General features: G+C 43.3%; 3 protein-coding genes across 7 annotated transcripts; 2 read left to right on the plus strand and 1 right to left on the minus strand.

The window, feature by feature from the left end:
* The first annotated feature begins 1,783 nt into the window (after positions 1-1,783).
* On the plus strand, positions 1,784-15,373 carry rad51d (RAD51 paralog D). 2 transcript variants are annotated; one of them, XM_080013212.1, is made up of 10 exons: positions 1,784-1,980; positions 2,331-2,392; positions 6,173-6,291; positions 12,286-12,367; positions 12,460-12,594; positions 12,725-12,820; positions 12,989-13,079; positions 14,289-14,359; positions 14,510-14,674; positions 15,082-15,373. In XM_080013212.1, exons 1-10 carry the CDS (start codon positions 1,899-1,901, stop codon positions 15,178-15,180), a joined length of 1,002 nt encoding a protein of 333 aa, XP_079869338.1. In that variant the 5' UTR covers positions 1,784-1,898; the 3' UTR covers positions 15,181-15,373. The 2 variants fall into 2 exon arrangements, with proteins under 2 accessions (XP_079869338.1, XP_079869339.1); XM_080013213.1 differs by having other exon boundaries at positions 15,028-15,148.
* A 473-nt stretch (positions 15,374-15,846) lies between these two features.
* lig3 (ligase III, DNA, ATP-dependent) lies at positions 15,847-40,988 on the minus strand. Its single transcript, XM_080013897.1, has 21 exons — positions 40,971-40,988; positions 37,409-37,985; positions 36,080-36,208; positions 34,349-34,588; positions 32,183-32,334; positions 31,242-31,408; positions 30,147-30,224; positions 29,888-30,056; positions 29,644-29,799; positions 27,504-27,635; positions 24,207-24,286; positions 23,597-23,684; positions 23,090-23,167; positions 22,080-22,203; positions 20,205-20,347; positions 20,032-20,106; positions 19,793-19,939; positions 18,780-18,936; positions 17,948-18,030; positions 17,749-17,829; positions 15,847-16,646 (listed from the first exon to the last, which is right to left on the minus strand). The coding sequence occupies exons 2-21, from the start codon at positions 37,953-37,955 to the stop codon at positions 16,413-16,415; spliced, it is 3,060 nt and encodes a 1,019-aa protein (XP_079870023.1). The 5' UTR covers positions 37,956-37,985; positions 40,971-40,988; the 3' UTR covers positions 15,847-16,412.
* Positions 40,989-45,845: 4,857 nt separating this feature from the next.
* On the plus strand, positions 45,846-60,542 carry tmem248 (transmembrane protein 248; the record flags this gene model as incomplete). 4 transcript variants are annotated; one of them, XM_080013712.1, is made up of 7 exons in its annotated part: positions 45,846-46,143; positions 47,518-47,676; positions 48,059-48,347; positions 53,901-54,051; positions 55,192-55,375; positions 56,758-56,901; positions 58,239-60,542. In XM_080013712.1, exons 1-7 carry the CDS (start codon positions 46,141-46,143, stop codon positions 58,257-58,259), a joined length of 951 nt encoding a protein of 316 aa, XP_079869838.1. In that variant the 5' UTR covers positions 45,846-46,140. The 4 variants fall into 4 exon arrangements, with proteins under 4 accessions (XP_079869838.1, XP_079869837.1, XP_079869840.1 ...); XM_080013711.1 differs by lacking the exon at positions 58,239-60,542 and adding an exon at positions 58,007-58,178; XM_080013714.1 differs by lacking the exons at positions 47,518-47,676; positions 58,239-60,542 and adding an exon at positions 58,007-58,178.
* Positions 60,543-72,089: the final 11,547 nt, after the last annotated feature.

The following is a 72,089-nucleotide window of genomic DNA, read 5'->3' on the forward strand; positions in this document are numbered from 1 at the left end:
TTAATCGGTCGAAAATTGTATTTATTGTGCGGACGTTATTTAGAACACACCGCATCCAGTATATTCTCAGGGTTGAGAAATGGCTCGTCTGACGGTTATCTCTCTTCCTTCTTTCCACTGATCCCCAATTCTTTGCACTACTTCACTCACCCAAAGAGCAGTTTTGGATGTCAGGATGGCTTTCTGCACTGTCGCCCAACCACAGTATCCCTGTCTGCCAGAGAAAGCCTTCTCCATTAGACTGCCGGCACACGCCCTGGATTGACATTTGCAGTCAACTGATTCACAGTCCCATATTGGCAACTGATGCGTGAACATTGTGGTTGACCGAAGAATGCGCTTCAATTGCCTAACTAGATAAATAGCACACATCAGATTTCAGGAGCAGTCGGGAAAACGGAAATAAAAACTTTAACCGCCGCACGGCATATGAGGTTTCGGCTCAAATTTTAAGATGTTAGAACAGTTTGGTAGGTGGCCAAGACTAGAGAGTGACGTAGATATGGGCAGGGCTTTAGTCAACACAGGTTATTACATATATAATAACGATATAATGATCAATAAATAATAAAGACAGAAGGGATTTTGTTGTTATTGGACAGCAGCAGATCAGCCACTGATCACATCCTGCGCTATCTCTTTAAAGCAGGGGTCTCAAACTATGGGCCCGGGGGCCACATCTGGCCCGCGAGAGTAATGTGGCCCACTACACCATTATAATATATTGTTAAATGGGCCCACAAAATAATTGTTAAATTTATTATTTATTATCACAATGCTTCATTAATCCACACAATTTTATTATTTAGAGTATAAAACAGAATCAAATATAATAAAAACATGTCAGAAGTGTCGAATTTTCTAAATTCTAAATTATTCGGCAACTCACTAATGCGTGGTGTAAAAGAAATAAAATAAAAACAACGATACAATAAGTTTGTTCCTTCATGTTCGATGACTGGCCGGTTGCCCCCAGGTCATTTGAGTAAGTCATTTGCCTCTGAAAAAGTTAAATCTGCCGCTTCATGTCACACCTGCTTGGAGATGAATGTGAATCATTTATCGCCTGTGTATGTCTACCATAGTATGCCGAGTGCATGTATAACACCATTAATTGATGGCCCTACCACCGCTGTAATTACCAGGGCCTCGGCAATATAAAAAAAATAAAAATAATAATTGAAGATAAATAATAGATGTTGGGTTATTATTATTGTTAAATATTATTTATATTTTAATTTTTCAATTTTATAATATTGAGTATTTACCCAATATTGAATATCTATAATATTGATTACATTTATTAGAATTGTGACTCTAATATGCCAATTACATTTATTTAAAGTTCAGCTATATGGGTCTTTTTTTTAAGATCGCTGAGCGGTTCTAAATGTGTACCTGAAGTAAAAACAACCGAAACGTGCATATGCACGATTCAAACACGATTTATTTTATTTGCACTCTTAAATAGTTGGCAGTTAGGTTCTGGAGATCATGTTCCATTGAAATACGGCCTGTCTCATCACGCATGCGCAGACGACGGGAAACGCGCGGCACAGTTGAAAGGAAAAAGGGTTTCCCCTGACACAAATCATCATATTGCTTCTTGAAAAAATGTACCGGTCCGACTCCGGAGACACGTCAGAAATCATAAAACGTAAAAGTGAATTAAATTTAATATTAATGAATAATAATAATAATAATAACTTAATATAATATAAGTCGTTTCCAAATCCGGAAGTGCGTCACGGAGTTGCGACAGCTCAAACGGGAAATACAAGTCTCGCCGCGCTGCGACTCGGACGCCGACCTCTCGCAACTTTTAGCACAAGGTGATGGACGTTAAGTTCTTGGAAACAGTAGCTCGTATTGGGCGATAGTGATGAAAGGTCCGAGCCATGGTGGTTCTGAGAGGCGGCATGTGCCCCGGGCTGGATGAAGAGCTGACTCGCGATTTGCGCGCGGCTGACGTTGTTACAGGTGTGTACGTTGAAAGTGACGACGAGTTCAACCCGCATTTGGGATTCGGTTTCTGACGAGTCATAGACAAGCACTATACCGGGCAGAGGAGTGGCGAAGTGTTTGCCTACATTTTATTTTGATTTTCTTGCCTCCGCTATTTATCTATGCATGGAAATGCAAAATGTGAATCGCAAAAACAATTCTGTCAGAGTCATTTGTTTTGCTGGAATGCAAAGTGGACGTAAGCCACATTCAACATGATTTATGCCTTCGCAAATCGAGATCCAGGCTCTTGAGTGACTCCCAATTCGTTTAAAAGATGTGTCTGCGACTCTGCCTCGCTATTAAGGATGCTGCTCTCTTCACAGTGGATGACCTGGTGGTTGCTGATACAGAGGAACTCGCCCAAAAATGCTCTGTATCCTACAAGGTATTTATTCGCAGTAATGCTCACACTGGGTGGGATTCTGATCGAGATGCAAATATGTAGACGATAGCTCTGCCAGCACCAGTTTTGTTGATATCAAACTAGGGACTGGGTGATGTATCATTATATGGCTATCGTGATATGACGATAGATATCGCCTGGGAGTTTGGTTATTGTAATGTCGCCTTCTGGTGCGATGTCTTTAACTGCTCTTTAAGGCCGTTACAATAAAGTAACGCAATAGTTTGAACTAAATATTTCAACACTTCACATCAAGTCAGTTTTTGTGCTAGTGTCTATGTTTTATGTGATTAACCGTGTTGTATTTATTCTGTTGCAGATTATTAAGCTTATCCAAAAACATAATGAAAAAATATTGTGTGTGTGTGTGTGTGTGTTTGTCTTGTCTACAACAAGACTGTTGCCAGAGTGACTCCCAACTCCTGAGTCATTTAATAGATTTGTTCACTATGAACAAATCATTGAATCTTGCGAATCTTGCATCACTACAACAGAACATCCCAGTTGACACAATACTCATCCATCATAGTGAAGTAGTAACATTTTTCAGTGTCGGCGACATCATGTCATTAAAAGCTACGGCTAAGGATATCACATTGTTCCAATATAATGACTTGGATTTGCATATAGTGCGGTGAGGAAGTTGCCTTGCAAACAATGGCTATGGAGACAAGTGGATCTCACCGGCCTCAATTAGGAAGCAGATGTCAATCAAATGTTTGTCAGATGAATTGAGGCTGTTCATTGAATAATGTTGGTTGTTTACATTTTTCCCGTAAATTAACACAGCCTTTTTGGAATTGATACAATATGTATTCTTTCTTGAATTGCTTCCAGTTTGCTATAATTGATTCAAAATTTGAACATAAAAATCAGAACATCAAAATATTCTGATTTTGGTTACAGTGATACTAGTATGTAACAGTGATGTCAGACTAAAGGACGATATCGCTATTAAACAATATCTGCAATATAACAATCTGATATCAACAGGTACGTCTAACATAAAATATACAAGAAAAGCGATTGGATTTTCTGCTTGTTTGACACATACAAGTACCTAATAAAAAAAAAAGGGGGGGGGGGGGTGTTATTTATTGACGATCTGTTTTTAATGTAAGCTGAATTATCACCTCCTGTGTAGCAGTTTATTTATTAATTTATTTCCAGAAAGGGAAATGAAAGGTCAATAAAAATGATTAACTTCGACAAGTCTAAGGACAATGAATGATTCATCACACCCCGCTTACATCTTTAATAATCTTGCAAGTTCAAGAGAGACAATTTTGTCTCTCTTTCCTACATGTTTATAATTTGCTGTCAGGCCTTCAAAAAAGAGATTAAAATTTTAATGAGGTAGCCAGAATAAATAAAGATAGATCTATTCTATAGCTATCTTTTATCTATATACAGGTATTCCTCACTTAACGACCTACCTGTTTAACAACCGTTTGGACTTACGGCCAGCTCTCTGACCAGTCTGTAATGTACGCTGTGTGCTGCGTACAATTAAATACATCCGCATACAATAGTGTGCGTTGCGTCTCAGCTTCAAGCATCTCATCGCACATCACCCTGTATATAACTGTATATACTATATACACTATATATACACTATATAAACTGTATATACACTATATAAGCTGTATACACTATATATACTATATAAACTATATACTGTGTTTCAAATTATTACGCAAATGATATTTTTCTCTGATTTTCCTAAATAGTCGATGCAAATGACAGTCAGTATAATTTTCAAGTCATCAACCGTTTGGGTATAATTCAAATGTTATTGAGCAAACCTCCCAATGATAACAGTATTCTTTTCAAAAATAAAAAAACTCAAAATGCACTGTTCCAAATTATGATGCATAGCAGAGTTTCAAAACATTTTATAGGTTGTAATGAACTGAAAATGAAATCTGAAATCAAAAGCTATTTACTGAAATCAAAAGCTATTTCAATCAAAAACATCTTAACAGGCCAAGTTACATGTTAACATAGGACCCTTCTTTGAGATCACCTTCACAATTCTTGCATCCATTGAACTTGTGATGTTGTGAGTTTCTGCTTGAATGTCTTTGCAGGATGTCAGAATAGCCTCCCAGAGCTGCTGTTTCGATGCAAACTGCGTCCCACCCTCATAGATCTTTTGCTTGAGGATGCTCCAAAGGTTCTCAATAGTGTTGAGGTCAGGGGAGGATGGGGGCCACACCATGAGTTTCTCTCCTTTTATGCCCATAGCAGCCAATGACATAGAGGTATTCTTTTCAGCATGAGATGGTGCATTGTCATGCATGAAGATGATTTTGCTACTGAAGGCACGGTTCTTCTTTTTGTACCATGGAAGAAAGTGGTCAGTCAGAAACTCTATATATTTTGCCGAGGTCATTTTCACACCTTCAGGGACCCGAAAGGGGCCTACCAGCTCTCTCCCCATGATTCCGGCCCAAAACATGACTCCGCCACCTCCTTGCTGACGTCGCAGCCTTGTTGGGACATGGTGGCCATCCACCAGCCATCCACTACTCCATTTTAGCAGCTGCTCTCTTAATCTGATGAATTTGTCTGGCAGAAACCTTCCTCATTATGACTTTATCTGCACTAACCCATCTGTGCTCTGAATCAGCCACAAATCTCTTCACAGTACGAAGATCACGCTTAAGTTTTTGTGAAATATCTAATGTTTTCATACCTTGTCCAAGGCATTGCACTATTTGACGCTTTTCACTAGCAGAGAGATCCTTTTTCTTTCCCATATTGCTTGAAACCTGTGGCCTGCTTAATAATGTGGAACGTCCTTCTTAAGTAGTTTTCCTTTATTTGGGCTCACCTGGCAAACTAATTATCACAGGTGTCTGAGATTGATTTCAGTGATCCAAAGAGCCCTGAGACACAATACCATCCATGAGTTTAATTGAAAAACAAAAAATGTAATGTTTATGACACTTAAATCCAATTTGCATAATAATTTGGAACACGGTATATACACTTTATAAGCTGTATACACTATATACACACTGTATATATACTATAAACTGTATATACACTATATACACTATATAAGCTGTATACACTATATATACTATACAAACGGTATATACTATACACACTGTATATATACTATATCAACTATACATACACTATAAATACTATATACACTATATACACTGTATACATCACATTTCATCACCGTTCTCGTTCTCAGTCTCGTTCCTGCAGTCTGTCAGTATTCACTACACTAGCCTTTGCAATGGCCACGCCCCCTTACCGTGAAATAACACGGGTCATTGCTAAACGACCAATTCACTTGACGACCTGGTTGTAGGAACGGAACTCGGTCGTTAAGTGAGGAGTACCTGAACTGTAAAGCAATAAGCCCAAAGTTTGGGACATTGTGTTCTGGCAAATTCTACTCATCTGGTTGGTCATGAAATAGAAGATCGGTATCGTTTCTTCTTTTGTGTGTGTGTGTGTGTGTGTGTGTGTGTGTGTGTGTGTGTGTGTGTGTGTGTGTGTGTGTGTGTGTGTGTGTGTGTGTGTGTGTGTGTGTGTGTGTGTGTGTGTGTGTGTGTGTGTGTGTGTTTTACTTGACAAGGAAAAAAGTGAAATCTTGGTATCGGTTCCTCAAAAGCAGATTGGGATGTCCGTACCTGATGACCCCTCATTTGCGAACGACACTTGACTCATACCCTACATTGTGTCCGCTTGTTGATATTTGTGTTGGTTAACTGTTTTCCTGCCTGTTTTGTCCTCCAGACTCTGTTTGCCATACGCAGAGTTCTCCTGGCCCAGCACACGGCTTTCCCCGTCTCGGGGGCAGATCTCTACGAGGAACTGCTGGGCTCCATGGCCATCCTCTCCACGGGAAACCCAAGGTACAGGTGCTTCTGCACACCTCAGTCCAGTACCTACAAAGGCTCGGTCAGATAGTGGGAGTTAAGGGGGTAATAAAGAGAATGAAATGCACATGGTTGGCCTGAACAAATACTACGGTGAGGGTGAGACACTTGTGTACATGGATTCATTTGACTGTATGACAGAGGCCTCTGTCACTGCAAATGATTTGTTCCGTCTTCTGTTCAGGTCCTAAACAAATTCAAATTGAGTTACTAATTAAAAACCGGGTGGACCCACTTGTATTGATGAACATTCTGCTGCTGTGAGTAAGAAAGCCATAGAACTGAGATGATTTAGATTTGTTCTCGGTAGGTACCCAAGCACAAGAGTCTGAGGCCTTAACCTGTTCTGAGCTTGTCAAAAATGGACTTATTAAACATCTTTCTCAAAATCATAAATGACCCACCAGACCATTTTTAGAAAAATAATGCATGATGCAACCTATTTTTTAAAAGGTACATCCTGTCCTCACGGAAAAATGTCTTTCCCCTGCGTTCATAATGTGATTGGCCAAACCTATATGTAATAAAAATGTCTTTTGTGATTTGTTATTTCTGCATTTGGCAAACTAGATACATAATAGAACGTCTGTTCAACATCCGCAGCAAAACAACTGCATGTCTTTAGCAATATCAAGGTGAGGTCTGTTTTGTATCCTCACAGCCAAAACAAAATGTCTGGCTTTATCTTAAGTTGAATTAAATTACAGTTTTGGTTAGATTATCTGGTCGTTGTTTGGCTTTGGGAAGGTTGTAAGAAAGAGGGCTCCAAGGGGGGGGTGGGGGGGCTGAAGAAGGTTCTGAGTCAAGGTTCTGCTCCTGATCTGTACTTTCTGCCACACTTAAGTTATGAAGTTCTATAGGTTGTTACTGTTATGACCCAGGGTAGGTGACTATAACAGTGTTAAAAATCTATCTGCACACTTGTACAGCATCTAACATTTTTAAACAACGCAATGCCAGCAGCTGACTATTATACCTCAAATGAAAGTCTAACTGGCCTCTTGTTTATTGTTAGATTAAGGGATTTGACAATCAGTACTATCACTGCTAAAAATGTATCTAAAAGTGTTTGAGATACTTCTTTGTCATTCCACTTTTGTTTGCCCGTGAAATGCGCCTTGTGCACATATAGTAACAAAAGACATCAAACAAGTTAAACTATGTTCATAGTGAAATAAACTTAATGGAAGTCACTGAAATTACAGCGTCTGCTTTAATTTTAGAAGATTGCGTACAGATGAGATCGCCTTTAAACGAATCACCAAAATTGAAAGATTTTTCAGTGATCTGTCACATATGAGGGGACGAAAAATTTTAATGTGGCGCCACTTGGACACCGCAACATTGAAAACACTTGAACTCCTGCATAAATAATCCAGTGGTTGTCTGTAAAAAATAGAAATTTTATCTTAATGACGATACGATGTAGTTTCACTTTTTTCCTACAATTTGTAATAATTAACCGTCAGCAATTAAGAAACAACTTTTTCCTTTGCCGTCAGATGGGGTCAGAAGGGGCTTGTCAGTTGAAGCTGTAAGATGAACCAACCCTTCATAATTCATCCACTGGCATTTCTTCTGCAGTGGACCGTACTCTCTCAGTGTCATAATAAAGGCACCATAGGTGTTTATCCCCTCCAAGTGGTTCCATAAATTAGTCATCCGAGTTGGCGTCGGGAGATAATCGGCCGTCAGCGCCACGACCCGCCCCCTGCATGTGTCAACGCTGCACTCTACTGGTGAGAATCTGCAGAGATGGAATGACGTCCCTGGGATGAAGTCTTGATCTGCTCTTGGGAAAGACTGAAGTGAATTCATTGAGATGTATTTATTTTTCTGCCCCCCTTTTTTTTTTCCCCCCCCCACGTTATCGTAGTGGGTGTGAGTCGTGTGACATTTAATCGAGTACCTTGAACAAGCGGTGCACGGTATCGATCACAGTGCACCGCTAGACGTCACAGTGACTCAGACGTGAAGGTAGAGTCGCTCTGTCGTTCTGTATATGCAACAGGGCACTTCCTGCTTATTTTTAATAGGCCGATTCTGGCAGAGAAACAATATTTATTGACTGTCTGATGGGAGAGATGGCAGCTACTGCCTGTGTGTGAATTAATGAGCCAAACACAACCGACTGCCACCGAAATGGATATAGACTGCAGTTTCTCAACAAAATGAGCAAGCTGTCTGTTACTCAAAATGTAAAATTGATATAAGTATAACTATAATCTACAATTTGTTTACGGTGTATGTAAAATTGATATTGGGTCCTGACATCGAAAAAGTCATTAAAAAGCAGAAATAGACATTCCTCTCAATAATATTTAAACTTACCTTGCATTTCCCACTGGGCTCCAGCACAGTCCAAAGCTAGCTTTTCTGGGTGTCAGCCATTCACTGCAGAAAACCTCCCATCTTAACACCGAGAGCACTTAGGCTGTGTCTCCTGTCAGAAGTGGATTTAGAGCCCAAGTGGAGGTGTGTTATAATCACAGTCATTGCTCCATTTAACACCTTTACTCCTTCTGTCCCCGTGGTGCTATTGAACACGGTGTTAAGAGTCTCCCACTGTAGTGCAGGTGACGGCTGGTAATCTACTTATAGAGAATATTGGTTTTTGGCCCCAAAACTTGAACCTCAGACATGAGCCAAAAATGTCTCAAACTCTCCAAAATATTTCCAAACTCTTTTGAATAACAAAACCCCCCCGACTCAGATTATCTGTCCAGTTGAAGTTGTCGCTGTCTGCTACGCCGTTGGATTAGATGGACCTCGGGGGGTACGTATGGCGTTGGTGTGACTGTAGTGTAAGCAGGGGCACTTCAGGCTCAGTTCTGGCTTTCCTGAGACACCACGTGGAAATGTATGCTGTGCAGAATAATAATAAAGTGATTAAGGATACTTTTAAATGTGACTTTTGGATCTTTGTGTGTTTGCATTTGATTTTCCACCAAGATAGTTCAGCGTCTTGTGTATATATATCATACGGACCTTTTTTTTCCTTATTTTTATGTTATGCTTTTATATTATGCATATGCTTATGATATGGTTGGTGTATAACCTTCAGTGAAATGCATTGGCGACGGAGGCTGCAATATTGTAACTTTTGCTCACATTATCATTTTAAATTGGCTAATAAATGGCTTGCTTCGTGTATATGTCCAACCATCTGCCCGTACATTCATATATTAGATTGGTCAGCTTCGATGTCAGTTATAAGCATCTTCATCTCAGAACTTCTGATTACTGTAGAAGTCCAGGTCGAGCTCTATTGGAGTTGTCAGGTTGTGTCAAGCCACCTTGCCTCAAGAATCCCTAACTACATCGATCTCTTTTCGTTGTAAACCCTTCTGTCATGTTTTGAGCGAGGTGAAATGCTCCAATATCTTATAAAAGCCAAGAAACAAGATGTTATTACAGTAGGCACTTGGACTAATAACAGCTCTCATGGTATGGTTATGCATGGGTTCAGGTTGCACAGATTTAGCCCAATGAAAACACTGCATCGGGGGTGTTTTCCCCTATGACAAGTTAGTTAGCAGCAGCGGTTGTTTGTTTTCTCCATCAATGTTCAGCTATTTAATTGGTGTGTGTATGTGTACCCTCAACATTCTGTGCAAGCTATTTCCATGGTGATTTTAATAAACTTTTTGAGCGACTATGATCACATATAAGCATAGTTGGAAAACCCACATAGAAAAACAAAGGTCTAAGAACAGTACATGTAGAGTGCCGATTTGTCAAAGATTATACTGGAACTTTAAAGAGCTTATGTGTATCTTGCACTCAACACTTTATAGGGGACGGTAGCTCAGGAGCTAGAGCTGGTCGTCTTGTAATCTAATGGTTGCTGGTTCGATCCCAGGCTCCTCCTGCTAGCATGCTGTAGTGTCCTTGAGCAAGACACTTAACCCCTCATTGCTCCTGATGGCTGCGTCCGTCGGTGTTTGAATAATTGTAAGTCGCTTTGGATAAAAGCATCAGCTAAATGTAATGTAATGTTAACCCTGATCAAAGCCAGCCCCTATCACCAAGAGCCTTGCAGAATACAGTGATAGATGTGAGAATTCTGACCTACAAATCACCAGTTAGGACCAAGTTGGTCAGTTGCTTCACCCGCTGATTGCCAACTCTGTCTGATTTTACAAGATCAGGTAAAAATTAATGTTATTATTTGAGTTCCGTGGACTTTTCAATAAAACATATCATTTAACCTCAAGTGAACTTGGTTTCAATGAAAACATGGACATCCGGCGTACACACGGTGCAGACAAACGGTGTATGGTAATTGTTTTTGTGGGAGGGGGATCGGTTACATTTTCCAGTCGAGTTTATCTTCCAAACCTTTAAAAGGCGATAGTCATCCTCACTCTACAACTTTAATAGTATGCATACCAGCCTTGTGGAGATATACTTCAATCAATATGGCCCCCGAAGGATGATAGAAATCACAGAGATCCAATTTAACGCAACACAAACTGTTGCCGCACAACAGGCCACCCTCAATCTCCCCCCTCATGGTCACGGTCTGGACGTTCTCTCCAGTGATGCTAAGCTTGCTGACCTTGTGCACCGTGCAGATGATAAAAAAATAAAATTGTCAATTGCCTGTAACTGAGATTATAATCTGAAATGTCCTGGCTGATAACGAAAAGGATGAGCTGCGAAACTGGTTGGAATTGTGTCGTCAGATGGAGTGTACCGTTTGCGCTTCCTGGGCTTAGACAGAAAGATGACGGCGTTACAAACAGCATTTGGGCTCTGCTTTTGTTATGTAAGCGTCTGGATAAAAAAAAAATTGAACTAAATGTCCGTCTTTAGCCTGCCTAACCGTGCATTTCATTACGTTGCCTCAACAGTTGCTTCTCCTCCAGAGCAACGTGCAGTGAGAACATTCTGTCTTCAGTATTCAAACTGATTCATCAGTCGACCGTTTTCCTTCGCTCAGGTCCAGGTTTTGTGCACCTTACACCAGGTTGCGTGACTGCACGTTGCTTGGAAACAATTGTTTTTTCCGAATGGTAGCCTTGCCATAAATCCCAGATTTAGTGAAGCTCATAACGTGTCGTTTTTGTTGAGACTTAGTCTGAGAGAGGCTGATTCAATCGTTATGAAATCACTTTTGTGGTATTTATCCACTACCCTGTTAAAAGTCTTGTCTATCCTCGTCAGGGAGCTTGGACTCGCGACCACCGAGCGCTGATGCAGTTTGTCCGTGTTTGGCGTGTTGTGTAATGAATTTGGAGACTTGGAGACTTGATACATGGAATGGTGTGACTGATGCGCCTGTAATTAGGGTGGCAAATATTAAGGCCCTCTGTAATCGTCAGTTGGCTCATGCTACTCTGAAAATTGCAAGAAAGAAATTACTTCAGAGCTGCAATTCCAAACCTGTTCCATTACAACAGAAATCAATATTAAGTGCAGACTGGAATGGTCGATGTGTTTTTTGTTTTTTTTGTTTGTTTTCTCTAACAAAAAGCTGTGGCGGAGAAGTGGGGGAATTATTTTATTGCGGTAGAGAGAATATATGAGCGCTTGTGATACAGAGTATTTGAAACAGCATTAGGAAATTAAATTACAAATAAAGCAAGAGAAAACTAGGGTTATGGTAATTGGAATTGGTACAAGAACATACCCATCAAAATTCCTCATATTGGAGAGGGTTATATTCTGCCGCCTCAGATTAAAAAAATTTTTTTTTTTTTTTTAAGTAGGATGAAGATGGACATGGACTATCATTTTGTTGAGGTTGACAAACAGTCAGATCTGGCGTTGTTAACTTGCATTTCCTCAGGACCCGAGCAGTTGCAAGTTTAGTGGGACAATTTATTTCAGAGATGCAGACTTACGTGCTTTTTGTGACATGGTTCAAAATTAAATGAAATGTAAAATGACCAAAAATCAATGTATGTGGCATCAAAAAGACGGCATTCTGAAAACCACTTTAATATCCGCGCATGGTCCCTACAGCCTGGACAAGCTGCTGGATTCAGGACTGTACACAGGAGAGATAACAGAGCTGTCGGGGGGTCCAGGAGCTGGTAAATCTCAGGTGCTTATTCCTGTTGTAAGTAACCAAAACACCTTCATTAAATTTGTCACATCCGTTTGGTAATGTCCGAGCGCAACTACAACGTGTTCCAGGTGTGTTTTGGCGTGGCGGCGCATATATCCCACCGGCTGAAGCAGAGCGTGATCCACATCGACACAACGGGGGCGTTGTCTGCCAGCCGCCTGCTTCAGATGCTCAAAGCCGGATCCGGCGACAAGGAGCAGCAGGTGAGCCGACGCCGTGGCTTCTCAAGGTTCAGACAAAGAGCGAATGAGCTCCAAAATAAGGGGCGGGAGGTGGGGGGGGGGGGGGGGACGCAAATCAATAAAACCTCTCAACTTGCGTGACATTTCACAGACGGAAGCTCTGCAGAGGATACGCGTGTTCCGCGCTTTTGACATCTTCGCCGTCCTCCGCTGCCTGCACGGCCTGCGGTGTGGCGGCCTTCAACAGGTGCGTCTGCGGTGAATTGACTTCTCCGCCTTCTGTGAAGGCGGCTTTTCACAACATGCCAGCACAGCCACTTGCCGCACTGTAATCGCAGCTCCATTTGTCGAGAGAGACGCGTCCAGTCGAAAGCTGTGAATTATTTCCAGTAAAATGTGTCCCATTTTGAATCAGGCATCCGCGGGTGGCGGCTCGGTCAAAGCGCTGATCGTGGATTCCGTGTCTGCTATTATCTCTCCCATATTGGGAGGAAGACAAAATGAAGGTAATATCTCTCTCTAACAATTTCATCTGAGCGGAGGGCAGTCCTTGCCACCTGGGAGCTCGTAAACTGTCATGAATTTACAAAATAAATACCAATTTGACGCCCCTACGCAGTTCGGAAATGGGTAATGCAGTGGCGGCGCGCCGGGGAGTCCTAGGGACAAATCGAAATTGTCAAAATGGAATGCCTTCACTTTGAATAGATGCTATACATTCTGTTTTCAAATAGAAATATGTGCAAGGACAGGAATCTCTATACGCCAACACTGGTACTCAAATATGATACATTCCTATTATTAAAAAAAAGTTGTCCTTCACTTAGAGCGCCATCCCTCTCTCTGCTCCCGGTTGGTTATGAAGGCTGGACGGATCACGCAACCAGCAGCTTAAACACACACGAACCCTCCAAGAGAACAAATGAAACCCTTCATTCCCGGCAGTTCAGCCGAGTCAACCACATCAAGTAATGGACAAATCCACAATCTGCGTTCGGTGCAAAAACATACTTCACATTTCAGGCAAAGCTAATGTGATTCCACAGTGACTTTGCCTAGAGTTATAAAAAAAAAAAAAAAAAAAAAAATGACCCTGGGTTGTTTTGGTAAATTTTTTTGTTTGCCACTAATTTCATTGCTGTGCAATGCCTCGGGCAGTGACGTACATTGTAGGACGTGCGTTCTGTCGCAAAATTTAGCAGTAATACATTAATAATGCAAAACACATAAAGACAAACATTACTCTTGGGGGATTTTTAAATGGTAACATAGGTTTGGAGTGGATTTATAGGCATTTCGGTGAACAACAAATGACTATTGAATAATGATCGGCAAAAACCTGCCTAAAATGAGCACTTAACATCAAACATTTTTTAAAGGGTGGATTTGTCTTTTAAAATATCTAACAAGCATAACGTCATGGCATGAGTACAGCTAAAACCTTTTTTTCTGTTGAGGCTGTCCACATCTACTGCGAGATTGCTCTCGTACACAAACTGTTGAAATAGATGACTGAAAATTTTGGACCCAGCAAAATTTCAGAGCCATCCGTTTTGATTCAAGTATTCACTTTTTCGTCACTGAAAACCGAGATTCTATCCGACTCCGGACGAGGTGATGCTGAATTACCTGGGCAGGAATAGGAATGTTAAACATGCAATCTAAAATATGGTGTACACGGACAAAGCTGGGTCATTTCTCACTCCACACTCCAGGCATGTCCTTGATGATGCAAGTCGCGGGCGCACTCAAGACTATCGCCAAGGACTTCCATGTCGCCGTCTTGGTGAGCGGAGCTCGACAGCCACGCAATTGTCAAACAAATTCCAAAGAGCGACAGAACTGTTCAAACTTTATTTATTTATTTATTTATTTTAATATCCAAGCCAAAAACAACAGGGCGATTCAGAAAATAAACAGGTGACCTGTTCTTCAGGTGACCAATCATCTGACCAGAGGTGGCGGCGGGGACCCGCAAGCGGGACTGGGTCAGACATGGAGCCACGTCCCCAGAACCAGGGTGCTGCTGGAGCGGACGGAGAGCGAAGGGTCCGCCCCCTGCAGCAAGCGCACCGCCACACTGGTCAAGTCTTCCAGACAGGTAGAGTGAGGATGTTTATAGCGGCGCTCCGGCCTTTGCTGCCGAAAATGTGCTTCACTTTCAGGTGGCTTGTATTTAACAGTTGTCGTCCTGTCCCCGCTGCTATTTAAAACGATAGTACGACCCGCTTGGACCAGATGTCTCTTAGGCATTTGTCATGTGGTGTATTTGACCTTTGGTTGTATTTCACTTTTTAGCCGAAAGTGAATGCATAATTGAGTTAATCAAAGGAAATGGTTTCAAATCAAAACATTTTGTGTGGCAGCTGTTAAGTCTTTATAAAATTGACCCTGAAGATGCCATCGCAGTACTGAAGCAATTCTGCGGTTTATCTCCCCCCCCCCCCCCCCCAGTCCATTCTTTACTGTTATTCGTAGATAGAGTGTCCTGGACCTTTTTCTTTCCAGCCGTGCCACATCAAAGAAGAGTTGGACATAAAGGAGTGGAGTAAACCTGAAGCAGCACGGCTGGAGAAAAGGAAACGTGATGACAGTCATTCCAGCTGAGCTCCAGGTGCGTTGCTCTGCTACTCCATCGCAACGGACAGTTTGAACACAAGATCTGCCAACTCTTGACCATGTTTTTCTTTTTGCCTTTATTGTGGCTGCATTATTTTAAGATGGGTTTTGTAATTACTGGTTGTATTCTGTACATTTCACCCCAGCAGTAATGTTCTGGAATAAAGACCTAATGATTTAATCTATTCTTTTGTCAAGGGTATGTGGCGGCCTCAATATGTGAATTGGTATTCTCGATTTGTAACTCGAAGCTAAGATGTCTCATCTTTTAGCAATCTCTCCAAAGAGTACTTATTTTAAGCCCAGTTGAAAGACACTTAGCTGACTCAGCGCCACAGGGGCAAAACATTTCATTCACACCTCATCGTTAACGTAAATAAAAAAGGTAATGCCTAACACTTAATCCTATTTGAATCTTTTCAGGCCTATATATTTCTGTGACTTTGAAAAGTTCATCCCACTAAGCACTCATAAATATACACAAATGTGACAATTCAAAATAGCAATTGTTCTATTAAAAATTTGGTCCAACCTCATGTTGCCTCACTCACTGTCTAAACAAGATAGACAGTAATGAATGGTGTGCATTCTGTCTATACACTTTAGTATGGTAGACGCGACAAACAAAGACATCTTGAAAATGAACAGCGTTACAATAGTCGTTCTTTTATTGCCATAGATATTTTGGCTGTTGTACCTGGTTTTATTTAATCACAGCCCATAATACTAAAAGTTGCATTTTCTAATATTATTTAGAAAGAACTGATTTCCAATTGTCGTTATAAAATATTTCATGTTACGCTCAAACATGTGGTTCTTCACTATTTATCTCCAAATCTTAAATGGACCTCATGCCATTTACAGCCATCTACCATTCTCAAAAAAAAAAAGGAAAATAAATCCCACCAACAGGCACAAAAGAGAACGTTCAAATTAGATGTAAATTCGCTAATATGGGCTACTGCTGGTTTGGACATGTTTAAAAAAATATAAATAAATTAACAAACTGTTCGTCCCCGCAAAAAATGAGGGGACCATTGCCATGTTTTTCAATGTACGGTGAAGTTCTTATCCTCATACCCAAAAAAAAACCCAAATTCCCAAAAACAATTAACCATGCCCTTGTAGTACTGCAAATGTATGCATTGGTTACTGGACAGGCGACAGCGGCGTGTATATAAAAAAAAAAAGTGAGGTTCTGGAGTCGGTGTTGAGAGCCATCAGCAGGGGGGGACGACGCGCCTCTTGCGTATACACTCCCAGATCCAGCTGGGGGACACTCGCTGGGCCTGGCCGTCCTCCTCAGACTCGGCCAGCGTGTGCGTGGCCGATGCCGCGTCGTAGTCCGGCACCAGGTCGCCGTCGTACGCCACAAAGTAGCGCCGCAGCTTGTCGAAATCCTGGACCGAGGCGGGCAGCAAAAGCTTCACTCCGCTGAAGATGTCCAGCAACGTCTGGCGGATGGAACACACACAAAAAAAAAATCCATTGAAAAGACGTCGGAGGAAAATGAGCATCACCCACTGGTTTCTATTTGGGCTGTGAAGTTGGGGTTTATGCTGGCTGCCATCTTAGCGTTCTCTTAGGGAGAACACCGCACAGGGGGAGGAAGGAAGAAACTAATACAAGGGACCGGTCAATGCAGTTATGCCCCCAAATATACCTCTTATTTGAGGGCTTATAACCCCAATATCCTCTTCACAGAACAACTGTTTGAAAAATTACACAGACACCCATTAGAAGAACGGTTGTTTTTTGTCAAATTCTAAATCAAAAAGTAGAATGGCCTCTAGCAAGCCTGTGTTAACGTGCACTTGAATTATCCTGACCCCGACTATCTTAATCCAATCAAGTACGACCCCATTAGCAGACCTGGGTTCCTCAATCATTCCATTTATTGTGGCAGGTGAGGTACAGTAAGTACTGGAGGTAAGTTTCATTTAGAGGGATTTAAATGTATATTAAATACAACACAGGCAATTAATTCCAATATAGTTATAGAACCCAGAATTGCGATTATGGTGTTTGTTTTTGGTATGTATAAAGCTTATTGTGCGTAATCACCAGGTGTCATGACATTTCACTGCATATATGTATGTGACAAATAATCTCTTGACTCTTGATTGCCATATTCAAAACTCTGCCTATATTAAACCTGGCAATAGTTGTTTCGGCAGATAAACAGACGCCATGGCAACCACCGGTAAACACTGGTTCGGTGTGGTTTGATGGAGCTAAATCTAGTGAGATATTTGGACGGGCACAAAAACTGAAATGGGAACGTACAGTATTCAAGAAAGTGTCCGGGGTTTCTCACTACGCCACATAACGCCTTGACCCGACTATTGAACCTAATCAGGGGGGGAATTGAGTGCACGTAAGCGCACTGATGGACAGGCATCAGAACTGCATTTGGACTTTTGCTCGACACAAACACATGCAGATATTGGTGAAAAGGTGATTTTTGGGGGAAATGTTGAACAATTTCCTGTCCAACTTTTACCATTGAATGCGAATAAAAAGAGCCTACAGTGCTGTTGCTCGGGGGTTCCTCACCTTGTCATTCCTTGGTTCCGCCGCGTGGGATGGCGCCTTGGGCTTGGTTCCGTTGCTCTTGACACTTTCGCACTGCTTCAGCTGGAAGGAGGGAGGAGCCACGTTGATGCGGGGATTGGGGGACTTTTAAACCGCTACGTCGTGGCCTAACTCAGGCTTCACCAACTAGGACAGATTGTCTCTGCGCTGTCAACATTACCTTCTTGGCGCTGGGTGCATCCTGGACAGGAACCGGACGAGGTTCAGATTTCACGGCCTTCGTTTTGGGTGTGCCATTGTTACCTGTAGTGCAAATGCATTGCATTCAGTTTTCATTTGGGGGGGGGGGGGGCTATTTGTGTTGTTGTAACTGTTCGGATTGCCCAAAATTTGTACTGAGGGCCAGATTCCTTCATTTGTCATGTTACAAACACACCCCTCGTTAGAATAGTATTTTGTGCATTGAGTGTTTGTGGCAATGCCAAATGTGAGTTAACTAACCTCTGTAGTGCCTTTCTGCTTCCGTTCAAAACCAAAAGTGTGCATGGGCACTTTTTCAAACTGACCGCTATGCACAATTTGGATATAATTGTAGTAACATTGGTCAGATGGAGGGGGAGTCTTATTATTCCTCCTTTGATCGATGAGATGTTTTCTTCCCAGAGTCGCTTAATAAACCCACACCAGGAACATCATACGCCCACTGGAAATCTGTTAAATCAGACCACAGCTGAACCAAATGATACCAGCCTGCCCTTCATTACCAAAACCACCCCCTGCATTATTCAGCCCGTTCCACAGCAGCAATCAAAACCTTTCTCCCCTGAAGTATGTGGTACAAACCAGACTTGATCCGTGGACATAACTGCTTTTTGTCTTTCAGCGGCGTCGCATTTACATTCGGTTAAAATATGTTTGGGTTCAGGCAACGTCTGATGAGGCTTTGCCATCGTCTCGTATCTCACAGCATCACAACCGTTACGGCGTAAAGCGACGGCGTCGGTTTATTGAAGATGGATGAGCCGGTTACCGCGCTACACACACACACTCACTGGTCTTCTTTGGAGCGGCGCGCCTGGGGGCGGAGGACGACGCGGGCGGGGAGTTCCCCCCACTGTCGCCTCCCGATGAGCCCTTGTCCTCGGCGGACTTGGAGGTCCCGGCGGTGACTTCAAAGTCGCAGTTCTCTTTTGATATTCTGTACAGTTCCTGAGCAGGGAGAGAGGGGGGGGGGTAGGAATATGGATGTTAGCCAAAGAGCCGTCCCTTCCATTTCCCCCCCCCCCCGCGAGCCATCTAAGTAATTTACGGTCAATGGATTTAATTGATTTTATGCCAGCCAGAAGGCAAAGGCAATAAAGACAAAAGCAATGACTCAATGTTATTGTAGTTAAAAAGTTGTTATCACCCTACTTGATCCAATTAACCGGGATCATTAGGGTGCTGAGGAGACAAAACAATCCAACAGTGAGTGAGTCAAACCAGCATTTACGACTCCTGTGTGTCATTTTGCTCCGGAGTCACCACGAAGCCTTCTTGTGGAGTCAAACATTTCCGAACTTTGAACACGCACGTTTGCGGCGCTGACCGAGAACAAAAACGGCGTCGGCCGTGTCCGCTGGCAAACGAAGAAAAACCGAGGGAGCCATCGTTTTTAGCTGAGTCACATCATCCTACTTCACGGAGCTATGCACGACATAAACCGCTACGCAAAGCAGATGCGGCGTGGTCCGCGAGGACGGGCGGATGTTGTCGTCGTGGCTCCTTCGTTCCTGAGTTGGCGGGCGAGCCAAGTAGCTTCGCAATCGGTTTTGCATACTTTACAAGGATCCGCCATTTGTGAACTGACGAGGCCCTGCCGTGGAAAATGAGCCCACAGACTGCTTACAAGGCACGCAGTTATAGACGACCGCACCGAGTATGCACAGGCATCATTCCTGCGATTTGCTTTCTGATTTATTTCCCTTAATTGCTTCCTTCCTGGCCCGTCACCCTCTGACAGCAGCGGCGTTAATTCGGTCAGGAAGTGTTTGGCTCAATCAATATGCAGGCGCGTCTGTCCTACCTTGAGCTGGTGCAGGTTGGTGGCAGTCTTCCAGTCCTTGTCGTCGCGGATGCGGGTCATGCGGGGGAAGCGGATGGAGATGCCGTCGGCCGTGTGCATCTCCGACTTGGAGAACTCCGCCCCGGTGATCTCCCACACCGGCGCTTTCTGCGGTGGACGGAAAAGCGACAGAGCATCATCCTCCCGTCCTGGTCAGGTGCTGGAAGGGCCATTTTGAAATGACTTTAACGGAATCGCACCTCTGGGTCACGGATAATGAAATCCGGATAGTAGTTCTTGATTATTTTCATCCACCCGGGGATTCTGCTCGCCTCCTGTGGGGAAATGCACACAGAAGGATTAATGGCCGATTCCACCGCACTGGCTCACTAAAGGGCAGAGCAGCGGGGAGAGGGCTGAGTGGCTCTCTGACCTTGCTGATCTTGATCACGTCCAGCTCTTTCTGGAGCCTGGCCAGGGTGGCGTCGTCGTAGCCTCCGGAGCACTTGGTGACTGTGCACCACTTTCTGGAGTCCGGGTCATAACATCCCATGAGGAAGCTGGACATTATGCCACCTGGTGGGCGGGAGAGCAACACGCGTATTGTAAGCAAATGCATCTGGCGCCCAATGGCAAGCCGTTTCACCATGTACCCACAGGACAAACTTGTTACTAGTACTTATATTTTAGTTACTAGTTGCTATTCCAACGGTTACTAGTATCCATTTTACTTTAACTAGTAGTCAAAATGTACTAGGTACTAGTACTTATTTATTAGATACTAGTAACTACTCCAATTGTTACTCGTAACTATTGCGCAAGTATGCAATTTGGACAATTATTCCTGTCATTAATAGTAACATTCATTTTTCCAAGTAACATTAAAGTAAATAAAAGTAAACTATCAACAAACTGTTTTCTCGAGTGATTTCTCATGACACAAAAAAACATTGTTACTGATAAAAAAAAAAGTTACTAATAATGGCAAGAAAAGGCACTAGTCTAAAGAATTAGTACAAGATTAGGTATTACTACTCAATTAATAATGACTAGTAACAATGAAATAGTTACTGGTATGATAAATAAGTAATAGTTCTAATACATTTTAACAAGTAAAACTAAAATAGTTGACTGTTGGAATAGCAACTAGGAACTAAAACAGAAGTACTAGTGACTATTTTTTCCTGTGGATTAAATGTTAAACAGCTTGCCATAGGCCTCTACTAGCTGTTCATCTGAATGACTTATCACATGTATTTGGATTTAACCACAACTCAACAAACCGCGGAAGGTGGCAAGGTCTCCCCGTTTTCCATAACCAATGTATCTGCGGCCTACATCATGTCGTCTGTGTTCTTGTCATTTATAGTCTCTCGGGTCACATTTTGCCGTTTGTTCTACCGCGCTTTCCGTGCTTGAATGTTGGTGTTCTATGATCTACACCCCTTGTCTTTGCCTGGTTCTCAGTTTGCCTCGCATATAAAAGTCTTGCTTATGCTTTCTTTGCATAAACATATTGTTAATTCATGCTTTATGCCCCCGTGTGCCAATTTCTGACTACTGGTAATACCGTATGCCATATGTTCGTAGCACCCAAACACTGTAACCTAACTGCCACCACCCGGGCGCTCTAGTTTTCATAGTGCAACTCCATGCTCACTGCATTTAGATGGATGTGCACATATTTATGGAATTGATCTCTTTCATAACTGCACTGTTTCTGCTGCGTTAACACCTGAATTTCCTTCATGGCGTTCAATAAAGTGGTAAGGAGTCTGTTCATAAACTCATTCCACATCAATAGTAAAATCAAACATCTTTCTGAAAACATCTGAAGGAAATAGGCAGAGCTAGCGGCGGATTCATATTGATCTTGAATTGCCTAGTTTCACAGCGTGATAACAGGCTCTTCAAAATAAGTATCATATTGGAGAATATATCCAATACAAAAAAGAAAAAGAGAAGTGAATGATTGCCTGTTGTTTCTTTTAAGTCCTTGTAAATTGAATTCAATGACTTGTTTCTAAAGACATTATACATGTTAGCTCTCCATCTCCCACAATTAGACATCTGACGTTGTTCCATTTAACCCTAAAAGATCATGGTCAGCCAATATGTTAAGTTTTGAACTGAATTGTCAGTGCTGAAAGGCACCGATAGCAATTCAGACAATGGGTGGTTCAATTAAATGAAGTTGTATTTTTTTTTTATATAAGACATGGGATTATGACGATAGAAGCAGGTATTGTGATATAGACATATCTATTATTTTGATACATTGCAAAATCTAGCTGAAGACTTAAGTGACCGTTGGATCCTTTGCCGTAGAAGGCGCCCAGCACCACCAGGTCAGCTGTATCAGCCATGGCCCCTTCGTTCAAGTAGTCCTTCTTCACCTTCAGCCAGTGGCGCTTCCCTGGCTCGTAGAAGCCCTTGGGAAGATGGACAGAAAGACCAAAGTGTTTTAACACTTCCACTGCATTTATGCTTCATGGTCTCACACGACACACGATTCCACAGTCGCCCATGTACAGGACTTTTCTTAAAACCGTACTTGGTGAGCCCGCAAAGATGTTGATGTATCATTTTTTTGTACCGACACAATTAATCTCCGTCACCTCCACTTTATTGTTATTTTTTTGACCGCCAAGTCACTTTTGCCACGATTGACGCTGCCTAAGCCTGGTTTATGCTTCTCCGTATGTACACGTAAACATCTCTGCGGAGCGACCCAGAGAATGACGTAGGTCCGTAGGACGCTGAGGAGCCGACGTGCACAACTCCCAAATCTCAACGGCACTTTGTGCGGTTCGACGCGTCTCTAACGTCCCGTCAGAAGGCGGGTTCATTTAGCAGATAGAAGCACGGCGTGCGGATGAGGTTCCATAAATGGATCTTCATTTGCCTGTTATAATGTCATTTTTTTCTGTCGTCTAAAGTTTTCAAATCAAGTTAATAAAATAAAAAATGATTTCTTCTGTGTTTTCTGTACATTGTGGTTCACTAAATGTGACACTGCCCCCAAGTGGACATGTAACGGTCTACACAGAATCCGTAGAAGTAGAAAAGCTCGGCAACGTCTCCGAATGACACCCCTGCACGGAGAAGCATAGAGCAGCCTTCAGTCGTCTAGTGTTGGTGAGAATCTGCTTTGTTTATCACTGGTTGCCGTGGTGATGCTAATCTGTGACGGCGCTCTTTGAACATAAACCAGACGCCGACGTGTTGACGCTGATGCAACGCGGCCAACGGAGGCTGTATGCAGGGGTCACCCCTCCGCTGATCTGCTTGGCGTGTGGACATTGGGATGTAGCTCACCTTGACGTCTTTGAGCACCAGCCCCTCGAGGCCTTCCCTGATGACCCGAGTGATCATCTCGGCCAGGTCACGTGCCCTCTGAGAGAGAGACACACACACACACACACACACACACACACACACACACACACACACACACACACACACACACACACACACACACACACACACACACACACACACACACACACACACACACACACACACACACACACACACACACTCTTTTAATCACTACTGTATATGAACAATTTTTACATGATGTAAACTTGAAGAAACGAATGAATGAAGGATCATCGGGATGAAACACTCTTACATGACCCACCAGCCTGTGTGTGGGGGCCCAGTTAGAGAGGGGAGGCGGTGGGATATTTTCTGAGAAACGAAACCACCAACAGGGCTGTCGGCAGACCAGCGGGTGGCATCCAGGTCTCAGCATGCGGCCACAGCTGACTACATGCTACATGACAAGCCTTCACCCCGCCCCGCTCAACAGCTTTTACTCACAGTGACGTGCTTCATTTCCGAGAAGAGAATCCTGTTGGGAACTTCCACCATGTTTTCGTGGAGGAACTTCCTCCGCTCAGACAGGGGCCTGGAGAGGATGAGCGAGAAAAGAAAAAAAGAAAGGGAGAAAATATAAATAAAAGAGCGTTGTTTCAGGGAGGGGAAAAAAAAACCTGAAGGATAGAAATATCTTTTGGTAGACCTCCAAGTGTGTCACGTTCTTCCCTAGAAAGCAGCTTGTCTCATACGATTTATTAGGGCATCTGGTGCGTTGTGTATGTGCCCAGTGTGAAGTGTGTGTGTGTGTGGGTGGGGGGGTGGTTTACGAGAAGGAAAAAAACAAAACATGTTTTACTTTCTTTCCAACACAGAAGCCACACGGGTTTAACTTGTTTTGCACATTGCAACAGACTGTCAGTAAACAGGCTGGCTCAGAAAGAGGAAAAGCACGGAGACAGAGGGTGACACTCCTGCTGATAAACACACGGGGACCCAGAGGAACGACCTTTGAACCGAGGCGGAGCGGTTAATAGAGTAACTGTCAGTGGGAAAGACACTGGGACCCCGTACCCAGAGGAGTAAGTGGGGGGGTAAGATAACAGGAGCTCACCTCTCCATGAGGCTCACACCGTTGAAGTAGATGCAGTCGAAGACAAAAAGGCACACCTGGGCATCTTGGAAGGCCGCTTTCTGTGCGGGGACAGAGAGACGAGATACTTAATTGAAATAACGGCCAAAAATAAGATAAACATGGTCAAACATTCAAAATATTTATTTGTCACACATATTGCACGTTGTTTATAGCATGTAGTGAAATGCTTTTTAGGCAAACTCCAGAGACTATTAGTGTGTGCGCACGCACGCACACACACACACACACACACACACACACACACACACACACACACACACACACACACACACACACACACACACACACACACACACACACACACACACACACACACACACACACACACACACACACACACACACACACACACACACACGCGATGAGATGCTTGACGCTGAGGCTCTGTAGACGCGGTATTGTACACAGTGCACAATACCGACTGATCAGAGAGCTTGTCGCAAGTCTGGACGGTTGTTCAACAGGCAGCTCATTCAATGAGGAGTATCCATCCATCCATCCATCCATCCATCCATAAATAAATAAGGGATGCAACGGTACAGTAGGTTAGTGGTTCGGTATGTATCATGGTTTTGGGGCCACGGCAATGGTTCCGTTTTTCATATCTTAAATTGAAGCCCTCCTTTTCACCCAGTGCCCCTCCCTAGCCAGGCATGACCATAGGCTACCTCTTGCATAGAGGTGGAAACATTTGCCGGATGAAAAACACAAGATTAAAAACTGTCCAGCCAGACTCTCAGTTCCCTTCTTTCATACAAAGAAGCCGTTCAAACGAGTCTGATTGTTCGTGAACGACCCAACACTTTCTGGTGCGAGTGTCTGAAGAGAAGTTTGGAACAAAGAGGGGCACCCCAGGGAGTTATTTCCTGACTGGACACCTTGATTGATTGCACTCTTTACAAAAACATTTCTATGTAGTTTTATCTCGTCTGGTTTTGAAAAGGCTGCAAAGCTGCACGCAGTTGGAAAAATAAATAAATAAATAAATAAATAAATGAATAAATCATCTCACGCAAAAATAGCGCGGCTCCACACGGACCCCAGTGGATTCAATTACTGCACTTACTGCACGCCGCACAGGCTGCGCCAACGTGGACTTGGCTTGGGGGAAGAAGCCCTTTGAGTCTCTCTGTTCTGGTCTTGTGGCTGCGGGGGCGTCTGCCTGACCACAGCCACTAGAACAGTCCATGGTTGGGATGGTGGGGATCCTGAATAATTCTCTTAGCCCTGGTCCTGCAGCGCCTGTTGTACAAGTCCTGTAGGGGGGTGAGCGTCGTCCCGGTGATACGCTCAGCTGAACGTACCACTCTGCAGGGCTTGAATCTGTGGAGAGACTCTGAACTAGGCTTGGGCGATCGGCGATATACCAAGTTATCGGTGGTGTTCCCGCAGTAGAACATAATCTTATGTTGAAAATGCAGTCTCCACGTTCCAGAAGTGCAGCGTTCATTAGTTACAAGTAAAGTATTTCCACAAAAACATCCAGTTTTTACTAAATTAAGTCCCATAGCAACGGAAACAATGGGGAAACATGCCTCCCGACAGTGGTTTTATGGAACAGTACGGTGTAAGGACTCGGACAGTCCCTTAACTCAGTTGTGTTTAAAATTTTGGTTTCATACATGTAGGAAACAAACCAAAATAAATAGATCTAAAATAAAAAGACAGGCACGAGAGCCTGCGTGCATCGCTGTCTGGAGGAGAATAAATAAGTAAATCAAAAGCTGTCTTGATGAGATCATATTATATATTGCTATTTGCATATAGATCGGCAGGTATGTGCAGGGGGGGGGTGGCCAAGCACCTGCCCTTCTGTCCCACGGTGTCCTTCTTATCAGGCGCGTTTTGTTTTTTTTAATTAATGGGTGCAGCAGATTGTCTGGGCAAGATATATTCATGAGGAGCACCTCGCACACCTGCAATGTTCGCATAGCGGCTCCGCTGTGCTTCTCCGTTTGCCCAGAGCGGCAAAATGCCTAGAACTGGAGCTGAGGGTCCATGTGCCTTTTCTATTTTATGAGCACCTGTCCCTCAAAGTCTCTGTACGGGACTGTAGAGAGGAAGTGAGACCTGATCACCAGTGGTTACTGGACAGCTCTGATCGAAGAGGGGAAGAGCCTCCGCCCCCTCTCTCCCTCTCCCCCTCTCTCAGCTCCAGTTTCAGAACACGGTAAACTGCACTAACACCATTTCAATGCTCTGATTTTTCCAGGCGGATAAAAAAATATATATATTTTATTTTTATTTTTTTAAACGTCCGTCATCAATGTCAATCGCGACCGATGGACGATTTAATTGTAAATTGGCCCAAGCCTACTCTGAACTTCCTTAGTTGTCTGAGGTGATACAGGCGCTGTCTGTATGTAATGTCCAGGTCAGGTCCTCAGTGATGTGCACACGAGGCACCTGAAGCTGCTCACCCTCTCAACTTGGGCTTCGTTGATGGTGAGATGGGTGGGGGGGGCTGTGTCCTTCTGAAGTCCACCACCAGCTCTTTGGTGTTTGCTGATGTTCAGGTAGCGGCTGTTGGTCTGGCACCACAGCGTGAAGTCCGCCACCTCCTTCCCGGGTCGGCCTTCTCATCGTTGTTGGAGATCAGGCCCACCACAACTGGGTCGTCAGCAAACTTTGTGAGGGTGTTGGAACTTCTCCTGGCCACACAATTATGTGTATACAGAGAGTCGAGCAGAGGACTCAGGATACGGTCTTGGGGGACTCCTGTGTTGAGGGTGAGGGTGGTGGAGGTTGACCGCCTGGGGTCCAGCGGTCAGGAAGTCAAGGACCCAGTTGCACTGGGAGGTGAACAGTCCAAGTTCCCTGAGCTTGGCAACCAGTCTGAAACCTTGGGCACATGACACCTTTCTTCAAAATTTAAAGTAGAAACCATAAGAAATTCTGATAAAAAAAAAAAAGTAATCTTGCTTTAAATGTTGACATGGTTTAGAGGTCAGGTCCGCCTTGGTTCACTTAGATATTCATTGTCGTTCATTTTTACTGGCCCACATTTTTCACTCCACTGTATACGAAAAAATCAGCAAGTACATCATGTATGAGATCTGTGTATTTTGCTGCTGGTACTCTCACTGCAAATATACCGGTTAAAAACTGATGCAGTCTGTTATAGCAGACTGCTGAAGGTCCATTTACCAACAATCACCGGCACCGTACAACCAAAGCAGTTGGTGGAAATCGTTTCCACTCAGACTCCCCCCCCCCATATTTTTAACTTTGATGTTATAACGTCGCGTTCCTTACTTTGTGTACACCCAAGGTTCCGAAAGGCAGGGGCTTGCTGGTGTTGGTGTCAATTAGGAGGACTTCAGCGTCCAGTATGATGCTGTGGCCACCGACAAACGCCTGGGGGATGTAGTCTTTAAAATGGGCCACCTGAAACACAGAGCAGAATCCAGAACTTCAAAAATGATGTACAAAAAAAAAAAAAAAAAACGAATGGAGAGACCCAAACAAACAGCCATTTTTGTTTCGAACTAAGGCAGTTTAGGGTTAAACGTATTTGTGACGGCGCAATCAAGCCCCATGTTGCAGAAATCCTGAGCGCGTTCAAAAACAAAAGTTAAATTAGTTAAGTTAGTTAAATGTGCAAAGCATTCAGTGATCCTTAAGCCTTCTCAAGCGTGGCGCTGGAATGTTTCTCAAGCACTGTTATTGGAATGATTTGTGGCAGGTCGCTTGTCCGCCCCCCTCAGTTTAATCTCCGACTGGGCACTACTGGTCAGCACCAGGGCCTGAAATGAACTTCCTCCTCTCTCCTAGAGTGTGGCAGATCAATCATATCTATTATTTACCAGGCACAGACACTTTTTGGGATTGGAATCTTTTCATCTGAATGAGTGGGATTACACTTTAGATAAATAGAAAAGACAGGTGGTAGAGATAAATATCATCAAATAGATAAAGACAGATATGTTCTAATCTTATACCCCTTTCTCACTGCACCAAAACCCCGGTAACACCCGCTAACATCCGGCATTTGTCCTCAGTGGGAAAGGAAAAACCCGGGTCTCAGTCCCGGGTCAAAGGACCCTGCTATAAAGACACAGGTTTTAATCGGCTCCACCTCGACTCTGATGTAAACAGGACACCCAGGTCGACCAGCTAATTTTAGCCCCTTTACCTGTGCAATGTGACAACCACGTTGGAATTCCAGACGCTGGGGCACAAATAGACAGGAATATCCGTGTATCATTCAATCATTTCATATCCCATATAGAATCCAAAATCAGAAGTTACTGACTTTTTCCGCACGGGGGACCGTGAAATGTTGTCCGCCACCGAAAGATCGGTGCGACCAGTTTCCAGTTTTATATCGTTGTTTGTTTAAGTTGCTGTCTCCTCTGCTGTTTAATTTCCAATCACACTGGAACCATGACACGCCCCTTTTACGGCATGTTCGTGACGTCGATGGGATGCACCAGAATAAATATAAATTAATTTCTCCTGGCAATGGGAAAGGTGTCAATCGTCTATTTTGAGCGGGTTGACCCGGGTTAAAAACACCCCGGTCAACCCGCTTATTTTGGTGTGAAAACGGTATAAGATCTGGATTTGAAATCAGCGCATTTCTAGCCTATTTTAGATGGACAGTGGTTTTGGACGGGCTTCCCGATTTCATATTTGTCTTGTAAATCTCAGGACACTTCCATTCCATGCCGGTGGTGGGTTCCAATTTTTTACTGGGTCAGTGCCCAAGCCAAGAGGAGAAGGAGAAAAAATAAAAATAAATCAGTAACAAAAACAAACACTATTTTAGCTTAAACACCCTGCGTACCAAGAGATATTCGGAATCATAAAACTGGCAGCCAATGGCCCGACCACAACTGAGCAGGGGCTTCCTTGCGCGTCCTTTTGAGCGATGAAGGTGTCACGCGGCTGGGGCAAACTAGGACAAAATATCCATGACTATAGTCTGTCTGCGGTCATTAAACTGGGCCAGGTAGATGTAATGCATCTCACACCGGGGTCAGGACCCAACCGGCAGCGACAGCTTAATGCACTGGTTTTAAATGGTGTCTGCCCTTCACAAGCTGAGGCAGCCTGAGGGCTGCGGCCCTCACTGACCCGCCATCAATACTGCGCTGACAAGATGATGAAGCAGCAACGTGAACCTCCAAAGGTAGAAGCACAGGCTTTTAAAATAAATCAGAATAACAGTGAAAATGTGAGAGACCAACAAGAAGTGACCGGATGGGTATGGAATCACGTTTTTTGTTCCACCCAACATGTTAACAGGAAAGCCCTTCCGTCGGTGGCGGAGTGGCCCCCGCTGCAGTGGAAGTGGGAGCCCTTCCACTGCAGCTTACATTGAAGTGCTCGATGAAAGCCCAAATGCAACGCAAGTGCTGCAGTCGTGCGCCCAAGGGGGAAATGAACTGACCTTGTGCGGCAGCACCGGCTTGAGGCTGCGGCTGAAGTAGCTGAAGTTGTCTCCGTTTTTGTGGACCTGCACGCGCTCACCGTCGTACTTGATCTCGGAGTACATCCCGTTGGGACATTTCTTCATGGCGTACTCGACGGATTTACACGCCTCCGCCTGGAAAAAACGCAAAACATCAGGATATGAGGCTACGGCCCCGCGTGCATCGGTCCCCCGCCCTCGTTGAGTAGGTGAACACCCCCACCAGCATCGGCTGGACAGGCGTCATGAGGGACGCCTCCACGGTGAGCAGCTTCCTGGGTCCCGAGCCGTTGGACGCCTCCTGCTGGTTCCTCAGCACCCGCTCGATCACGTCGCCAAGGTTTCGGGAGGCCTTGAAGGCGTCGTAAGCGTTCGGGTCGACGGCGTCCAGGCTGCAAAAAGCAGGCGGCGATTAAATAACAGCTCCTAAGTTCTTCTACGGCGACGCATTCAGAGGACTCGGCAGACGGTCAGAAACCTACACGTGCTTCGCCCCGGAATTCATCTTCAAATCGTGCTTGATGAGTCGAATGATACATTTCAGGTCATTACCCGTACATCTGTGAAGACAATCGAATTATACATTAGACAATATTAACACTCCTTGCATTTCACAAAGCACCAACATTTTGAAAGTGCAAGGCAAATGACGAATTAAGAATACATCTTCTGTAAAATCATAAGGTTAGCCTAAGTGTTTAAAATACTTTCCACATAGTATCTTAGTTTTTATTCATAACTGGACTTCAAATCCCTGAGCTTCTTACAAGTTATGTTCTTTCTTGCCATAACCAGGGGCCAATTAAACACTGTGAAAAAATGATGATTTCATCCAACTTTTACTTTGCTCTGCTTCTTAATGTTCTGAGAAAAATTCATTTCCAAGATTTACTATGGGGGCCAATTCACAGATGGGCCAGTGCACAGTATAATGGCCGATAAGTTTTGCCCAAACTGTCCATTAATACACACCTATACCACCAGGAAGATTATGCTTCAGTCAGCCATCAATACAAACAGGTGTCAAGAGCAGGAAAAACAAGAATAAGAATGAGTGTCCACGACTGGTGCAACACCAACCACAGTGGAAACATTAATCAATCTGTCTGTTACAGTGGCGGCGGTGTTTCAGCAATACAGTTTTTAAACAGTTTGCTGCGAGGGCGGAAGTCAAGCGAAATCAATCACTTGCAAGTACAGCGCGAAAAATGAGGTGGAACGGAGTGTGAGGAAAGGTCTGGCGGCGGAAAACAAATAAAGCCAGGCAGGATCCCAGGGTTTCTACCCCAGGGTTGGCAGACACATTAGCGCCCGGCAAATTTAGAACTCTTTAAGCAGCCACCTATTTAACATCCCATGTGACAGTGCCTTTGAATAATTTAACCTTTGGTGTGTGTGACTGCGTATCATTTCTTTATCAATCATCCAATTCTGCCACGGAGCGCTTCGGGCCAAATTTGTCATTTGTGCTGGGAAGTTTTGCAACCCTCTGGCTTGCAACTTGGTTGGCACGGCCCACTTGGGGCAGGGTCGACCAAGCCTTGACCCAGCTCATACGAGGTGTTGCAGTGCGGTACTTTTTGGCGATGTCCTCCAGTTCCCTCTGCTGCTCATCCTCCTTGGTCAGCTGGGCCAGGCGGGTCAGGGAGGCGTCTACTTCCTGGATCGTCAGGAGACTCTTGGTGGCGGGAGGAAAGGATTTGCTCTCCTCGAAGAACATCCTCACCGTTTCCGACACGTCCCCCTTGATTTAAAAAAATATATATGAATCAATAAATGTGGATATACTTGTTAATCAATTTAGGAGATATTTCAACGTGCTTTATTGAGTCAATATCAACATTTAAGTTGAACAGCTCGCGGTGTCTCTCTCAACAACATCTGGAACAACAACTCTGCTGAGAGTAATATTGTGCAGGCAAACAACACTGTATAATAACGTCTTGTGGCTTTAGAAAAGCCTCAGCCATGAATGCAGCCCTGCTGGCTCTGTGTACAATGGGAAGTCATCAGGGAGCAACATGGCTTGATTTGGCTCGGCGGTGCACGGGCACAGTCCCGGGCGGTGGAGATGAGCCAGTTGAGCCTCGCGAGGAGTGCACAACCAAGAAAGGGGAAGAGATAATGGACCGTAGAAATCATCACTTAGAGACTGCCATCGGGTCCTGGTCTTTACACTATGAAAGCAAGTCGCGCCCTCGACAGCTTTGTGCTGACATGGGCGATGTCACAAAACGACAAAAGAACAGCCCAGAACGCAAACTACCTACTACACTTCACTCAGGTTCCCATTGGGGGAAAATAAAGTAGTTCCATTAAAAGAGATGTGTTATATATGAGTTCATCGACTGACAGCTCTCTTGCCATCATTTCCAGGGGATAATCCTGACAAACTCCTGCTCTGGGAGAAAAAAAAACAAAAAGGTAATAACGCAAGACGCTGCTATTGAGGGATCAGTGCTGAAACCGAGTATGACAGAAATCCTTTTGTGCTCGAAGAAAACAAAGACACACAGACCTGCTCCAAGTCTCGCACCATGTCGTCCTGGTTGCTTCTGAAGATGCGGCTGAAGAGCTTGACAATCTGCTTGTCGTTGAGGTTGTAGACGCTTTTCACCACCCCCGGGAGCAGCAGCTTCACCGTCAGGTACAGGTCTCCGTGGAACTTATCTGGGACGAACACAAATGTTCGTGAGCTTTTACCAAACGGTGGGAAGCAATAATATCATTATTTCTTTTCAAATATAGAAGATGTGATTCACATGTTGCCACCAATTTAGGTTTAAGAATGTTTTGACAGTGAATTTTATCCGGGACCAGGGGCAACAAGAGTCCATGAGGGGGCTGCAGCAGCAGTAGCAGCAGCTTGTGTTATGTATATGATGATTTAGTTGCATTCTTTGCGACCATTTTTGGAGACAGTGCTACTGTATTTTATAACTAGGAGCACCGGCGCGACTTGAAAATATGCTGACCGTTTTTTTTTTTTGTTTGTTTTTTTATCATCGTAAACCAGTCACGGAGAAAGTGTCCCCATTACATACTGCGCTTGTTTCGTTTAATAAGGAGACGTCAAATAAAATAACCTACATCGAGAATAAACACACTGTTCTGCCACGCCGAGCGCCGGCGCACGCATTGTCGGTGCCGTTGGAGAGGGGAGACAGGTGCGCAAATTGCGAGTTCCAATGACTCCACCACCACTCGAAACGCTCACGTTGTCTATACTGCATTTCGCAGTGTTGCTTTTGCACTCCGTCTTAAAATAATTCCGTGCCGCAGACACTGCACTGCTACTGGTTACATATTTTAAGATTATATATTACATATTATCCTCCTTTTCAACAAGTTCATATAGGTCTCTGAGGTCCCCAAAGCATGTTTGTGAAGTTTTATGCTGAAGATACCACTCCAGATTATGCATTCTATGCACGCCTCTATACCATCCTGTTCCAGAACGCTCTGTTTCAGTGGGTGGCGCCACCCTCCTGAGGCCCCTAGTTCTGTGAATCAATAGGGTTTGAGCATTACTTCCAGTTCAGTTGTATTTAGTCCGTAAACTTTCACTGATTTCCCCTCATCAGTCCACCAAAATCTGTCTCTGAACACATTCGAAGTGAGAAATCCAAATCCAGTTGCTGAATCTTCACTCACATTGCATCTACAAGGCCATTCAAAAGTTTGTTCCAACTTTTGTTGCCGTACTTCAAGCTTGTGGGGGACACCGCACCGGGACACGGCTTGCAGGGTTGTTTTTGTTTCGTGTAAACGTCGGAAAGGAAAATAAATACATCTACAATAAAAACACTATTGATCGGTTTTGGTTTGCCGAAAGGCACAGCGGATCGTGTGGCGCAGCCTACAGTCTATCTACTGCATCCTTTTTTTTTTTTTTATTGAAAGAAAAAGCTGAATTATAATTTTTTTTTTTTAAATACTAACATTTCCCTAATCTGCAGTTTATTCATGGCAGTTGGTTTTAATTCCCCCTTTCTTTTAAAAGATCTGTGGTTGTCTGTGAAACCAATGGAGCAGTTTCCCAAAGGAGCTTGTTATTCTCCAGCCGTGGGTGGAGTTACTCAGATGGGGGGGGCGGTTCAAATTCTACTGAGGCGCCAAGTGACGTCGGAAGGGATCGCAAATCTGAAGGGCTAGTCTCACCACATGTTTTATGAAATAGCCAGCTCACAAAAAAAAACTGAGTGGGTTGTCTTATTTCACAGTTTGTGTGTGAGCAGGCCCAGCAGGGACCCAAATGTATGCACAAGCACTGAAAAAGTGAGTTTTTCACAATAGGTCCCTTTTTAACATCTTGAATGTTAGTCTCATTTAAGACCGTGGGCAAAAGATCCTGACTTTAAGTGTTTTGCATAATAAATGGAAAGCAAAGTTATATTTGTCTATTTGATCTTTGTGATCTGTTGCAACCCTATACATGATACAATTAGGTCGTTTAGGAAATAATTTCACAAATAAAGGCCTATTTATATCAAGAATCACGTTTTCATTTGGCCCCTCTTTGTGGGTGGGGAGCCCCAGCAGGATGACGGCACTTTTCTTTCTTTACATTTGGGATCCCCTGAATCACGCCACGGCCCTCCCCGATACGCAGATGTCATTGTCTTGCCTTAAACTCATCATCATCATCATCATCACACCACGTCCAGAGACGTGACGCACCCACCTCCGCCGGAACCCTTCCTCAGAAAGATCTCAATGATTTGAGTCTTGACGTTGTAGCTGTTCTTCTCAGCCACCATGGCGCACAGCTTGCGGAACTCTCGGAGCAGGCAGTCCTTGTGGCTGGAGTCACACAGCTGGGCTGACAGGGGGCTGCCTTGACCGACTTGGGAAGAAGAGACGGAGGAGGAGGAGGAGGAAGACGAGGAAGGCCCCGGGCCGCTGGAGCTGCCGGCCTTCGTAGCTGATGGGATGGCCGAGAGAAACAAGATGAGGGGCTGGTCTGGATGGCACACTGATGGGGCTAGGTTTGCCTTTATGGTGGTATAATGGAGTCATCAGACTAGAGCGGGGTTTTATGTCCAATGTATAAACCGTTCTATTCTTATTTTTACAAAGGATATCAGAGTGTGACAGAATTTGAATTTTGCACCTCCAAATCAGCATCTCGATGCGCGACAGGACCCGTTATAATCATATAAAACTAAGCACTTTACACTTCCTGATTTAAAATCTCGGTTTTGCTGTCTAACAGTGTTACGACTACAAGATGAGGCACAATGTGGATTTTCAAACATTTCATACTGACCTCTTCCCATCATTGCCAACCCTGATAAGTTATTTGCATTGTTACTGAGCAGGAGCACCGTAACTCCACAATACAAGTTACTTTGCTAGTGCCAGACAAGGGCAGAAGAACGGAAGAAAAACCTCTCCAGCAGGACAGAGCCATCATTTGAGAGAGTAGAGGCCGACAAGGAATATGCCGGGCTTCACAGAGAATTGGAGGCTATTCTTTATTTATGTTTCTAACTGCTTGGATGTCATTGGCGGTTTCTACCGTGGATCAGAGAATCAAGTTGGGAATCTTAGGGGGAAAAAAATAAATAATAATAAAATAAAATAAAACAATAAACATAATTCGGGATCAAGTACGAGTAGTACCAAGTACTAAATTTTCCATTTAACAATAATAGTGAGATCACTGATTTTTATCACCCTGTGTGTTTTTAATGTTCAGTGATTGAGTGGGAACTCAATTTAGCTACACCATTTCTTGTTAGAATCTGGCTTATGTATAGTGCTGATATAGGGATGGGTATTGTATAGGGCTGTGTTTAAATGTATAGTATAGCGCTGGGTATTGTTTAAAAGATGATGATATCAGTACCAATACCAGTACCCTTAAAGTGATACCGACACCAATAGGAGTACTTAATTTCATACCTTTCTTTTCCTCCTTACTATACCCATCGTGTGAACGGAAGCATTCAGTTGTTTAAAATGCCACCATTCCTCCTCCCCATCCAAATGATTTTTACAAAGATACATGTTGAAAGTGTTCAAATGATTGAAATATTTATGAAATAACTGTACAATCAAGTGTTTGGGGAGTGTCATTTGAAACAAATAGCCAGTATGGGAGGAATGATTACAGCGAGGAAAACCTCTTTCCCTGTTCATATGCACACCTGACTGTTGTTTCAAGACACTCGAAAAGTTGTGAACCTGTCATTTAACAGACTGCTGTAGCTGCTGCTGCGGTTGTGAGATAATCACACATCGCTTTCAATCGAAAAACACTTGAGGTGATTGGCTGGCTTGTAGCTGCTGCAGCGTGACTTATAAAAGTCACACTGGTATACCTTTAAATACGGCATATTCCCCAGACACTGACAATCTTTATGCAGTGCTACTGCATACAAACGGTGTGGCCCGTAATGCGATAACCTACCAGTAAAGCCAGAGAACTTGCGGGGAGCGTTGACAGAAGGGTCAGCTGGGGGCGCCATGAGCTGACCGGTGGTGTTGAGCTTGGCCTGCACCTTCTTCTTTGGACTGGCACTGACTTTAGCCATCAGGTCTACAAAATACAACGTCAAACAAGTGCAATATCAAACACTGGCTTTGGTTCACCTGTCTGCAGCTCTGTGGAGAAACAGTAAAATAATCCCAGTTGTGCTCTTCCTATAGGCCAGATAGTCGGCCGGCTACGCGCCGATTGGGGCGCATTTTCCGTCTCCTTCACGCCCCAGCGAGGGAGTGCCTGCGATCGGCGCGCCAGGACAGTGTGTTTTTATTTTAGATTAGGTTTTTTAATTTTACGTCTCCTTATGGAACCAAAACAACTGCGTATGGAACCGTATGGAATGGCCGTGCGTGATGGGGACACTTTCTCTGTGACGTCCCCGATTGCCCCCTCTCTGTGCATTATGTGCGGAAAATAATCCACGAGTCGTGCCCCGTCCCCACACCGTTTTTAATTTGGAGGAATGGGGCACGGCAATCGCGGGCGCATGGAGAGCCGTGTTCGCTGGGCACTTCACACATATAAAAATATATTTAGGATTTCCCTTATTTATAGTTCCTTAAATGAAATGTTATCCCTGTGCATTTTGTAAGCTTCTATCTGTTTTATCCTGTTATTGGACCAGACAGACAACAACAACAAAAAAATAAAACGACTGCTCGACTTGAAGAATCTCAGTCGACTGATGATTCGACTCGTCCACTTTCAGGGGGCAGCCCGAGATACTGAACAGGTTACTGTGCTGAGCATTTCAGACTCGAACGTCATCTGTAAAACTACCATGCCAATATGACATAAAATTGAATCTGATTAAGGGTACGATTTTGCCACCAACGTGTGCTTAAATATTATTTTGAAACTGGTTCAATTGCTGTTCTCAGCTAATAGGTTTCGGGAGTTTCAAACTTCCACGCCAATCTTTTTATTTTTCTCTCAAATGTGTTCCATCACTAAAGCTTGTTCCCCTCATGGGAACTAATCCACGAGTTTATTTCAAATGGCTGTTATGTACGAGTATACCTGATTAGATTGAAAATAATCTTGTTGGAGATTTGGAGATGGTAGTGTATGAGGTAGCACAAGCACCAATCACTATCATCATATCGTCATGGGCATGGGCACCGCAGCAAAATGACTTTTGACTGGGCAGGAGAATAAGTTCAACGTAACTACCTTTGTTGGATTTTAATACAAAAAAAGGTTGTTACTCCATTCAGTGTGTGGACTTTTCTATATTGTGTGTTACTGTTGTACCTCCCACGTGCTTATTAATGAGCTCCTTGTCCTCGTCCTGCAGCTCCTCCCAGCCCTCTAGGTCTGTGATGTCCTCAATCTTCTTGGTAGTGGCCCGCGCCCTCTCCAGCTTCTCGAAGATGCACTTGGCGTGGTACCACTCCTTCATCTCTCCTGCGGACTCGCTGAAGGGGTTGGGCACTATCTTCCCGATGCGCACAATGCCCTTCATGATCTTGTCCTTGCATTTCTTGCACCCGGCCGTGCCGCGCTTGGCGTACTCCACGATGAACCGCTGATCCGCCATGTCCGGATGCTCGGTGATTAGCCGATGACAGGGGGACCCGAGGGGGGCGCCTGGTAAGGGGCTGCGCTTTCGGGATGTCGTGGGAAAAACGATTTGTGGGTAACAAAAGATACCTCTAGTTTGAGGTAAAGGTTCGAGGCACCAAAAGACACCGATAGCTCTACGTGGTTTCCGGAGGAAGTGACACCTGACAGATTGTCCCAGAAGTAGTGGGCCTGTGCAGAGAGTCTTAAGAGTCACTAAAGCAATGGATCTCTGCATCCAGTGAGGTGAGGCCGGGTTACACACAACCTGGTGAAACAAAACAAAAACAATCTGGTTAAGACAGTGAATGGTGTGTGACACACACACACACACACACACACACACACACACACACACACACACACACACACACACACACACACACACACACACACACACACACACACACACACACACACACACACACACACACACACTTCCATTTTCATCATGTCTTATACAAGGAGTCCAAACAGCACTCGTTCCCCGCAATCCCATTGGGCACTATCATTCTTTAACACGATGCTTGCTGATGGCAGGTACCTCGGTGTTGGATATCTTTTTAAATGGAAATGTCAATGTAATGTGGTTGTCCATTCCCTTTGAGAGAATTATCTTTTCGAACTTGTCTCCCCCCTCCCCGCGAGTTCGGTTTGGGGTCTGAACTAGAACCAGTATTGGCCTCAATATAATTGATCAAGCAAGGAAGGTTACCGTTAGAAAATAAACCTTGTCACCATTTGTATCCATGCGATCTACAAACTATTTTGTTAGGACTTAAGAGAAAATGATCCAATGCATGAATAATGACAACAAGTGTCCAGAGACTCAGATAAATGAAAGAGAATCAGGGTTTCCCCGCTCTCTTCAAGAAATCATTTTCCTGGACATGTTTTGTGAACCACATGTGTGCGTAGCAAAGACCCTGTCAACTCACATAGGTTGTCCTTTAGGTGATATATAGATGGTATAGGTTGTCCTAAAACTGAACACATTTAAACTAGATAGAGGTGATGATGGTAATACTGTACATCCTCTGTTACATACTAGACATGTATAGTATATGTCTAGTATGTACAGTGTACATACACATATATATGTATGTACACTACACACACATATACATATATATGTATGCACACACACACACACACACACACACACACACACACACACACACACACACACACACACACACACACACACACACACACACACACACACACACACACACACACACACACACACACACACACACACAGTTTGTGGTGTAACATACACATACATTGTGTGTGTATGTATACTGTATGTGTGTGTACAGACGTGGGCAAGTTTGTTGGTACCCTTACAGCTCATTGAAACAATGCTTCATTCCTCCTGAAAAGTGATGAAATTTAAAGTATTTTTCTCATGTATACCTGCATGCCTTTGGTATATCAGAGTAAAGCAAATAAACTGTGAAGAGATAAATTATTGCTAAAGAGATAAATTATATTCTAAAAAGGCCTGGAGAGATTTGTTGGTGCCCCTGAGAAATGATTATAAATAATTGGATTATAGTGATATTTCACACTTACTGTTTTCTTTAATTGATATCACACATGTCTTCAATCTTATAATCAGTCATTCAGCCAATTTAAATGGAGAAAAGTAGTCACTCAGCTGTTTGGTATCATTGTGTGCATCACACTGGACATGGACCAGAGAGAGCAAAGTACGGTTTTCTCCAGAACGCCTTGAGATTTCATAGTGCCCTGCACAGATTCAAGGCACCCCGTGCCAGACACAGCAAAGCAGCCCCAAAACAGAACCGCGCCTCCTCCATGTTTCACAGTAGGTATGGTGTTCTTTTCTTTGAAAGCTTCATTTTTTTCGTCTGAACATAGAGCTGATGTGACTTGCCAAAAAGCTCCAGTTTTGACTCCTCTGTCCAAAGGACATTCTCCCAGAAGCATTGTGGCTTGTCAATATGCATTTTAGCAAATTCCAGTCTGGCTTTTTTATGTTTTTCTTTCAAAAGTGGAGTCCTCCTGGGTCTTCTTCCATGGAGCCCACGGCCACTCAAAAAGAGACGGCTGGTGCGATCAGACACTGATGTACCTTGACCTTGGAGTTCAGCTTGAACCGATTTGGAAGTTGTCCATGGCTCTTTTCATACCATTCGCACCAACCTTCTGTTCAATCTGGGGTCGATTTTCCTCCGTCGGCCGCGTCTAGGGAGGTTAGCTACAGTCCCATGGACCTTAAACTTCTTAATATTTGCAACTGTAGTCACAGGAACATAAAGCTGCTTGGAGATGGTTGATTACATTTCACTGCATATATGTATGGAAGTATGTATATGTATGTGACAAATAAAAAATCTTGAATTTTGAATCTTGAGATGGCCTGATAGTCTTTACCTTTAACATGCTTGTCTATAATTTTCTTTCTGATCGTCTCAGACAACTCTCTCCTTTGCTCTCTCTGGTCCATGTTAATTATAATTAATTAAGAATATAATTGATCTATTTAGCAATAATTTGTCTCTTTTGACAATTTCTTCGCTGTACTCTGACATACCAAAGGCATGCAGATAAACATGAGAACGGCTTTTAATTTCATCACTTTTCAGGGGGAATGACGCATTGTTTCAATGAGCTGTAAGGGTACCAACACATTTGTCCACGTCTGTACACACACACACACACACACACACACACACACACACACACACACATATATATATATATATATATATATATATATATATATATATATATATATATATATATATATACACACACACATACACACAAACACTGTATGTGTATTGTACGATAACCACAAACTTGGTGTTGATGATCCACCTGGAGCTCAAAAGTCAACAGACAATGGGAGTTCCAACAAGGGACCAAAAGCAGCATGTGACGGGTGTGCACACAACAAAGCCTGGCACCTATGAGCCATGAGCGGCGACCATCTCGAGGAGATCCGACCCCACCAACCGTCTTGGACAACTTCAACTTGGTGAACGTCCCCTGCTCGATGGCCCACAGACGGGTCGCGGTGTTTCTGGCGGACACATCGCAATGTGATGGCTGTTATGGCGCTGAAGGTGTGCGTTGTGTGCAGAACATGCTAACGGCTTTAGCAAAAAACACCTCGGTTGCCGTGCTCTTGGGACACCATGGGAGCGGCCGCGGACCGATCGGGCCCGGCTCAAACGCACGGCGGAGGATTAGGATCTTTCGGTCGCTTGTCGAGCCCTACCTTTCAAGAAGATTACAGTGGAACGGACGCAACGTCAACACGCCTCCCCCTCCACACACTCGAGTCTTTCTTTTCTCACTTCCGCTTTGGCACGCAATCGCGAACGGAAATGACGTGCGACTATACCGCCGCCAGCCGTCCGGGAGTTGCAGTTTATATTTTTTCATGCGGAGAAAATGAAGAGCGTTTTTTTTTTTTAAAGTACGCGTTTGAACGTTAATGTCTCGCTATGTTGCGTTTTTTAAGTATTGAATCACTGTTGTAATGTTTCACGGTTTCGTTTTGGCCATCGCTTTTGTTTTAGATGTTAACACGTCTTTCAAAATAGGCGGAGATGTTAACGCATTGAGCTCAACCGAAGCCAAAGGTAAATAGTGCTGCGGTAAACAAGAGTTACTGTAGCTATGCAACTACAGTCCTACGAAGGGGGCTCCGCTCCCTTAGGGCCTAATGGTACACATCCAACCACGTAAGCAGGCTGCTGATAATTTATTCATACATTATTTGCTTCAGCCGATCAGGACGGAGCAGAATAGCCATGTAAGCCCAGAACACCCGCGAATTGTCTCCTGAAATCAATTCAGCAAGACCGATGGGGGTCTAGTGGGATATAAAACCCTAAGGGGCTACGCCTCCGTCATAGATCTGTAGTTACAAAGCTGCAGTAACTCTCGTTTTTATGTCAAGAGGCTCCGTCCCTTATGACTCTTTTCCATCGCATGGAACCGGCTGAACTCAACTGGACTCTACCCACCGTGGTAGCGGGTACTTCGTTTTCCACTGCAGATAGTACCCATAGCCACGCCGCATGAAACTGTCGCGACGTCATCTTCAACGTGACACACACGGGGACAATGGAGGATGGTGTTCTTGATTCTTGGCGTGTGACTGGACAAGCTTTTCTGGTTTTCTTGGCATCCTTTTTTTTGAAGACCCTGATCTCCCTTCTCCGATCTCTCTGCTCAGCGATGTCTCTGGGCCATCCTGCGCATCCCAAAACCTACAATAAGTGTGTTATCTTTATTTATTTAAATTTTATTCGTCGTAGATGTATTTCTTTTCTCAATTTGTTGAAAAGTGTGAGGGAGATGTTCTCAGTCACTCTCTTAACCGTGTCGCGCAATGATGACGCAGATGCAGTGACTATTCTCTCTGACCAATCAGTAGTCTGCAGTATTTTCACATGACATTTTAGTGCCGCCTCAGGTCACTTGGAACCTCGACCCAGGCGGTACCAAAATTTAGTCGATGTGTGTATATGGCACTGTATGGTGTATGGCACCTTTTGCCTGATGGAAATCCAGAAAGCAGAGTCCCTGCGGAAACATCGCACAGGTAAAAATGGAAAAATGGGGATGACGACGACAAGGACGCCGCATTACAAATGTCCTGATGCCCGACATCCATCAAAAGGCAGTCGAAGCTGCCACACCTTGAGTAGAGTGGGCCCAGAGAGCAGTTGGCGCAGCCCGACCTACCGACTCATAAGCCATCGCGATACATATGCATAGCCAATAGGAGAGGTGTGTGCAGAGAGTGGCTGGCTGGCACGCTCCATAGCGTACAAACAGTTGTCGTGACAACTGAATTTGAGCTGTGCAGTTCATGTAGCTTTTAGCATGCACACGGCACACAGACAGTGAAGTCGTTCGTCTCACACACTATAGCTGGAAGGAGGAGAACGGGCATTTAAGGTAACCACCCTCGATATCTAAACTTGTCACAACCTTAGGTGTAAACGGCTTGTAAGGTTGCCACACTACGCTACCGAGATTCACATTAATGGGATAGTCCACGCTTTTAAAGCCTGGGCCGTTCAGGAGCAGGGCCCACAGAGGATGCCCCAGGACTGGTAACGAGTTTACCGAGCCCCTGGTCTGGAAGAGCATGTCACAGCACATGGGGTTCTAACATGGGCCCACCGCCACTAACTGTTGGAGCTCCTAGACCGAAGTGACCCGGGATCATGGGAGGCTACCAGTATCACTGACATCCCCTCCAAATGCACTCACTCCATAATTCTGGGCAACGGTCCTGACGGTGGGAATATGTAGAGGAGACCCCTCGGTCACAGGTGGTGCACAAATGCATTCAGCCCCGGGGGGTCGTCTCCCCCATGGAGAGAGAACCACAGGGGACACTGCCCAGTTTCTCTCGGCGCAAACAGGTCCACCTACGCTGTCCCGAATAGTCTCCAAAGCTGAAGCACTACAGTTCTCTTCGCCTATTCATGTGATAGAGGGCTGAAGGTCCTGCTTCGCAGAGTGCAGCGCTAAATCCACTATATATAACCTAATGCTGCGCATACTCAGTGCGAATCTGTCGCATTGAAGAGGACGGAGGTGATAAACTCTTTATTCCTTTCATTAAAGAAGGGCTAGACACTCTTTTATACTGTAAAGACAGTGAGGGCGCTTGCTTTAATGTAGGCTTATTATAAAAGCGTGGGCCCGAGGAGGGCTCGGAGCTCACCGTGTTTGTGGGAGAGTCTGGGGCCACTCGCTCAGTTGTATGCCCAGGGTGCTGTGGACACGAGATACCTGTAATGTTAGTCTCATGATCCACCGTGTAACGGGCAGGCAATGCTGCCTTACCCCGAGGTAGGCGGCGCTATGGCACGGGGGCTATCGTGCACAGTCTGTGCTGAAGCCTCCTGTGCGTAGCACGCGAGAGAGAAAGAGAAGGAAAAGCACTGACCATCAGTCGAAGAATATTCTGTCACGATTGGATAGGAAACAATCACGGTGGTTGATTATCTTTCTTAAACAGATACACATTCTCCCTTTCGTTCAGAGAGGGTGGAACAGTCATCGGGATGAGCCCAGGGATGGCGACGACCAGGAACACGGTACTCTGGCCTGTGGGTAGGCAGGAGTGGCATCGGGTGGGGATCTTGGTGCTGCGGGTGGTGGTGCTGTGCGGGACTCTGTGGTGCAACACTACCGTGACCGCCTCGCTGCTGCAGGACCCGGACAGGCGGTGGATGTTCAGGCGGCTGCTGTGGGGCAGGGACAGGGAGCTGTTCTCCTCCCTGCCAAGGGAGTAGTAGGGAGAGCTGTCTCCTGTCCTCCTCTAGCTTTCTGAGGCGTCCGGTGGTCACCGTGAGAGCGTCCCCGAACAGCCCTGTCTCCGGGATGGGCATATTAATTAGTGCCACTTTCTCGGACTTGCGCATGGCAGTCAGGGTCAGCCAGAGAGTCTCTGGGTAACCACGAACAACGCTGCGCCGTGACGCAGCCCACTTATTCAGCCTGTGCCTGGGAGCGGTGGAAAATGGCGGTGTAAGCCTTAGACACCTCCTCTGCCTCCGAAGCCATCAGCATCTCTCTGCAGGTGGTCAGGTGGGAGACAGATGCCATCAGCTTCGCCATGTTTAGGTTTGGGTTTTGGGTTGCCAGGGCATATGCCAGTCAGCCTGTTGTCATTGTCAGCCAGCAGGGCAGTGAACCCTGTCCTTCACCGACGGCCGGGCCAGCGTCCCCTCAAGTTGTGGTGTGCCCCTCCACTAAGCCTCGACTCTTACTACTTTCAGCGTAAAGGGGTGTAGGACGCAGTCCTTGCTGGGGCCAGCCCATGAACCCCTGTAGTAGCAGTCGAGAGAGGGCATGGCCTCCACGCACTCTTGACACGCATACGCTCCACCCACCCTCATCCACATCCAGGGCCAATGGCGGTGGAGGCACGGGAATACCCAAGTGCCCCGCAACCGAGGTGAGGAGACCTGAAGTCCATGTGGAGGGATCGGACCGGCGGCTCCCCATAGGCGGAGTGGGCCAGTGCAACGGAGGCTTGGGCCTCGCCGGTCAGCTTGGTCCTTGCCGGTCGGCAAGATGACAGACCTGGATGAATTATATATACAGTATATGGTTTATATGGCTTATCGGCTTCATCCCGATTGACTGAAGCAGCAGTCTGGTTACGCGGTTGGATGTATACCATTAGGAGCGTCGCCCCTAAGGGGCAGAGCCTCCTGGCATTGAACAGGATGGTTCCATATAACGGAAACAGAAAAGGAGAATTACATTTGTGGGGGGGGGGGACAGGAACAGGATAAAATGATGCAATTTGCATTCATGTGAGTATCCTGTATATTTGTCTAACTGTATATGCATACACAGAACCAATAAAGAGAGATTGAGACATTATTTCAGAGGAAATCTTTCTTCCAAACTTTTCATGCATACATTTAAATCCAACATACATCTCAAAACGGTGTTCTTTTTGCCAAGAACTATCTTGGTTTATTATTGACCGTGCATGTGTATGCACACGTGCTGACACCACAGCTCACATCAAGACAAAGAAGAAAAAAATGGCGATCTGCAATAACCCAAAAGATGAACTAGAAAATAGAACACATTGGCAATAGCATCACTGTACATACAAACAATCTGTATGGCAGGAGGATTGGGATAATAGTGAAACCGGAAGAGATTTCTATAAGATACACAGACGTGTTGGTGCTGGGAGGATGGGAAGAAAATGTCAGCAGTGGTCTGAGAACAGGTCACAAAGGTCTCAACCAGACACCCCATAACCAACCACAAACAGTGGAACATGTGCTGCTCCATTGTAGGGAATCCAACAGTGTTGAGAGAAATCACCTCTTTTCAGTCACTAAGGAAGGCAAAACACCGGGCCTTTTTTGTGGCAGGTCTCTTGGAGAAAGGAGCGGGCAAGAAATACTGCGACACTGTTGAGTTTTTCCAAATAAATTGATTTCGCAAAACGGGCGGACGGGGGAGCCGCTGGGGAAACGTCCAGTGGGCGGCGGTAATGCGCCTCCGAGCTGGTTTGCCAACCGCCGGCGAACACCAACGAGGAAGAAGAGCGCGTCACCGTGGGCACACAGTGGGCGGCGCTGCAGCGCAGTTTCCCGTCAGTCCGTGCGGAGAGGGCGGGCGGTGGGTCCGCAGCTTTCCTACGATATTATAGCACATCGCGGAAGGATACCTAAACGATGGGAAGGAGCGCCGTGCTTTTTGACGCCGAAAGCCTGGGTGCCCCCGCTGAGGACGGACTGCAGCAGCGTCTCGTCAGAGGGAAGTAAACCGCGGCTAGCTTAGCAGCGACGCCGACTGCTAGCCAGCTGGCTAGCTAGCTAGCTAACAACACCTTGTTGTCCGTCACGCCCCTGCGAGCTAGCGCCCGTCGTTTCCACACAGAAAAAATGGTGAGTCCGTGTTCTCCTGTGTGTGTGTGTCTGAGTGGGGGCGAGTCCGGGAGCGACCAGAATGTATAACGCTAGCCCAGTTTGGATAGCGAGCTGGCGGCTACCAGTTGTCAGACGCGCAGTGGAACAGCTGAGGCCCACACTGAGTGCGACTAAGTTTCATAAACATGTTTTATTTCATACTGAAATACCCCATCAACTAGTAAGCTGCTAATGAGCGATTCATCATTAAACTACCGTGATCATTTATTATAATTGCTGTATGAACTGTGAGAAGATGGCGTATTTGCTGAATTCCTTGACTAGTAGTGTTGTCGTATCCTGTTTGGCGATAACTAGTTTAAATGTCAATGCATTTAATGCAATTCGCTTCAGTTGATCTTCATTTTGCATTTGTTCTTCCGTCTCGCCCATCTCCTATTGCCAGAGGAGCACCAGATAGGCGTTCATTCATTAGTTAATACAACTGTAAACATGGAATAAGCTTGTTCTGTAAAATAAGCTTCCACTCGGAAGCTCCTTCTGAAGCTCTTCACTGCATCTCATCAGATTCGAGATTTAAGAGGTTTATTCGTCACATATACATACTTTCATACATATATGCAGTGAAATGTAATAATCAGGTCAGGTAATCAGGTCATTACTCATTGGATGCTTGTTTCACCCTCTGGTTTTACGTTCAGTCGGTATTGTTCTAACAAATGTCATAGTTTATACCAGTCAGTGGATAATGTATTAACAAGCAAAGCCACGTTTTAGTTAAAAGATAATTCCATCAAAAGATTGTCTCTGACAATTTAATCCAATGCTTCAGTATAATGTATAAGTGGAGGAATGGATACAGTGCACCAAAACTATAACATCACAATCACGTATCACTTTAAAAAAAAATGTCTGTCAAAATTATATTTTCTTGTTTTGTTTAATTCGGATTACAAACTGTGTACCATTCAAAAGAGCACAGGGTATTTAATAAGTCAAAACACAACTAAACTCATCTTGCAGTGAGCCACCTTTTTGCCCCTTGGCACTTTCAACTGTGTGGATTTACAGTCGTCAGGGGAAAGGAAACTGAATTTGAATTTGTTACATGTTGTGGGTACTGTTTCAACTGTCAGATGAACTCCAAGATACCATACAGTGCACGGCATTTTGTCAACAGTGCCACAAAGTTGTGTTGCAATCCGTGAGCTTCCTCTTATTCTCTTTCAGAATTTTATGCCTCAGTGAAGTAAATCTTTGTTGCACGTACATTACTTTTTTTTAACATTCAACTTAATTAAAGGGATAAGTGGTTGGTTGTTCACTATTGGTTTCATTAAGTGAAACAGGATCCGTGTGAACTTGGCAAACTGGATGTCTGTCCATGCGCAGGTGTACCTGTTGAATCCTATAGAGAACCTCAGGAGCTACATCAACAATCGCCCCCCGCTGGTCATTTTTATGGTCAGCGTCAGTGCCGTGGCCATTGCCTTCCTGACCATCGGTTACTTCTTTAAGATTAAGGAGATCAAGTCTCCGGAGTTGACTGAGGTAAGGACTGATGCCAGCTTTTGTTGGGAAATCCCACAAGTCTTGGTTGAGGAGGGAAAGTTAAAGGGGCATCTTTACCACACTTTCTCAAACGAATTTGACTTTTGAGGCTTGCCCTACTACACGGAATGATTTTACACATATTTGTATTGTTTTCCATTCTGTTTTCTGTCACTCGGAGTTATGTCATATAAAAACTGTAATTAAAACATTTGTTACAACTTTTGAGAAAGATATTTTGAGAAATTAAAGTTCAGTGATATTACCAAGAACTCATGACTTATTTGACAAAGTGAACAAGCAAAGTAGCATCGTGAATTTGATCATTACAATGCATACTTTTCCCTTCTGTGTCAAACCCTGTACACCCACCCCCCCCCAGGACTGGAACATCTTTTTGCTCCGTTTCAATGAGCTGGACCTCTGCGTGTCGGAGAATGAGACGCTCAAGCACGGCCTGAACGAGTCCACCACGCCGGAGAGCACAGCGGTCACCAGTGGCCAGGCCCGCTCCAGCACCCAGGCCTCCCTCCTGCTGGAAGACTCGGGTCCCATCAATGTCTCGGTGCCCATCACCCTCACGCTGGACCCCCAGCGCCCTTTCGGGGGCTACTCCCGCAACATCACCCACCTGTATGCCACAGTGCTGGGGCAGCAGGTGGGCCTGACCGGTAGGTTGTCCCGTTATACCTTATGTGGTCTCCAAAATTCAGCGAAGTTGTCCAGTTTATGTGCCTGCATTTAATAGCACACAGAGGATCCTTATAATCCTGCAACAGTTTTTGAATATGACTGGCTTCGTCTCGACCTGTAGAAATTCTAAACAAGAAAAAGGAAGAAAACAGAGCTTTTGAACAGTGTTTCCTTTGTGAATTAATCATCTATCAATTCATTGCTAATAAGAATTGAATCAATACGATTTCAAAGAAACAATTAACTAAACAATCTGGAGTCTCTTTGTTATTGTATCAACGGGAGTTCTCCGCCGACGCAGAGAGCACAGGGCATTTAAAAAGCTGGCACATTCGCCGTTGCAGTAACGGAGGATGTGCCAGCTTTTGTGCCAGTCCCGGAAGAACGGCAAACGATAAACATGCCTGCGCGTACAAAATGGAAGCTTCTTGATGCCAAGGAGGAAACTATCTCTTTATTGTTGCTCAACAACTAACCCTCAAGTCGCTCAAAGACGAGTCGTGAATATACCTGTATGCGCAAACGACCTCAGCGAGTCTTGCCTTGAACTTCTCTGTTTTGAAATGAAATGAGGAGAAATGCACCTCGTGGAAAGTCACAAAATCTCGGAGGTGTGCAAGTACGCGCCGTCGTGTAGGTCCCCCGTGCCATGGCGCCATCCCCTGGTGACGTCATTAGCTTTTTTGTTATCAATTTATCGACAATTGTTTAAGGTTAATAACTATTAAGGAAATTCCTTTCAAGTTGTTTCCCTGATTTCGAGGGGTGTGCATCTCTCCCTTATAAGACGATCTGGTACATATCTAAATACATGGGCTACGATACGATTCACGGACAATATATTTTTATACGGAACAATTCGGTGTGATACGATGCAATCTGATACAGTTCTTAACATTTTGTTTAATATAGAGATTAATTTTCCATTAAAAATAAGCCAATTCTATAGAAGTGGCATTGCTTACTTTCAAATAGATATATTTCATAAAAGACCAGGGAATCAGGGAAAGTAGACCAGGGAAAGTATTTGTGTTACTTTATGGCATTTAGATATAATATCTAATATATTGTGATTCTGATATAGTAATATAATATTGTAATGACCCTGGATGCATTGGAGTATTGTTAATCGTCAGTTATTTGTTTTTACTGTGGGCGGTTCATAGCTTCGCGAGAGAGAATGTGCGCGCATGATCTGGTGCAGGGGTGTGTGTGGCGAGACAGAGTCAGAGCGGGAGCGGACGTTCCACAGTAGCTTAGTTTATACTAATGTAGAATTAGCAGCAAAGCTTCAGTCAAACGATTCTTAAGTTTAGAATTGGGCCATCGACCAGTTCATTGTACATTTAGAGACAGACAAATAAATTGAATTGAGTGTAGAAATTTTGAAATTGATAGCTGATTTATGGCTCCCTGTCAATCATTACTGCTGCAGCAACAAACACAGGTGGCTTGCTGTATATACACACATTTACACCATACTGAAATAGCGCTGCTGTAGCACAGATGCTGCATTGAAACTGAGGCTATGGGAAATTTGAGGAAGGATCCTGGAGAAATGTTTTATAATATCAGGAAATGTGTGGAAACAAGCATGGATAAACGGTGTGCTTTAGCAACTGTGGCTATGTTATTTACATAGTCTTTGAACTTGAAAGACCAACTTGACAGACCAACAAATTATATAGTGTCATAGTTAATGTATATGGATTCATCCAGTCATAGATTTCTCTCAAGTGTGAAAATCCACAAGCCCTGTGTTCTGTGTTTGATTGTTTGAACAAAAAGAAGTCGCTGCAAGGAGTGTGTCCTTTTATTAATGGATTTGAGTTACCTCTTCGCATGGTGTCTTTGGCGGGCCATTATGAGCCAACAGTGGCGGCATTGTGTATTTCTGGCTGTCTCCCAGCACATTGCCCTCTGTCTTTCAAATGGGCAAGGCCCAACAGTAAGAGGGGTTGAGGGTTGAAATAAGAGTCACTATCCTCTGAGATCTCTGGTGTGTATTTTTCCTCGACAGTCCCCCATGTCTCCTGGAGCTAATGTGTGAGAATTGGTGGCTAAAGGTGAAAATTGAATTTAAATAAATTATGACAGCAACATTGTAATTTTCTTCCGTTCAAAGTAAGAAGGGGGGGGGGGGATTATTTTGTTGTTTTGGTTGGTCCTGGAGGTGTTCTCAGTTTAATGGATTAGTTTGTTATATTTCAATGCAGTTTTGCCTCGTTGTACTGCATTTAATCACAGTGAAGCTGCAGAAAAGTGGTAAGTTTCTCAACAGTAATGCGCTCAGTGACGTAAGTTATAAATGATGGGAACTAACATTTAAATAAGCCCTCAGTTGAAAAATGCCAAACATATCCTAACTCCCACGCAAAACCCTGCCACCCTTCTCTTTCTCCACACAAATTGGCAATGTGTTATTTTTTTTTGTGTCTCAATCATGCCTTAAGGCAGATTATATTAATCATCAGATCGGAGTCTTTCATCTATACCCTTAAGACTTCCTAATGAAATTCACAAATTCTTGTGGATAATTGCAGGTGTGCTGCTTGCATAGGGAAATGGAAAAGAAGATGACACTGACAAGACTCTGCAATTTTATTCGAATTGTTTCAACAAAAGGCATCGGGCACACGGTGTATAATTCAGAGGGAAAATAGTTTGGAACTAAGGAAAAGCCGTGCTCTTTGAAACAAACTGGATTGTAAATTCCTCTTACCTTTATCCTGCTTCGTCAAGGAAACACTGGCCAAAGTTTAATCATGTTGTTGCTCTGAGGAAATCTCGCCAGGCCTCGGAGCGAGCTAATTGTATTGTGCAGAATTATAAATATGAATATTTTTGTCATTCGGTTTTTTTAATCATAGTACAATTATGTCAACCTTTTGTTTCCGACAATGGCAGTCATTATGCCATTCCAGCTCACAAGAGTAACTCAAATTACCTGAATAGCACTTACCAGCTGAACCCAGAACAAAGCACCCACTCCCCTAACAAAGAACTGCTGGGTGCCCTGTTGAGGTCTGGTCCCTCTGGGAGTTGAGTGCTCCTGGACCCGGCCTCACATTAAAAGAGAGAAACGTAACCTCCCAGCCTTTACATGCCTGCTGATACTTAGCTGGATTACTTATACCCACATGCTCCATATGCAGCCGAGGCCTGAGCCATTCTTCTGCCACAGGTAACAATACTACATGATAGTGGCCTCTGTTGGAGAGGATCAGGGGAAAATCAACCATTAAACAGTAGAGTATTGATTTGTATTATGGAGTGCTGTGGATTTGCAGAAGTTGTAACTTTTATTCTTTAACCATATGAAACTGTAATGGCAAATACCAATGGTTTTGGTAGTTTGTCGCTGCTTGGTACAGTAGAGCTATGACTTTTTCCCTCTCAAATCCAAATCTTTGTTCCTATGTTTTAACCATAGGAAATTGTTTATTTCTGTCGTCATGTAAATGTCAAACTTTGGTTTCAGTGCCGCAAATAAATGTGGCAACGGATGTACCAAACACCTTTACTTTAGACCACAGCCATTAGAGCGGACAAGTTATGGTACCGATATCGCTGCCTCTGTCTGAGATCGCTCACTTTTTCAGTAGCATGGCGCCTGTTAATGTTACATGTAAAATGTTATTGAAATGTACCGCCAGGGGCTTGTCTTAATTGCTTCTACTAATAGAACTCCCAAGTTAATTGATTCTCTGTTCAAGTGGGACTGAGCACTTGCAATACAAGTCATCCCTTATTCCTATATTAGAGTATTGAACGATATCCTGACTCACTTCATGGAAGTCAGTATAGAATTTTTATACAATATTATCCTTTTTTGATGTCAGTCTGTCATCGTGGAGGGAAAATATGGCACCGCCGGTTGAATGGCTTCTGAACTCAAGATAATAGTAAATTCAGAGTCACTTCTGTGATTTGGTTGGGAGTCTCAAAGTGTTTCTTCACTGACTGGTCTGTGCCTGTCGTCCTTTTTTGGGGCACCACATGTACCACAGACCCCAGACTGGTTTCCCCAATTAAATCCAATGGAGAATGTAGAAACCTCATCAGTAATATCTTGATGGAAGTCATCATGATCAAACATGTATAGATGTTTTTCAGCATTTGGACAAGCTGGGAAAACAATAAAATTAATTTTATTTTAAGTTTATATAGTCTTTCATTACATATTAATGTAATAACCATATACAAGGGTTTTTTTTTTTTTTCTGAGGTAAGGACTGATACCATGGTTTTTTGTTTTTTTTTCACTTCATTTTTTTTTTGTTTTGTTTTTTGTTTTTTTTTCTCCTCTAATTAAACCAGTTCTCCTTTTGTTAATTTCCTATCAGCGGTAGTTGACCCAGATATGAGTCGTTGGGACAAACGTAAATATACACATTAGCCAATTGTTAATTCAAGGCCTTGATGAGTTTATGCCCTTGGTTAACAGGATTTCTCCAGCTTTTCCTCAAGCATCTGAGAACCACTAGTGGGAGCTTTGGTGATATGATTTCCTGTCGCATGGACTACTGGTTCTCTAAGCAGAAGTCCCCATTGGAAATTGATGCGTCATCACATTGCTGTTGACGCACAACCCTGTTTCTCCCTGCCATTTCCCAGCAGGTTAATTTAAATTTCACGTGGGCCAGCATTCATTGTCAAAAGAAACGGCTCCCACTCAAATTGTTTTGTCTGACGTGAGGGGCCTGCGTTTGATCGCTGTTTTAAAATTGAATATGTTGGTTAAAAAAAATACAGCCAAGAGTGGTTGTTTTTTTTTTTGTTTGTTTTATTAAAAAAAATAAAAACATTTAGGGCCAAAATAATTACATAACGACATCTCCAACAGCGTGCGGCTCCTCCTTTCAGTCTACCTGCTGCGCTCCAACGGCAGGAGCCGGGATGTCTGACTGGCCGGTCGTGTCGGATTTTTTTTCTTCTCACCTGCCAAAACCTGTGACCACGCTGCCATATCGACACAAGCAATTCCCACAAATGACTTGTCCATCTGGTTTTTCAACGGCGAATTCCGTCTCATGCAAATGCACCTGTGTTCACATTGTTACCTTTGACTACCTTAAAACGGTTTCATAACCCAGCAGGACATTTGAGTAGCCCCTCAGATGAGACATTTTTGCAGTTTTGGAATGAACTGTAGCTTCCATGTTCCAGAATGGATCATTTACTCGCATTTCAAAATGCCCATTAAAAGATCAACCCTAATATGTATGGGCAACTTTTCAACCCCCAGGAATGCATATGTTGGTTCAAAACTGACCCATCTTAAGATTTGTTTTGTATTTATTTATGTTTGCATATTGTTTAGTTGTTTTATATTTAAAACTAAATGCATTTACATCCTCAAACACTGAAATTAAGGAATTTGGGATGATGAAAGTGATTAAAGAGAAAATTGTCAGAAAACTATCATCCGGGTGATGCTTTTGCCCCATGATATGTATTCTAGAGTTAAGGTCCCTGAATCTACATATGCGTTTTGTAATGTGTGTTTTTTTTGTTTTTTTCCTGCATAGGCCGGGAAGCTCACGAGGAAATGAACATCACCTTCACTCTGCCTGTGTCCTGGAATTCTGATGACTGTGTGCTCCATGGCCACTGTGAGCAGGTGGTGTTCAGCACTTGCATGACCATCACAGCAGCGAGCAATACCTTCCCTGTCACAGTGTGAGTTGGATCGCGTCTCTGGCGCACACCACCATTTTCTTCCTTCCCTTTAGAGAAGAGATACTGGTCCACAGATGGCAAGAGGGCGACTTTTAAGCTGCAACAGATGCAAATGTCCACAACCTACTTTCATTTTCTTTGTCACCATCTTCAGATGGACTCTGATAGATGAGCTCCCACAATAAATGTTATCAATAGCTTTCCTTAGTCAGTTAAAGATGCACTGTCTAATTTTCACACAATTTGTGGTGACTAAAAATAATAATTAGACATAACCAGATATGTCAGGGCCATAAAATGAAGGCCCACGAATGCCTGTTGAGTAGGTTGGCTTTAGAATGTAGCTCAGAATATCTGATTTGTGTTTTTATTGACACAACAGCTGCTATAGGAGATTTCTTTTTTACTTTGTCAGATGTTGCAATGTGTCATTTTCCACCGCTTTTAACAAAACCGGGTTTAAAAATAAATACATTTGGAATCCAACTTCTGTCCTTTTGCCACTCAGAGCTTTGCATCTTGTAAAAGCTAGCCAAACATTCTTGCTAAATTTAACACTTTCTCCACACCGGTATTATGTTGCACAAAGGGCTTCTTTGTTCCAGAAGTTTCAAGGGTCTCATTTTCTGCAGTGTGGTTCACAGCAAAGTCCACCACCCTACTGTTTTCACAAAAAGGTTCAGGTTCAAATTTTACCCTTTGTGTAGCAACAGGAGACATTTTCTCTTCATACTCAGATTGTCCAAGTTTAAAAGTCCTCTTATGATACCATGATTTATCTCAAAGTGTCATCCATTATCCCCTTTAAAGGCCACCTCTTCCAAATTTGAAACTGTTGTAAAAATGTGGCAATGGCGATAAGTGACCTATAAGAGACAAATAAAGAACCCGTAATGTAAGATTCAATGAAACACTAAAATGTATTAACAAACAAATATCCATGAAATAAAAACAGACAAAACCAACTGATCGAAATTGAACTAAAAAAATAAAATAAAATTATGCATAATAATATAAACAAAGAGGTAGTAATTAGTCAGAGGTAATTAAAAAAAAAAAGAACAAGAACAACTCCACATCAGTTATATTCACCCTCCCCCATCACCACAACGTCATTTGTGTATCAATTGGACCGTGCAGGCAGCCTCCACACTGCGTGCCGGAGACGTACACCAACGCCACATCCTGGTACAAGTTGTTCACCACGGCGCGCGATTCGGACACCAAGTACAGCCAGGACTACAACCCTTTCTGGTGTTACAAAGGAGCTATTGGCAAGCTGTACCACGCGCTCAACCCCAAACTGACGGTCATCGTCCCCGATGTAAGTCCTCGCCTTTACCCGAAAGAGTTGAGGCACTAAAGTTAAAATAAGCCGTCCTCCCACATACGTATATTATACGTAAGTGGGAGGACGGCTTATTTTAGCGTTTATGCCTCAACTCTAAAATCACTCCGTCCAACCTCTAGATTTACTAAGATATTGTGTTAATTATTCAGATAAAAACTACCCATGAGAACTAGGCATGTCACATTTATTATTTGTCAGCCACGCAATATAAATGTATTTCACTTAAACCAACTGGTTATATGTAGACAAATTAAAGTATCTGGGCTTTAACTGCTTTCCTTTGACCAAAAAAATGGCCAACATGTTGACTCTGTTTTTTATAGTGTATATTGTGAGTGCCATAAGTATTAATCATTAATCATTATTAGTCAGTTGTGGTATAGTGCCAACAAAAAACTTGTCCCTAACCTGGATCTTGGATATTGACTGAGGACTTTCCTAATGAGACCAAATGATAGGAGGTCATTGTTCAAAACCCTGAGACGTGGCTATCACAGGAAGAAATCCCTAATGAATAATTCAGTGGAGCATGTTTATTATTTATTTTCCAAAGATAGAATAGTAGGCTGTTGGAGTTTTATTTTACTGTCGTAAATCTAATATTTTATTTTTCAATAAAAGAGATGATTTGATTTGATTTTTATTTTTTGCTGCAATGTGACACTAAACTGAAAGCATTGTATTTGCATCTTTCATTGGAAAAGATGCAAAAACCCACCGCTGTTCTGAATGTGTTCTCCAGTCGTTTCAGTTTTAAGTACCATTCAGACCCAAGTGACCCCTTATTCGTTAAATGAGCAAAGAGACCATTTAGAATACAACCATTTGCTGGTTTCGGTTTCCATATGGTCACTGACGACGGCTTTGAGAGTGCTGCCCGAGACAGCTTTTCCCACTGTCATCAACAAAACAGTCAAATAAATGATGACAACAGCTTGTTGGGCTTTTTAATACCTGCTCAGGTGATTCATGCCAGCCAAGTAAAATTAATTTAAACAGTTTGAAAAACAACAATAACAAACAGGTAAATAAAAGCTATTAATTTCTTTTCACACAGTAATAAAAATTACTTGACTGGAAAAAGTCAGATAATCTTTTTTTTTTTCGGAGAGTAAATTCTAATATAAAGGTACATCTGCAAACGTGTATTAATTCAGGAAAAGTACACTGAAGATGTGGTCCCAAACGATACAGAATTCTAATTATAAAATTTATATGAAGTCCAAAACTGTCCTTCGATTTTGCTCAAAGCAGCATTCAAAAAGTCTTAAATGATGGTATATACAGAATCCTGTGAATAGTAAAGAGGGTACGATTGTTTTTCTGCGTGGGCCCCTTCCCTCTCTTCTTACCAGGATGACCGCTCGCTCATCAACCTTCACCTGATGCACACAAGCTACTTCCTGTTTGTCATGGTCATCACCATGTTCTGCTATGCTGTCATCAAAGGCCGACCAGGCAAAGTACGACAAGCCAACCCCGACTTCTGCCCTGAGAAGGTATAGTACACACCTGCAGTTTGGAGATTTTAATCATCGAAAAACCAAGGCCCAATATCATATTCCAGTCATCCATGTAAATGATAACATCTTACCTGGTAAGCAAAGGTTCATTTATTTGGTATTATATGAGCCCTAATTACTACTATGGCGAGTGGTGATCCTTATAAGTTGACGGAGATATTACCAGTGAATGTACATATTCAAATATTAGATATGTAAATGTAAGAACAAATTGTGGACAAAAAAGTAGAGAACAAATACCGTCTTTTTGTTCTGCTCTCCATTGACTTCCATTGCCTAGCCTCAAAAACCCCAACCCTTTTCAACACTTTTAAAAGTCATTATTATTCTTAAATTTGAACTTATGATGTCTTAATTTCAACACAAGCACATTATCAGATTTTAATTATTCATGCACTTATTTTTTTTTCCCAAGATCATTTAAAGTGTGTTGTTATAAAACCCCACGCCTACTGCTGAACGTTATACTTACCTTTATATGTTTGCGCTGTTCTAGATGAACCCAACTGACTTCATACTCACCTGTCATGGTTACCTGTGGTTGGATGTATTACAGTCCCTTATTATGTTCCTTGCCATCTGACCTAAAATATATATTTGCAGAAAGTTCTAGCTCATAACCTGCCCTATTCCTACATAATACCTACTTGTTCCCAACGTATGGCACTTACCTGCATAACTTGCCTGCAATATTTGATTGAATGGGACTCTCCTGGAATGACACCTAGTGGGATACAAAGCAGGTTAAAAAAATAAAATCATTAACGGATCTCGTCGAAAAGGCATTGACATTTTTACTCTTCTTGAAAACGGCTGTGATTTGGAATTGGCCACAATATGACAAACATGTGGCTCCATTATCAAAGATCAGTCCTGAAACCCCGAGCTGAAACTAAGCAGATCAGAGTCATCGAGTCAGGATTCAGACTATTTGACTACAGCTGTATAAACTTTCGACGTTGCTTAGCTGCAGCGTTGTGAGGAAAGCACCTTTGGGGGCTCGGGGTCTGACACTAACCTCCAATCACAGCTGTCTTTTTTTTTGTTTTGTTTTGTTTTGTTTTTTTTTAATTGGCTGCAGGATATTTGTGGAAGATCTCCAGAGGCAGCTCTTCCACACCGTTCCCACACTCTGAAAAGATAAAAAAAAATACATATTCAATACGTTCTGTGAGAGCGTTTTAACCTTGAAACCGTGTTGCTCAGAACAAATGTCATTTTTAAATGATTTATTATTATTTCTGTCTGCATGCCGGGGTATCCTTTTTTTGGTGGGGAATCTGAAATGTTTTTCCCTTCAATGTCTCTTGCAGGTGGCATTGTCTGAGGGTTAGAGGCTTCAAGGAGCTTGGTCACAACTGAACAGCACCATGGACAAACTTGAAGAAATAGAAAATAATTAAAAAAAACAAAAAAAACTCCATACAAGTTGCCTCGTGAACCCTGGAAATAAAAATAAGGGACACTAACGCTCTGAATGCATTTCTCCTGCAATGTTGGGTTTCTCCAACCAAAGATATATAAGTGCCTGTATCTACAGTGTAAATATTTGTAGGAACTGTACAAAATCTTTAACTTTTTTTTTTTCCTCTTTCTTTTTCTATTGCAAACATTTTGTAATTGATCCAGGTGGCAGCGGATGGACGTTTAGTGCTGTCTGTCATCCTACTCCACAATAGTATTTTCATGCATTTCACCTGTGTGTTAACCACAGATTTCTGTCTCATTTAACGGCCCGCAAATTAAAGTTACCGTAAACGACTCCGAGAAACGGATGAATGAGGCCCCGTTATCTTGTTGCCCCCTCCGAGTCCGACGAGGCCGCGCCCGCCGCGCCTCGTCTTCGGTTTGTCATCACACTGAAAACCTTCTCTGCCTTTTTTTTCCTCCCCAGTCACCTGCTTTTAAATTTACTGACAAATCATCTAGAGGAGCCCCCCCCTCTGTGTCTGTGTGTGTGTGTGTGTGTGTGTGTGTGTGTGTGTGTGTGTGTGTGTGTGTGTGTGTGTGTGTGTGTGTGTGTGTGTGTGTGTGTGTGTGTGTGTGTGTGTGTGTGTGTGTGTGTGTGTGTGTGTGTGTGTAAATTTGCTGCTGGATGAGCAAGATTTGGACTTGCCTTGCCCTAAAGTGGATAGTAAAATAGGGGATAAGAGTTATTTTCCTTTCCTCTTTCTGTTTTTAATTTATTGAGCCCCCTCCAGATGATTCTATTTATTTCCTCTTCCATAACGTCGATCCTGTGGAGATCACATTTCTCCTTGTCGGAATGTAAATATCAAAAAGAGCTCTCGTTGTGGGGTATGTATTTCAATTACTTTTGCTTTTATTTTAAGCAAATATGGATCGATCGTGTGTGTTTGTGTGTGCGTGTCTTAAGTTTTTAAGCACCTTTTGACTTCAGTGTGCGTTTAAAAAAAACCTTTTTCTGTAGCACGGTCGGTGCTCCAAAATAACATCTGTTTTAATTTGCAGAAAGTAACAAAGAATTTTTTTTTGTGTGACACTGTAATTAAAACGTGCGATACCCCCTTGATTCCAGTCATTGAAAAATTATTGAAAAATATATTCAATTATTTGGAGCACAATAAAACCTGCAGAAACTCAGAGGGTGGCCAAATGTTTGTGTAAATCTGGAATAATTAACGGTGGCATCAACTTATTATAAAAAAATTTATGACACTCCAAAAGTGTAATGGCAAACGCCTAAAAGGGAACCGGCTTTGAAATAGCTCGGGCCGAGCCAAAATTGAAATCTTAAAAGGTTTTAAGGCCGAATGGCGGAGAAATTGATGGAGCCACAGACTCGGACAATCATATGGTCCAAATATACATATCAGCTCATGCCTCATAACTTCAAAATGCCTCAAGACAACAAGAATTCTGTCATCTGTAAACGCTGGAATGCAGCTCATCTTTGGAACTCACAAAGTTGTTAAACGGTAGAGATGGTTTAACCCGCACTTTAGAAACACTCAAGTCTGAAATAACCTTTTTTTCCAATATATTTTTCGTCAGTTGTGATTGAAATATTTTAGTTGTTTTTCGGTTTGTCTTATTAACAATGTACCTATCGAATTTACTTCAAAAAAACATACGTATTTACTTGTGGTGAATTTTGCATTTACATATTTACTCGAAGGAACAAATTCCAAAAAAAATAAATAAAATCGTTTTCTTTTCTCCTTGAGTTGGAACCCACAACTTGAACTGATATTGAAGTTTGGTGACAAATGGTTTTATTTTAAAATTTTTGGATGATCCAATGGGTTTTGCCAAGTCTTCCAAAATCCTCACTCTCATGACATTTGTCCTTCCTTTAATTGCCGTTAACTGTGAAGTGCTGTGCTTTTTTTTTCTTTCTGTTGTTGTTGAGTGTCTGAGTCATGTCTCAATAGAATTGGGAAGGGACCTTTTTTAAAAAGGCAGCAACATTATAAACAACTTAACAAAGTCAACACATTGTCTTATCTGCAACCTGTACCTCTGTCTTTGATTTATTTGCTTACTCTTTGGTAAGGGCGGCTCCTTTTTGTATTTGAATTTGCCTTAAAGCGAAATGTGATGGCTTTTTTTTTTTTTTGTTGTAAAGTATTAAAAATAAGATATTTTAAATTGAATTGTCCTATTGGAATCGGCTTTTCTCACCCCAAAGAAACCGCCACTTTAAACGATAGGTTGGCTATTTTTTTATTTTATTTTTTTTTCCAACTCGGGTCTAATTAAAATTTTGGCTCCCATCAACTGCGGCGGAGCGGTAAGTTTCTCAATAGTGAAGCGAACCAGCACTTTTGGACAGTACACACGTAAGTAAATTAACGCGGCATTGGAAAGGTCTGCTGAAAGCCAAAAGAGGATCTAACAAGCAGCCTTCAAAAGCTTTGAGTGGTGCCGCCTTCAAGCAGTGGGAAGAACTGAAAGACCATTGGAAACGCCGACTCATTTTGATTTTCGATTAGTCGTACGGGAGCTGCAGTTACATGGATGAAAAAACTTTTTTTTTTTTTTTTTTTTTTACGCCCATGGTTATGAGGTGTAGGTGGAACCTCAAGGGTCAGGAAGTAGGGACTTGAGTCAACCGTTTGGATTCGCTGATGATGACATCCCATGGTTGCAACTGATGAGCGAAGCCGGCCTGTTGGTTGCACATCTTATCTCTTGTAAGACTCAAATTGGCTCAACTGAAAGTTGCCATTCCACCCAGGAGCACGGTCTTCAACGTATACGCGTTAAACCTGTAAATCCCGGGACGTACGTTTTGATCGTGCGTCGGCAAGTCTGGGAGCGGCCACCAGGGGGAGCCGTTTGGTTTCCGCTCCCTCCAGTACAAGGGCCGGGATTTTGACACGGCCTTCCATCACCCCCCCGCCCCCATTGTTTTTCACAGCACTTAGAGGAAAGCATTCAACCACCTCTGTGCCTTCTTCCTGTCCGACCTCGTCCTCCAGCTCTGCACGGCGCCGTAGATTTACCGCCGCTAGGCGCGGAAGCGGCGCAACTGTAAATGATTCTGTTGGCGGGGGGGGGGGGATCAACGGAAATTGTCATCGTCTCAGCCGCCGACTGTGTCACTGGAAGAGAAGTTTGTTTTCTCTTTTTCAAGGCTCAGGAATAGTGACGCAGTGGAGGGTAATAATGAACTCAAACAGCGGTTTACCGGAGCAGTGTTGCCGGGCAGGTTTTAGTCAGGAGGCCCCACCCCCCCCCCCCCCCCCCCCGGCTGCCTCCTGCCCGCTCTGAAGGTCACGACTTCTCGTCGTCTTTGCTGCCGTTCGGTCGGTCTCCCTCGCGAGGTAACCGAGTGTGATTATGCGGGGACAACAATTTGTGAAGGTGTGTGCCGTCGGCGGTGTGGTGGTATGCAACCGCCCAATCGGATAGAGGGTATAAGAGCCTCGTGTGTGTCGTCAACATTAATTCACGCCATACGATCTTCAATTATGACTCCTCTCGGGGCTGCCACTTTTGCGGTGTCTTTTATGTTTTAATTTTTTAGGACTTATGTCAGGATAATGTCAGGGCTGGATTGTTCGGCTGTAGGCACAATAGGACCTTATATCACGTGTGTGCATAGAAGGGGGGGGGGGGAGGGACCGTACAATACCCTGGAGGCTTCACATGAGTCACATTGTTTGTTGAGTAAGGTATATGTATTCAGGCCGTGTGCCGCCACAAAGAGACGCCAGGCGTCCATTAGTGTATTGGAAGCGTGAACCGCGGGGACACGCCTGCGCTGGAAAGAGGATGAAATGCATGCACATTACTGGCCATAATTAATAATGGGGGGGGGGGGGTACGAAGACCTCTGTCTACATTGCGAGGCCGCGTAAACAACGCAGGGGGATAATGAATAGGGCGGGCGTCGGAGGGTCAACAGAGTTTATAATTCACTCAGTGGCGGATGGTAAATACACCAGCGCTTGTCCTTGGGCGAGGGCAGAGAGCAGGCCGTGGTGGTGTTTCACTTGCAGGCCGTTTTTGATCACCATCACGGCGGGGACTTCAAAAATAAAAATGCAGTGGCCCGGGCGGGAAAGAAATGGAAGTGGACAAAAAGTGATATGTTGCAACTTTTTATCAACGACATCAAAAGTAATTGAAGGGAGCATAATGGTAAAACGAGGGGTTACCAAAGTAAAATGAAGTGTTAGAAAGGTGAAATTGAGTGCTATAAGATATATTTGAGGTAGAAGTATGTCATACATTCAAATATTTCAAACATCCTTGCTTCAACCTGCTAATGATGACTTTTATGATTAAATATGAGCTTCACATTTCTATTAGCATGGGCCTGACCCAGCTGAAATGGAACTGGCAAGCCAATATATTTAATTTTTTGAGGAGAGGTTGGCTGGGGGTGAGGATCGGTGTGTTTCGTGACGGACAATGAGCATTAAAAAGTTAAAAAAAAATAAAACAGAATAAAAAGTAAAATAGCATTAAAAAATACAATTATAGAAAGTACATGTAAAAATGGCCAAAATGTGCACAAATAGCCGGAAAAACTACGAAACAGAAGTAATCAAATATTAAAAAAAAAAAAAAAAAAAGTTATTAAAATAAATACACAGAATATACAAAACGCCAATTCTGTACCAGGAGGACACGCCCCCTCACCCGGACACCTGTCAATCACCGCTTATACCCCGCCCCCAAATCTGCCAATCATATTCTCGAACTTTCGACCGTGCGAGATTTAACATGTTTTGTTTGTTTGTTTGTTTTATGGCGAAAACATCCCCCCCCCCCTCGATGCCCCCATCGGACGGCATTCAAGCACCACGATAAGCCACATCAGCGCGGTAAGGAGGTTGAGCGGTGAACAGTTACAAACGATGGGAAGCAAGATTTTTAATCAGGTTTGGGTTGGAATATGGCGGCCCCCTCCGAAGCGAAAGGTCAGCCACCTTCCACAGTTCTCCGTTTTGGGGTTTTACCCGCTGCGACTCGCGTGCTTTCAACCACCTGGCACTTGCGGGAAAACAACCTTTAAAAAAAACCCAATAATAAAATAAAATCTCAGGAATTCGTATGTTTTTCAGGGGTATATGTCGCTCAATCTAACTGAACGTTTTAGCCCCGGTTGGAGTGGGGAGAGCAGCGCCGTCCTCTCACCGCAAGATGGCGGAGTCTTCTCGGTCCCAGACAGGGGTGGCAGGCTACCAAACGCTACTGCTGGTCGCCTTCCAGGAAGGCGCTCTAAGGCGACCGAGACCACCCAGCTTTAGTTCAACTGTTTAGTTCACTGCACGCACAACAACTAGAACAAGCCTTTGCGTTCACTGCATTAAAAAAACAAACAAATAAACACAACAACAAAAAAACAAAACACCTGCACCACAGCAAGACTGGTCTGCTTGAAAAACATCATGGTTACGCACTCCAAAAAAGCAATATCCTTTTTTAAATTTGGATAATAAACGTTCTTTGAATTAATAAACCATAAACCTTTCCTTTTTTTTTTTTTTCTTTTTGGGTAAGGGGTGAGGGTGAGGGGTCCACGCTAACACTATGAGACCAGAGTAACCATTAGAGGGGCTGAGAGGCGTGTAGTCAGTCATCCAAAACCATAAAAGACAATTGCACACGCAGTAAAGCAATTTAACGCATTGGAAGCATTTGAAAAGAGAGGATGTGCCGACGTATCATTGTCATAAAAACATGTGGGTATCATGCAAGTGTTACATGAAGAGTCTGTAGTCAAGTGGCCATTACTTGGGGTTGATCATCCATCTTTTTTTTTTTTTTATTTTTTTTATTTTTTTACTGCTGACAGAAGATTAAGGTCCTGATGTTGTCGCCGCGGTGCCAAACAGCCAGAAAGGCAGTAGTATAACCCTGCTGTGTGCAAAGGTTTCTTGCCATACGCATTATTTGCCACCCATAGCGATCCAGGCTTGTCATAATTGCTCTCTGCTGTGGAAGACCGCAAACATTTTCGACTTCATTGCAGAAAGTGATTTTTTTTTAATTATTTTTCGTATATTTAGTTCTCACATCAACGTTATATCTTTCTTCTTTCGTGTCGTTGGTCTCTTTTTGACCGTGAAGATGCTCTGACTCTCAGTGATGTTGGAAAAATCGAGTACTACAGACTGAGGTGTCAAGAAGCATCCTGTTTTGTTTCATAAAGAAAACCTATTCTGTGTGTGTGTGTGAGAGAGAGAGAGAGAGAGATGTGAAATGTGATGTACATAGAAATATCCATCAAAAATTGAGATGCCGAACTTGCAACCCCCTCTGAGTTGAGAGGCGTAGAGATGGAAATGGAACCCATTTCCTTTTCAGTCGAACACAATCTTTCTCACAGAAAACAGCCTTTAGCCAATGAGCAGGGTGGCACAATAAATCACCAGACATATGCTGAGGGACAAAAACGGGAGAACACATTACGAGAACTTGACTGCCTATTACTACTTGGACAGCAACTTATTTACAATCACCATTTTGTCACAGGAGCCTGTAGACAGGGAGCGATGGCTGGCCTACATACAGACCTGGCTGCAAATGCATTTTTGCGCCTGTGCGTTATTCAGACATGCGTTATCGAAATGGTGATCATTTACGGTGACATTCTGCAGAGTCTGCAGATAGTGTGTGTACATGTGGGTGATGGGGGAAAAAAAAAAAGTTCATTTTCACCTACAACATAAAAAAAAAAAAAAAAAGAGAGAGGAAGGCAGGGCCTCAGCAGGGGCCATTAGGAACAAGCATATTTGAAAAGGTCACACTCGGTCCTTGATTTTCTTCATTTATAAACGACTCTTGGACGACAGTTGTGACAGAACCTCCTTGAAGCGCTTGTTAGGAGCCTTGTTAATCAGAATCCTCCAGACATGGCATGCAATTTGGAGGAGATTGTTATCCTTTGTCATAAATGTGAATATATTTTACATCCGCCCTGAATAACAAGTTGATTTGATAGACTGGAGAGCCCGTTTACTGAAGGGCTGGTCAAAACTGTGAAGACACAGACCATTTACCTTTCCGGAAAGTCTGATAAATCTGTGGCAGTTCTAGCCATTAGAGGTAAAACAAATCCCAGACATCCCACTGTTTCCTCTCTGGTGTGTTTCAGGATTGCTAAAAGCTGAAAAACTGAAGCTCTATATCCTCATTCTGTATCACCCTTATACAATGGCAATATATTTGCAGTTTAAGCAATATATGTTGAGTTTTTACGATGAGAAAAAACAAAAACCCAAGAACTAAATCTTTGTCGTCTTAAATGCGGCTACATTCAGAGCTATTTTTGATGCATAATCATATCCACTGGGCAGTGATTATCACCTGTGACGCATCACTTCAAATGAGTTGGGGGGGTTGCCAGGTATAAACTGCAATGCCCTGCAACAGAATGTCGAAAAACTCAGCTGACTGAACTGGCAACCCTGCAGCACCAACCTGTTGAGTTCCACAGGCAGTGCACAGCTTTTAACCACTGTGTAAAGGATGAATGGGGGGGTGTTAGAAATAGGTCCTAATATAGCTTCATTACAAACAGCTAATATCTTGTTTTGATGTTTTTATTGTTACACTTCATAAATGCACAATCTATGGCTCAGATAACTCAAGCTTTTCGAAATGCTGGAAGGTGTATTTCCCTAATTTTACAGGATCTAGGCTAGTTGCCCCCCTGCTGCCTTGCACTGAGCTCACAAAATTACGCTTGGGCGATCGTGCAAAATTCGAATCGCCGATCGCTGGGCAGCAGCGATCGGCGCTATACCATAATATTGGGGGCGCGCCTGTGCGTGCATTGGGGTTTGCGCACGCATAGAACATAATGTTATGTTACAAATGCGGTCTCCCCGTTCCCGAAGTGCAGGATTTATTATTTAAAAGTCAATTATTTTCACAAAAACATCCATTTTTTACTAAATTAAGTCCCATAGCAACGGAAACAACGAGGAGACATGCGTCCCGACAGTGGGAACGCACAGGTTTTGGAACAGTATGGAGTTAGGACTTGGACAGTCACTTATCTCAGTTGTGTTTAAAATGTTGGTTTCATACATGTAGGAAACAAACCAAAATAAATAGATGTAAAATAAAAAGACAGGCACGGGAACCTGCGTGCATCGCTGTCTGGAGGAGAAAAAAAAAATTCCAATTCCCAATGTTCCAATTCTCTGAGTTGGGTTTATGTTTTTCATTTTCCATACAAGTAAGGAAACAAAATGAATCTAAATCTTTCCCTATGAGATTATATTATATATTGCTATAATATAATCACAAGATTTCCATATTGAGCGGCAGGTATGTGCAGGGAGTAGAGGGTGTCGAGCACCTGCCCCACAGACCCACGGTGTCCTTCTTCTTAGGCGCATTTTTTTATTTTTTTATTTTAAATTAATGGGTGTCGAGGAAGCGGATTGTCTGGGCAAGCCATATATATGAGGAATTCTTCATGAACCTTGAACCTTGCCGCACCTACCATGTGCACACAGCGGCACAGCTGTGCTGCTCTGTTTGTCCAGAGCAGCAGAATGCCTAGAACCGGAGCTGGGGGTCCATGTGATTTTTCTTTTCTTTTTGAGCACCTGCTCCTCAAAGTCTCTTTTCGGGACTGTAGAGCAGGAAAGTGAGACCCGACCACCAGTCGTTACTGGACAGCTCTGAGCGGAGAGGGGGAGACCCTCCGCCCTCTCTCTCTCTGCGCTCTAGCTTCAGAACACGGTAAACTGCACTTAACCCATTTAAATTCTCTGTCCGTCATCAATGTCATTCGCGTTTGATGGAGTCAATCGCAGATGGCGAAGCCGATCGCCGATGACAAAGTCGATCGCCGATGACGAAGTCGATCGCCGATGACGGAGTCGATCGCCGATGACTGAGTCGATCGGCGATAGACAATTTACTTGTAAATCGGCAAAAGCCTAAACACAATTAGGATGCAGCCTCTCGCTATCTCAGTACTTGACACTAGGCTTGGGCAGATTTACAAATAAATCAGCGGTCGACTCCAACGATCGCCATTGACAGATGATGATGATGGAAAAAAAAAAAAGAATGTATCTGCCAGGAAAAATCAGAGCATTGAAATGGGGTAAGGGCAGTTTACCGTGCTCTGAAACTGGAGCAGAGGGAGAGGGAGGGAGAGAGTCGCCCTTCCCACTCAGAGCTGTCCAGTGACCACTTGTGATCGGATCTCACTTCCCCACTCTATATGCAAAACTTGTGATTATAATATAGTGATATATATAATCTCATAGGGAAACATTAGGATTTATTTTATTTCCTTAGTTTCTTACTTTTATGGATTAAAAAAAACAATGTAAACCTAATTCAGAGAATTTCAGCTTTTTCAATTTCTCCTCCAGACAGCAGTGCACAGTGCATGCGTGATGCCTGTGTTTTTATTTTAGATCTATTTTTTTTTTTTTATATCCTCCTGTCCCGTTGCGTCCCATTCCAGAAAAACCTGCGCTTCCCCACTGTCACGACAGTCTCCCCATTGCTTTCTGTTGCTATGGGACTTAATTTAGTAAAAACTGGATGTTTTTGTGTAAATAATTGACTTGTAAATTATAAATCCTGCTCTTCTGGAACGGGGAGACCGCATTTGCCACATTACATTACGTTCCATGCACGCACAAAAACGACTGCAACTATCTTATATATTTTGTTGAGTTGTGTACTTACATTATCTCAAATGTGTCAGACAATTTTCAAACCCAGAGAAATCCGTGATTTCAAAACAAGTAGCGGTCCGTTTCATTAGGTTGCGTGTCCAACACGTCATATCCCTTAACCCCCTCTTCTTGCTGAAACTTCTGGGGCACCACAGGGACGACCAGATGATACGTCAGTACCACTGTATGGTATTATTGTTTGTACTTCTTTCCTATTACTCTACTAACTATTGTTTGATGGAGCAGGATTATTTCTTGCCGTTTGCGGCGTGTTCTGTCACCGAAGCTGTCCCTGACAACAACAATAACTCCCATGATCCCACACTGCTCCACGATGGCCTCAAACTCCCTCTTGTTATTGTTTTGATTGAGCGACCCCTAGGTATTTCAACTTCGGAAATTTGCGTTGACAAATGACATTTGCCCTCCTAACACAATATCCCGACTGAATCAAACACTGGATATGTTGTCACACTTCATAGTACTCGAGTTCAATGTAACGAAGCTGCTGCAATCTCGAGCACGGGATTTTGAATTTGTCAACGTGTGATGTGTAGTTTGTGTTTACAATTGTCTAAACATCGTGATAATGTATCTTCCATACCCCTCTGATAATCACATGTGAATGAACTGGAGGATCTTGGATGTTTCATATTCTGCTCCAAGCTTTTATTATTATACTATTTTTTGTGATAAATAATTAGATTAAGACAATAGGGGGAAAAAACATATAATCCTAAACGCATATATCATTTTAGGATATCAAGTAGGGGTCGACTGATTATCGGCCTGGCCCATAATTGGATCCGATATTCATCATTTTTCCAATTATTGGAATCGTTATTTTGTCTGATATGATTGCCAATAAAATAAATAAAAAAAAAATAAAAAATGCACTCCTCTGGCTCAGACATGCCTCACCTTATGTATGCCGCGCCGTCGTGGCATGGGAGACGCCGTATGTTGTAATAATCCACGAATGGTGCCGTCATTCAAGTTCAAACGACTCCGCCCCCACTCAAAACGCTTACATTGCGTATATTGCAATCCGCTGTGTCCTGCGTCTTAAAATAATTCCACACCGCGGACATTATGTTTAAAGGCATGACGTTTTGTGTTCAAGTTTGGCGTCACTGTAAATTTTGAAACTAAAATGTACATTTTTACTGCAAATGTATATGGGCACCAAATATCTGTTATAAGTAATCTCCTTGATTACTAATAATCTGTATCGGAGACAGTCCTGAAAAAAACAACTTGGTTGATCTAGTATCAAGCCCTTGAAAAGAAGGGTAGACTCCTTCATGTACTGTCTCCTCATTTTTCATTCTTTGAGCGATGTGTTGGCTATGGCCATCTTGTCACACAGAGGATTTCTTTTGACTGACGTTTCCAGAATAAAAACTCTTTTAAAAATTGAAAGAGAACAGGTTGAGGGATTTAGATTTGCTATCATAATCTAGACAGGCTCTAGATTATGATGGCAATGGTGGCTTAACAACTCAATTAAGTTTAGGACACCAGTGGTTATTATTATTATTATTATTATTATTATTATTATTATTATTATTATTATTATTATTATTATCATATTTTTTAAATTTTTATTATAATATATATATATTTTTTTTTCAATAAGGTTAAGGTATCTTGAATTTTGACAAATGAATTACCACCGCCACTCACCCCCTTAAATTAGCAGCCGTTGCTGGAAAACCAAGGAGTGGGTGGCAGCTATTTTGCATTTTTCCAGAACAAAGGGGATTACTTAACTTGCACTCAATAGGTGGCTATTTACTTCTCAAGTAATGACCCCCCTATTTGGGTTAAATCCCTCATGATTACACTTGTTTAAGAATTTAGCATTTTTTTGTTTTGGTTTTTCTCAATCAATCATTTGTGATTGCATTGACTGACAATGTTTGTATCGATCCATTCACCAGCTGCCTTATTGAATGCAAGGACTCACCTCTCCAATCGATCGACGACAGCTCACCCCCCCCCCCATCAGCGGTGTGCCGATGGGGGGGGGGGGGGGGGGTGAGCTGGGGGCATTTTGATTGACACGTGGTACTCAACGCACTCAAGCACAGTGTTCTCAAAATGATAAGTGGAAGGAATGGAATTGCAGTCAAATTAATTAATTAAAAAAAAATGTGAGGGAAGTTGAAATTGTCAAATTGTTTTCAACTATGAAGCATCTTAAGGAGTCTCTGAAGACAAAAGTCAGTAAAGTCAGTAATATGGCTATTTGATGAACCCCAAGTGTGATTGAATTCAAATATATGTAATGGAGTGAGTTCAATATTGAAATTGTTTATATAAAAAGAAAAAGAAAGGCTTTCAATTATTTCCTTTGCATCCAATGAATGGTCCAACAAAATGGCGTCTGATTTATTTGACTGAGTTGACTGTGTTAATAGAATTTACATTTTCTTTCATTTCTCTAACATTAATTACAGCATTTCATCAATTAATAAATCTTTTATTTGTATTCTAATCAACACTTTTATTTTTTGGCATTTCATTAAATCAAAGAGTCAGCATTACATTTTTTGATTTTCTACCTCTCCTACCAACTCCACGTCTGCAGCTGGAATTCAAAAGCAACTGAACCTCGTCTTTGCCAGATGATCAAAGCTCCCAGAAGTCAGCAGGGGAAGGGGGAGAGCCATGCCAAAGGTAAAACCCAGTCAGGTTAAACAAAAACACCCTCAGCAGGAAGCCTGGGATAGTGCAGCCATTTTGCTCCGACCCCTCCTGTGTCTCTCTTCCCTTTTAAGATGAGACACACGATGGCACGCGATGAGAGACCAAGGAAATATCTTCGAAGTAATATTAAAACCTTGACGTTATAGAGTCTCTTGTCAAGGACTGCATGGCAGTAGACTAGACTGCATGACACTAGAAAGCATGCAACACATAATGGGCCTTTGTATGTATCTACAAGAATACTGTAGACAATATGAGACTGCTTGGTATAAAAAATATTATATCATTTGCATTACACACACATGATCCAATGACATAATTTTATTGATGACATTGACTGAACGGTTTATTTTGATGACGTCATTTAGCAGACGCTTTTGTCCAAAGCCACTTACAATTATTCATACAAAGATAGGCGCAGCCATCTGGAGCAGTTAAGCAGGAGCAGGGGTTAAATGTCTTGCTCACGGACACTTCTTTATGGTGTTGCAATCATTTTGGATAACTTTTCTGTGTTCAGCATCATGCCATTTATGTAGGCTATTACCATAGCCACTTCTTTGCCCTAATCTGTGACGCCGTGTTTTTTTTTTTTCACAAACCGAATAAACCTTGGGACACATACAGCAATACAGTACCCCTAATACCATGGTTGGTCCCTGTGGACAACTCCATCCACAGACACGGGTTCAGGGAGGGAGACGGAAACTTCCTGGTAGTGAGGTGCCGACACAGTGGGGTTTATATTATGAACAAATAATCAAACCAAACGGCTCTCTGGCCAACATAAATTATGAAACAGAGTTCTTGTCTGCGTTAGTGTCCGACTCTTGATCTGGTCTGCAGACTCTCTGACCCTGTACCACGCGCCCCTCACTGCAAGACAAACAACACTTGAGAAAACGCTCCCAGCCGTCTCCGCCCGATCGGCGGCAGTGGGCTGATCGGCCGAGTTGGTATAGCTGCGCCGGTGCAGGACGAAGCCCCACACCGTAACCCGCAGACCCTGGCTAAACCACGCCCCCTCATCTGCCAAAGTCTTTATTATTAATTCTTCCATATTTAGATAATGAGGCAATCCAGTGTATAACAATGCGACTGGGACCCTCCAAATTACCATGAGCCTGATGCTAAATTGTTGGGCACTCTTTGGATTAGAATTGCACCCCATCCCACCTCTATGATTCCTGTTGACATCTCACACCAATTGCCTCTGAGTTGCTGAGCTAAATAGATGTACATATTATTACAGAAATACATAGTATTTGATAGTTATAAAACAACAATTAGCCCAATCAATATTTTTCTAATTGTATTTAC

The sequence above is a fragment of the Zeus faber genome, assembly GCF_960531495.2.
Source record: "Zeus faber genome assembly, chromosome: 14".
Taxonomy (NCBI): domain Eukaryota; kingdom Metazoa; phylum Chordata; class Actinopteri; order Zeiformes; family Zeidae; genus Zeus; species Zeus faber.

Bases quoted from the DNA above. Each gene is read 5' to 3' on its own strand.
- rad51d (XM_080013212.1), top strand. From the start codon at position 1,899: ATGGTGGTTCTGAGAGGCGGCATGTGCCCCGGGCTGGATGAAGAGCTG. The intron at 1,981-2,330 runs GTGTGTACGTTG...CTCTCTTCACAG, and splicing joins CGCGGCTGACGTTGTTACAG to TGGATGACCTGGTGGTTGCT. The intron at 2,393-6,172 runs GTATTTATTCGC...TTTGTCCTCCAG, and splicing joins AATGCTCTGTATCCTACAAG to ACTCTGTTTGCCATACGCAG.
- lig3 (XM_080013897.1), bottom strand. From the start codon at position 37,955: ATGCAGAGATCCATTGCTTTAGTGACTCTTAAGACTCTCTGCACAGGC. The intron at 19,940-20,031 runs GTGCGATTCCGT...CGTCCACCGCAG, and splicing joins TCATTATCCGTGACCCAGAG to AAAGCGCCGGTGTGGGAGAT. The intron at 18,937-19,792 runs GTAGGACAGACG...CTCCCTGCTCAG, and splicing joins CCAACCTGCACCAGCTCAAG to GAACTGTACAGAATATCAAA.